Source organism: Juglans regia, chromosome 10 (genome assembly GCF_001411555.2).
Source record: "Juglans regia cultivar Chandler chromosome 10, Walnut 2.0, whole genome shotgun sequence".
NCBI lineage: Eukaryota > Viridiplantae > Streptophyta > Magnoliopsida > Fagales > Juglandaceae > Juglans > Juglans regia.
This window is the reverse complement of record NC_049910.1, coordinates 5,142,840-5,211,771: the sequence shown is the minus strand read 5'-3', so window position 1 is coordinate 5,211,771 and position 68,932 is coordinate 5,142,840. Positions and strand designations below refer to the sequence as shown.

Here is a 68,932-nt window from a genome sequence, read left to right as displayed (position 1 = left end):
AAATTGTTTAAATATAATTTTTTAATATTATTATTGTTTTAAAATTTGTAAAAATTATATTGATTTTGTATTTAAATAAAGATTAGATGGTATATCTACTCCTCCCTTTTCTCTCGCTTATAAAAAATTATGGGCTCCAGATCTGATTTTTGCCAGAGAATGAAATAAAGTAAAAATTACTGCACGTGTTCCTCACGCGCCACTTCTTCTGACAGCTCTTCTCACCACATAGATCACCGGAATCGCCACCACTAGATCTTTCATATCTGACATTTGTGGCTGAAAATAGACAAGCATGTTGCCTTCACACGCCGTAACAGATTCTAAAATCTACTGGTCCAAACTGTAATAAGTAATTTTTCACATTATATTACTACTTTCCTTTTTAGTTTCATTATTGCTAATTAAAATAAAAAAAGAGTTCGTCTCTCAAATTTTTGTTTGTAAAGGTTGAGTCATCTCCTTCTATATATGAAGGGTGAGGTTTAATCTTTGTTTAGACAAAGAGTGTCTTTTAGACATTTGTCTGTAGAGAGTATGAACAGTAATGTAGACCAGACCAGTCACAAAAGAAAATAGTGTACTAGTGGAGGTCCAAATGTATTATTTTGGTTTATGATGTCATGTTTAATATGGAGACATCTCTGTCATGGATGTAAGTTTCTTGATGAATGAATCATGATGACAGTTTCCCTTAAAAAAAATAAAGATTAGATGAAAATGTTAAAATTTTAAAATTAAAAAGTATTTTATATTTGCGTGATATTTGAGAATGAAGTTGTGAGAAATATTAAAAATTTTGAGAATTTTGAGATCATACTTTCATGTTTGCCAATCCTGCATGCCGCCCTTAATCAATCTTATCTTAGGAATATATTCTGAACTATGGCATATTTTATGTGTTATCTTCTACATGTTTGGCTATTAAAAATATTGCATTTTCTTTTTCTAAAATTCAGCTTCAATCTAAGAATATTTTCCTCTAATAGTAAATTAGTTATTATAAAAATAAAAAAATTCAAAGAATTATATTTAAACAACTCTTCAAATCTTATATATATTTACGTACCCACTTAATTTTCACAAATCCCAGTATCTTAAAAAAACATTTATTCCAACAATTTTAAAAAATTTCATATATAATTAAAACCCAATAAAACCTACATCACAAGTACTAGCCAGGTCTCATCATGCTACAAGAAAAATGGATATTTGTGACAATTGTTTTGCAACAAAAAGTACTATTTATGATCAAAACAAACTCATTTTAACCAAAAATAACTGGTCGCAAAAGATCATTTCTCTTGTAGGATATCAATATTTTCCTTATGAAAACAAACCCGCTTGTGAATGTAAGCTCTTCATATATATATCAATAGAAGAGTATGAAATTAAAGAATTAGACAATATTAATAATTACATCAAGAAGGATATATGATCATAATTAATTCATGCGTGAGAAAGTGAGACAAAGGGGGGCCGGAAGTATTAATTAATATGGGAATAATTGCATGACTTAGTTACTTTGCGAAATTGCATGATTTTTCTGTCCTTCTTCTTCTTTCTTCATCATCCATCCTTTCTTTTTCAGTTTTTACAAAAACGTCGCCCTCAATCTTGATATGCAAAATCGCTTTTTGCTCATCATGTTCTTGATCATCGCATGTTAAAACTTACGGTGATTTTAATTAGATCATGTATCATTCAGCATGCATGCGCGCATATATAGCTAGCTGCATCATGCGCTAGATGAAGGCCGTACGACGTACTCATGTGCATCCAAATACATATCGAATAGATGTATACGTAACACAAATATATATATAGCTTAGGGCCACCAAACTTTGGATTCTTGTTGACCACAAACAAGCTGTACTGATCATCATCATCAGAAAGGAACCAATAATTAATATATACACGCAAGTTGGGTGCATGCACATGTGTTTGGATCCTAGCTCTCTGCTAGTCATGTTTTTGACATTTGTAATGTCTGCTTCCCGTAAGATCTGCATAATCTCTCTCTCTCTCTCTCTTCTCTCTCTCTGTGCAAATGAGTATATATATACCAGTAGTACTATATATGAGTACTCGACCAAACCAATTTGGAAACGGAATTTAATTTATGGAGTATGAACTACACATGCAGCATGATATTTATAGCCATAAGTCCTAATCAAGAGAGAGAGACCTGAAAGTTGTCTGCAGTGATCATGTTCATCAGCTACGTACATATAAAATGGTTTTTCTAATATGATCAGTTCAAATCATAACATGGTGCGCGCTGCTCTCTACAACTGATCTAGACTCTAGAGGCTTCTTCTTTTCTTTTCTTTTCTTAGTATTCCTCATGCATACATTCATAGTTGTATATTTCAAATGTAGTTCTGTATGTAAGAAGATTTAGACTGCATTTAAATATTGAGATGGGTTGAATTGTGAATAACAGTAATATTTTGTGAGTCTCATTGTGATGAATTTAACTTTTTTAGATTGAGATAGATTTAACTTTTTAAGTTGAAATATATCAAGTCGATTAAAATGAGTTTAATTTTTTTATGAAAAATAGTGAGTCACATCAATAATTGATTTGAGATGAATTAAAATGAATTGAATTGAATCCAACAACTAAACGTAGCCAAGAGTTACAAACATACATATATAGGCCGGGTAACACAAAAGTATTTAAAAGAAAATCTTTATTTTAAGGATTTGTTACCATATATATACAGCCAAACAAAAACCCTATAAAGATAGATCTCTCTTTTAATAATTAACTTTGGGATCATTAACATTGGACTAGTAATTATTAATTCACTGCATGTTTTTTTATAACTATATATAGGGTGGGTAACACAAAAGTAGAAAATCTTTCCTTTAAGGGTTTTTTTTTTTTTTTTATATATATATAGAACAAACCAGATATATTTACTAGTCCTATATATACATGTGAATGGTCATCAAGAAAACTAATCTAAACAGGCTAAGGCACATAGGCAATATCACTGCCAATAGCTAGCTGGGTCCCCCCATGATACTGACATTTGGAATTTTTGTGGGGTACGTAGCAGTGTGTGGTTATTTACAATTTTCCGTACCCATATTGCATGTGCCGTACCACTTGTTCTTTGGAGTCGAGTTCAAGTAATTATTGAGACATCCAGCTTGGACCTTCACCAATCAAAACAAGTGTTATGATTGAGCAAGTGGTGATCTGTAAATCCAACTTTACGGATTTACGTGTTTATATATTCATAATTGTTGCTATGATTGATCAAATTGTGAATATTTTTTTTAAAATTTCTCATTTTATTTTATTATATAAAATAAACTTTTTTTAATCACTTTTGGGTATTTTTTATTTTTATATAAAAATTTAAAAATTGATGAGTAATATTACTTCAAAATGAAAATAATATGAGACTGTGGTATGTAACCAAAAAAATAAATAAAGAAAATTAATTTATCTCTCTAACGGGAGAATTGCTTGTAAGGTCACTATATATGTAAACTTTGATCGACCAGACACTAATCTCTTTGAGTTTTCACGAATTTCAGGAAGAGCTTCGATCGGGTAGATTTAAAGGGATAAAAAAAATAGATCAGAAATGAAAATAATGCTAGGCTACTAGAGTTTCAAAGGTCGGTCGATGGAGAGTGATCATCGGATCATTTCTAAACTTCGGTTAATTCACAAATTATGTTTCTAAAATTAGAAACATAAAACTTATCAAGAGATAAAATATAACTGGCTCATGATATTTTCTAGGTTCAGCCCAACAAAAAAACTTATCAAGAGAGAAGAAAAAGAGAGAGAATGAGGAGACAAAAGGCTGAAAATGGTGTGAAAAGAGGGGAATGATCGTAAATGAGAGGTGATGTAACATAAGGTAAAGGACATAGCAAATGGGGTAGAGATAAAATGCAAGGGCACATATGACTCTAGGGAGTTTTGGCCAAGCTTCTCCTGAAAGGTTTCTTCAACTTCACGAAAGGAGTTCTAATGACAATATCTCCTCTAGAAGACAAACCTTCGAGATCTATTGTACAATGAGGATGATAGATCATAAGAGACTATAAAACAAACTTATTATAGTAGATTTTTTCCTTTCCAAATCCCGTAGACGTAGGTTCAGTGTCGAATCACGTAAATATGTGTCTCATTCACTTTATTTTTCTTATATTTATATTCTATTTACTGTCATAGATGTGCGTCGAATACCGTACAATCACATTAAACTACTGTTGAAGGCTCTACACAATACTAATCCAGACCTAGGCCTAGAACAACCTCAACTAAGTCGGGAATGGATAAGCTGATCATCGTTGATCTATTGTGGCTTGCCATTGCCACAAGCTAGCTAGGCCGTACGTAGTTGCATTAATTTTCTGATCATCTAATGATTACAGACACGAATTTAAGTAAGGTGTGTCCAGCATGCATGCATAATGCACCGGCCACCTCCACATGATTATATAGAAATTCAAATCCAATCAATTAACTCAATCGAGTCTAAATGACATGATTAATCAGTAAAAACATTCTAACACATCATGTACTCCACATCATGATCACATGCATGCATGCATGCATATATGGAGCAATACTCGTACGTAAAAATACAAATTAAGAAATAAGAATCATGAAAATAAGGAAATTAAGGTAATAATTATATATTAATGTCATGTAACTCGTGACCTAAAACAGTTCTAATCATGTTTTTTTTTTAAGAGGATAATTTCGAACTCCAGACCTCGATCTATTTTGAAGGATGAAGATTATGCCAACCAGACGCTAGGTCTTTGGCTAACAATGTTATTGTTGAATATGTATATATATATACAATAAATTATCTTTATATTTTGAAAAAAATCTAACCCTAATATTCTAAGTATATATTGAAGGTTTTATCCGGTCCATTTTTTCCTTTGTTATGTTTTCTTTATAAATAATCCATTTGCCTCCTCGTCTGGATAACAAATAGATTTTTTGACAGACAACGTTTTCTTTCAAATTGCGTTCGAGAAAGTTTTCTCTAATCCATTTTTAAAAAATTGACACGTGTCTTTTGAGTAAGTGACAAAAGATATTTTATTTAACAAAGAGACACGTGTGAATTTCTTACATGCTTAATGAACACAAATCTTTCAAAAGAAAATGGACACAAATCAAATTTAGAGATGGGCTGGAGCAGAAGAATCCATTTTGGAGGGGAAAAAAAAAATCTATGGGCCCGAGAATTAGAAAACGGGCCGATATGGGTAACCGCTGCCCAGCCCTTGCTACACTGTAACGGTGCCAATTGGAAAACTGGTAGGGAAGGAGGCGAGACTTCCACGACGTCCCCTCTTCTCTTCTTTTCGTTACACAATGAATCCGACGCCCAAAAATCGAATCCCAAATCTATAATCTCACTTCTAAATCTTTTTTTTTCTCTCTTCAGAGCTTCTATTTCTATGCAACAGCCCCAGACTTTGGAGCTCGAAACCCCGAGCATAGAGCGAGCGAGCGAGAGAGAGATTGATTGTTTGATGTCAATTTGCGCATCGACCAATCGGTGAGAACGTAGCTCAATTTTTCTTAATTTTTCGTTATTTAAGCTCTCTTAAATGATTTTCTATCGCTGTTATAAAAAAAATGATTAACCATCGCTAATCATGCTTGATATTTTACGGATCGATTGCCAACTTCCGTTTTATGCTCGATAACTTGGATTTTAGGTTTATGTCTATGGCTTCGATTTTCGGTGATTCTTTCTTCCGCTCCCATATGAGCTTTTTTAGGAAAGGCTGAATCCGAGAGATCTATTTGGAATTGGGGGGCTAGATGTTGAAATAGGTATTCGACAAGGTGAAGACGGAAGTGTTTTTCACTTTTTGTCTTGAGTGATTTTTTTAAAGTTTTGAACGTTTGCTTTCTTTCTTTTTTTCAATAAGAAACATAGGCTTCGTTCTTTTTTAATTGGGCAATTAGTTTTTAATGCGGAAATGCATGAGGCTACTGATAATGGTTCAAACTTCGCTGGGAAATTTGAGATTCAGTAAATGTTGTTGAACTTTTCGGGTTCGTGAATTGATTTAAGCAACTATTTTTGTTCCGTAGTTGTGGGTGTAACTGGGATGAAGTGGTTTGATTCGAGATTGACCAAATTTTGCTTGAGATAGATTAGCGTCTATCATTGCACTTTTTTCCAGCATGTCTTTGTGAGGCACATTTACGTGCTTGCTAGTGCATAAATCTCTGGTGCTTGGTAATACTTAGTTTTATAGTTCATGCTTTAGACTTTCTGATCAAAGCAGAAAGATTTTGATGGATTGCAAGTTCCGATTCTTCACCGTTGGGTCCTTATCATGGTTCTATAAGTTAACATGCGTTTTCAAATTTTTTGTGATACCATGTATTCAGTTCTTGCCCTTTATAATAATCGCAAGGGATTCCAATTGTAACCTTGACCGGTTCTTTTGGACTATAGGCACGGATCTGGATTGCGTTTTCCTGGAGTCATTACAAATATTATCAGTGTTTATCCCTAGCCATAAGTGTGAGACTTGAGCTGCACTATCTATACTGGAATGATGTGATGAGGATATCCAGAATTTAAGAGGGAAGATTGTCATGCCCCTTATTGAGTATATAAGTTGCTTGCTCCAATCACTTAGGATGAGAGCATAATTAATGTGCTGTTACCAATTTTATATTGATATCAATTATCATATGTCAGTTGTCTATCATACGAAATGAAGCACGAGATGAATTTTTTACAACATATTGATATCTATGCATAATGGTGATTTCCCGTATGAATTTACTCTATGTTTTCTTTCAGGGGCAAACCGCTGCCAGCAGTCATCATGGTAATGGGACTGCTTTGTTCAAGTGTTATGTCACATCCTTAGCAAGTGATGGTAGTTTCTTGGTCATCCTCTGTCTGATATTAGAATGTGGAATTTTGCATCCAATTGCACAGCTGGAAGTGTTGAACCGAAAAACAATGTCCCTCTAAACCCAACCCAAGCAGCATCTGAATGCTCTGATGATGAGGCTTCTTCTACTGTTAGCAGAGAGGAAGGTCTAGAGTGCCCAATATGCTGGGAATCCTTTAACATTGTTGAAAATGTACCCTATGTTTTATGGTGCGGCCATACCCTTTGTAAGAATTGCATACTGGGACTGCAATGGGCTGTTGTGAAATTTCCCACTCTACCAGTTCAGCTTCCACTCTTTATCTCCTGCCCATGGTGCAATCTCTTATCCTTTCGTCTGATTTACAGGGGAAATCTCAAATTTCCTCGCAAGAACTATTTTCTTCTCTGGATGGTTGAGAGCATGAATGGTGATAGAGTGAAGTCCAATTCTTCCTTCTCTGGGGGTCATCAATCAGTCTCTCCAACAAATGGAAATTTACCGAATGGTCAAGTCGGCTATGGTAACCTCAGGAGGGTACAAAATACTCGTCATCCTGAGCCATCTAGATCAAACCATGACCATGGTCGTCTCAATAATTACCTCAGTATGGAGAATCTGCACTCCTTGCTACGGAAGTCACTGGTTTTCTTTGTTCATTTGACAGCCAAATTCCCATTGGTGGTTATATTTCTTCTGATTGTCTTATATGCAATACCTGCCAGTGCAGCCATCTTGGCTCTGTACATACTTGTTACAGTTGTGTTTGCTCTCCCATCATTTCTCATACTGTACTTTGCATATCCTAGTCTGGATTGGCTTGTGAGAGAAATTATCACATGAACTTCTCATCTCTCAGTTGTTTGCAAGTGCTTTGATTAGATGTTTGCTCCTCTAAAATGGCGCCTCTCTATCCAAATATCATCAACTTTACAATTCGGCGACTTTCCAGGCTCTAAGGCTGCGTCCAGTGCTTTCCATTCAAGGCCCCTTGGTCTCGGGATCATCCAAGCCTCTTTATTTTGAGAATCATTTCAGCTCTTATTGAATCTGGCTGGCATGATGACATGATATTATTTTCTGGAATTTTAAATTTTGGTTGCCTCCAAGTCCAATACAAATTCTTAATTTTCCAAGACATGGTTCCATTGTGGATATTCAAAGCTTCTCTGAAGAGTACAGTTGTAATAGGTAATCAGTACAAGGCTTATGAACAGCTCAGACACTTGTTTGTATGAAAAATATTATGTGATAGTTATGTAATTTGATCGTAGTTGTTTGTCTGATGGTAGAGTTGGGATCAATGAAATATAATATAGTTATTTTAGCCTTGACAATTAATTATTTAAGTCACTGGCAGGGCTCGTTGCATCACCTGCAACTCATGTGATTGGCCTTGTGTTGTGGGAGTGGATGATTGCATGTTGGATTTGTCTTTTGTTCATGTGCTGTGAAACTTCAAATGTTTGCTTTTAGATTTTTACTAAATAATAAGAAAAAGAATCAGGCCTAGTTTGGGTACTGAGATTTCATTACTATTTATTATTTTATTATTATTTTTTACATATTTTTTACTACTATTTAATATTATATTATTTTTTTACTACTATTTACAGAATAACTCAAAATATCTCACTACACAAACGTAATCACGAGAATATGCTACCAAACGCTATGACCCCGTAGTGTTTGGTAGCATATTCTCATGATTAAGGTTAGGTTTGGATTGGAAAATATTTTCAATCTATTTAATTTCATCTCATCTCATCTTATCATTATAATTTTTATAAAATTCTACATAAAATATAATAAACAATTCAATTTTTTCAAATTTTAAAATAATAATAATATTAAAAAATAATATTTTAACAATAATATGGCATTCTGATTCTGTATCTTGCTATGTTTCTGCTCTGCTTTACTTTGAGCTTACCACGAGCGTAAATTGTGGTCTCTGTTTGGGTTGGGAACAACTTCTCTATCTCTGAGTGCATCTACTTTGAAAATAAAGTAGTTTTCTATATGGCATTTCTTTTGTTTAAACTCGGGGCTCCGAGAATAATAAGAGAAATATTCACTTGTCTCTGTCTAGTTTGGCCACTGGGGATAGTACAACCCTACCATGAGAGTTAAACATAGCATCTGTTCTGATATGGTGCTCTAATACGATATAATATAAGATGATATGGTGATGATGTTCAGTTATGTTATGCCAAATGATTTTTGAATATGAATATTTTTAAAATGTTGCTCTGCTATTTTGAGAACATGTTTTGGTTCCGCATTCTAAAATTAAAAATATTTTGCTCTGCATTCTGAACTCTATGAAAAGGTTCATGTTTACATACTAGTATATGTTTTCTACTTATTTAATTGTTGATAACTTTATCTCCACAATATTTTTCAAATGATTTTGATGATTCAGCTGGAAATCAAAATTAGGAAGTATGAGCAGAGTTTAGTTGAGAATTATTTATTGAGTACCTAAGGCTTAGGTACTGTAATTATTAGAAGATATTTTCCTTATGTTGGTCTGATATATTGGGGATATTGATATTATTATGGAGATTTGTGAAATTATTAATTTATCTTGTTGGATTATGTCATTGACTACCTTGCAGGGGATTGTATATATAATTGGTTAAAATAGACAAATTGATGTTTATGGATTATTTGAAAATTATATTTGTATTGGTGAGAGATGATTTTAGGTAACAAATAATAATTCTCCGACCCATCCGAATACAAGACATTATGGCTATGACCTCTTTTAGACATGGGCATACCCAATTGTTCATCCTTCTGTGTGACCCCTAAGCAAATGTGCATGTAACATCTACCCAAATTTGAATAAAACTTTGGTTGATGATATTTTGCCTTCGCTTGCTCCATCCATAGAGAGTAGTGTTACCCGTGTGTATAATTTTACGCACAATATTATACATATTGAGTAACAGCTTTATTTTATTAGTATTTTATTTTTTAGTTTGAATTTCAAGTTTCAAATTTTAAAAGTTTTACAATTTTCAAGTAACTAACACATATGTAAGTATATAGTATTTGTCAAAGAAAAATAGTGCTTTTTATATTTGATTTTGTTATCTTAAAATTTAAATCACACATGTTAGGTGACATATTTTAAGTTGAAATATAAAACCAATTTAAAAATAGATTGCATTATCACATTAAAAAAATGATAAATGATTTTTATTTATTTAATATCATGCTGGATAATGACAAAATGATAACTAATATATTATTAAAAAGACAATATCAACAAATAATCCAATTGTGCCCAATGACGAGGCCCATAGTTTAGTAAATTATGCAATTTATTTCCACAATGTTCTTTTCCTTTTTTCATCATCCACAATAAATCTAAAATGCTTTGAAAATCCACGTCGGACAATCCAACATAGATCCTCCTACCACGTGTCACGAGCACAACCTGGAATCGCAAGTTTGGATCCTTCATGTACAGACACCGAGTCTATGTTCATAGTTCAGTTTATGGTAAAAGAAGTAAAGAACATAGAGAGTTTAAAGAAATGGTAGCACCAATTGCCGTTTGCTACCAAAAATCCACGGTCCTCCAGAACCCAATCTTTCTCAGAGATCCAAATTCTAAATTTCTTGGTGGGTCATTACAGGGTTTTTGCATACAATTGAAACCCAGAAACAAGAGAAGGGATGCCATCAATTTCGTGGTTGCTTCAGCAGGCCTTTCCGCGCCAACCACAAGCAGTGGTGGTGGCAGGTTCTACTTCAACTTCACCGGATTTCCTTTCCCTCTTGGCCCTTTTCTCAATAGGCGCACTATCAGGACTGAGGTATGCCGCTTTACCTTCAACTTGACCATTATAAACTTCATGTTCAGTGAGGTAGAGTTCAGTTTGAAGTTCTGTTTTTCATAAACTTCTCACTTCTATTAAAATCCTTTTTAGGCAGTGAAGGGTTGCATATGGCTTTTCGAACAAGAGCAAGCATTAGGCTTCAGCAGTGTCTCAACTAACATTCGAATGACAGTCATTAAACTCCAATCTGGGGGATTGTGGGTCCATGCCCCAATTGCTCCAACAGAGGAGTGTATTCAGGTTCTATCTTGTTCTTCACTTCTGTTGAACTTTCAAGAGAGTATTGGTGGCATCTGAAATGAAAATGCATGCCCATATCTCTTCCATAGCCTGTAAAGGCTACTGCTGATTCACGACTTTTGTGAAATTTTTTTTCCTTGACAGGTGCTTATAGTTGCATTTCTGGGTCACAAACAGTTTCCTATATTTTGAATTGAGTTTTTGTCGATTACTGCTTTTTAATTGAATAAAGCCCAAGAAGGATCAAATCATTCCAGTATTAAAGGATATAGGTCAATCTGTTAGGCTGCCTAAGAACTCCACCTTGTGGAATGACGACAGAGTTAAGAGATGAGGCTTTGTGAACTCGAGTCGATTTCAATACTTCATAAGTAGAGCATACGTGGAGACCAAATGTGGTCAGTTTCTCGCATTAAAAGCAGCATGGCAAGATATTAAACGCTTATAGGGGCATCACTTACAAAAAAACTTCAATAGTGCCCACTATTTTCATCAAGAAATACAATCGGAAAGGAATGCATGTGAGCAGCCTCTTTTATGATACTCACTCTAAACGGTTGTAAAGAAACATCAACTGGTCAGGAAAAAGTGAATTATCTATGTTTACCGCATATGCAAGAACTTCTTCATTGTTTTGCTCAGTATGTTATTGTAGTATATTTCTTTTCTTTTTCGAATTATGTTTTCCTTGACCTTTGAGTATTTTGCATCACTTCTATGGACCTACAAATTTTTTTTTGATGATCTCTTATTGCCAGCTTTTGAAGGAGTTAGGAGCTCCAGTGGAATACATTGTTCTGCCTACTTTTGCTTATGAGCATAAAATATTTGTTGGCCCATTTTCTAGAAAGTTCCCTCGGGCTCAGTTATGGGTGGCCCCAAGGCAATGGAGTTGGCCCTTGAATTTGCCACTTGAGTTTTTAGGAATTTTCCGTGCTAAAACCTTGAAAGATGAGAACTTCTCAACCCCATGGGCTGATGAGATCGAACATAAAATTCTAAGCTCACCAGAAGTTGGTAATGTAAACTATGCATCAACTACCTAATCCCTGTCTTCATGAGTTCAGACTAGTGCTAACTTATTTGCTTGTGGAGTATGTCAGGAATTGGACCATATGTTGAGGTGGCATTCTATCATAAGCGTTCAAGAACATTACTTGTAACAGATGCAGTAATTTTTGTACCAAGGCAGCCACCAGAGTGTATAAGCAAACAATCCTTGTTAGCATCTGCGAAAAATGGTCTGGCTGTTAAGCTTCTTAGTAAAGGAAAGGAAGTTCCAGAGGAACCGGTTGTCGACAACAAGATGAACCGCCAAAAGGGTTAGTCCTCTATTGAGCTTCAAAGAGCATATTATTTTTCGCTTGCACGTGAAATTGAGAAAAATGCCAAATAAACTGAATTGCAGGTCCGGTCCATATTACAAAGTATTGACATAGACTTATTTTTTGAGCAGGTTGGGAAAGAATGGTTCTTCAAATCTTGTTTCTCGGTCCATCAAATCTGTTGGAGCCTAATGCCAGCTTTGCTCAGATGTCACAAAAACTGATTGTTTCACCCATTGTGAAGACATTGGTCTTCAGCAAAGTCCCTGAAAAGGTAGATAAACAACAACATTTTTCACTTTTTTTCCTACACAAACTTTCTTCTTTGTTAGTATATTAATTGGAGTTTCTAGAGAATATCTTTACTTGAAAATAAGGTTTTACAAAGCTTTTTGATCTCCCATGTGTAGACATCACAGAAGTTTTTTTACCAGTATAAGCTTGTTCCTCGAATATTTTCCTCCTTATCTTCCAAGTGTATTAAAAGATCCCACACAGATTAAACAAATATGTCTAGTTAATACAGGATCTATTATGCTGCCCCAATGGAACCAAACTGAGTGTGGTAACTGTAAGATTTTGACATTGACTTGAAAGCATAAGCACATTTCACTGAAACAAAGAAAGAAGCATTAAAATCATGTGAGCATCTTTAAAATTTCAGGTCAGGGATTGGATTGATGGTATTGCACGGGACTGGAGATTCAAGCGGATAATTCCTGCTCACTTTGCTGCTCCAGTGAATGCAGGCAGGTCAGATTTCTTGGCTGCATTCGCATTTCTTGATGACCTCTTGGGTGACCGATACATGAATTGCAATCCACTCTCTCTTTTCTTCGCATCACTTATGGGAAAGGCTGCCAGTTACTTCCCTCCAGACGACATGAAAACTTTATCATCCCTTGATCAGTTTTTAGTCTCAGTGGGAGCTGTGAAGAAGACTGTTTCGGGCCGGGAACGATGATCTGCCAAAGATTGCTCGTCTTAGTGTTAAAAATACCTGTATATTTCAGTTATAATGGATGCTATTTCACCAATGTTTCTGTTTTCTCAAATTTGAAATGAGAAAGGTAGTTCTGATACCCAATTTTGGACAAAATCACAGAAGAAAAAATATAAACTTGCAAAGAAATGCACGTTTCAGAGTGTTTTGCTCGTAAAAGGAAAATCTGTTTGCAAATCTTGCCTTTCCGGTGTTTCATGGTTTTGACTTACCAATTAAGCAAAGAGTAAGAGCAGTCGCTCAAGCCCTACCCCGGGTCTTTCTGGTAGGGGAGCTGGGTTTTGATATACCTAGCCTTTATTAAGCATGCAAAAGCTTCTGGATAATCCCTGCACAATTACATGCAAGACCCACCTAAGAACCAAGAGTTGGCATGTCCTTAACTTCTCTGGTCTTGAGCTGTTAATGCTGTAGGTTCAGTTTCAATAAAGTTCAACCACTGGTAAGCAATTTACTCTCATCATCTAAAATTGGAAGTTTCTTGGTTTCTTTTGTTTGTTTGTTTGTTTCTTGTATGATGTCTATGTCACAATGTAATAGGATGATCAACACAGAAAGTGGAATCAGGCTCCATCATTATTTCAACAGCTTTTCTTTGTATTGCATTTTAATTGTAACACACTTACATATTCAACACAAGCAGAAGCAGTTGGCCATCCTTCACCATTTGAACAACATCTAGGGCCTTATTTTGGTATAGCCATAGCATAGCATTATTCTATTGTAAATGTTTTCATAAAACGGGATATTAGCACCAATCTACAAATCTCGGTACAAAACACAAAATTCTCCTGAGTAAGAAAGTTTTGAGACTGATAGTCATTAAAACAGACTTTGCCTACTCGGGCAAATTTATTTGGTTTCAAAGAGGCATAGATTACTATAACATGAACAGCCCTTTCCATGGGCCTAAACCTCTTCGGGCCCTTATGAGATTTACTTCAAAAAAATAATATTACATATAATCGTGTAGAGTGTATAATCGTTACGCAATCGTTTCAAAAAATAATAAGATTCACTATTAAAAAATTAATTTTTTTTATGTGAGTTATATATTTACTCATTTTTTTCAAAAAAATTGCGTAACGTTTGTACACTCTACGACTGCAAATATAATTTCTCATTTTGAAATTGGGAACTTCAACTCTACAAAACTTCAATGAAAGACAAAATTTCAAACTCCTTGATAAGACCATCAAATATGGATAAATCCAAACATTTAAATGCCCAAAGCTAACATGACAATTGGTCTTCTGATATCATTATATCTGAACCTAATTTTGGTTGGAGGGTCATCCTCCTCAACTAAAATATGCTACCAAATGCATCGACATCTTAGTTTCATTTTCCAAAGCATGAGAGGCACTTGCAAGCTTACTTTGCATAAATCCACACATTATATACTCTTTACATAAATACTGAGAAGAATAAAAGATATTATATCTGATCCAAAATACAACCCTATAAAACTAGGTCTAGAGTTTCTTGTGGCCCTGATCTGTATGAAAGCGACTTTTTTTCTCTGCTGTATGAACATGGCCTCTAGCCTTTCTTACGTAATAATTAATCTAAAGATCATGATAGATCTAAAGCCTTGTGAGAATCCGAGGTGATGTTTTCCTATTACCCTGTTGTCTTTTTCTCTCTTTTTCTGCTTAACATACTACCCATTTGGCTATAACTTTGTCAAAACTTTAGTGCATATATGCCCTTCATATTCTGACACCCAACCACCTTCTTTTCATGGCCAATCCATCCTCCAAGATAATTAAAGAAAACGACTTTCCCCCCCGCAAAGAAAGCTTACAGCTTATCCATGGAAACCCCACCACTTCCTCTCTCATCCTCCAAGTCTGTGAGATGCTGAACAAGCAAACATCATGTAATTTCCCCTTTTTTTTTTTCTTGGGATGTGAAAAACATGCCACAAACTGAAAAAGATGGAGGACAGGAAAGTGAGGGTCTTGTTTCCCACTTAGCGGTCTGCAGTCTGCACGCTTCAAAGTGGAATAGCCACCAGAAAGTTCTTATGCATCCCATGATATGAAAGGATGCTGGCTTTGAAAGGGCATCATTGTAGGAAATTTAACCCAAATATTGTGGTGTTTGGCTTTGATGATCTCAATAATTACTATAATTAGTGATCAAATCAATTAATTGTTGCCTTCTAATTTACAATCTTGGCAACTATAAGTACCTTTATTTAAAGTAAGAGGTCCTATGCATTAGAGGGGGAAGAAAGAAAAAAGTTTAAACCTCGTTAGTTAAACAAAGTATTGAAGTTTTCAAACTGATGTGGATTACTTCCTTTTTATGAGTGTATGTGAATGTTTTTTTCTCATCTCAACTAATCGTCGTATAGATCTGATCTTCTCGTCTCACTCGCATATAATAATTATCAAATAATAACAAACTTTGGGGTGATCTTATCTAGATTATTGTCTGAAGTAGCTTAACTATTCATCTTTACCCTATAAAAATGCTTGTCAATATTCACTGGGTCACATAATTCTTTGAGAAGTTCAATGGCTACCTGTTAAGCTATGGTATTTAGTTTAGAACAAACTTTGTCCTCAAACAGAAGCCCTTGCTCTTCCCCATTTCATAGATGAAAGAAGGTTCTCTCTCTTCTTCTTTTTTTCCTTGGCCTCAAAGGCTTTGATCCATTGGCCAAGTTAGTTTGATTATAAGGTCTCGTTTGGATGTTAAACTAAGTTGAGATGAATTGAGTTCTCTATAAATAATAATGAGTTGAGATGATGGAGTGAATTTTGTGTGGCTCATTTAAGATGAATTTAGATGTATTTAGATGTTAAGATGAGTTTAGATGTATTTATGAGAAGTTGAAAAATATTATAGGTCTCGTGTGCAAATAGGCGTTGAGTTGAAAAAAATTATGGATCCCATGTGTAAAGATGCGTTGAATTGAAAAAGATCGTAAGTTTCATATATAAAAAAATTTTGAATTGAAAAAAATTTAATAATTTGAGATCTTAATATTTAGATATTATATTCAGTTTAAAATTAAATTGAATTGAATTTAATCCAAATTGGGACCAAATTTCAATATTTTTCGTCTACAAAAGCTGACTTGTGAGCTATCAACTACCAATATAACAACAATCTGTTGCAGGAGAGGACGATAATTATAACCTCTCTCGACCTATTCTCTCCCAAAACATATATAAAAATTTATATATTTTTATAATTTCTGTAAAACATATTATTTGAATTATTTAAATAATAAAATTTGATTTATAAAATTTAAAATTTAAAATTTATTTTTCAAACCAAATTATATGACCCTACACATTAACTTAATAATATAATTTAATAATTTTCCCTCTATTTAATATTACGGTCACTTGGCAATAGTGGTCATAACTTAATGAGTGATTATTTAAAGTTAAAATATTTTTGCTTTCAAAGACGAAAACATATAAATAAATATTTATAAGAAACCTTATCCAATATCTTTTCCTTTAGATTTAATATGCTACGAACTTTTTTTTTCTTTTTCTTTTTCTTTTTATCTCATTGCTTTCCCGTTTGCTTAATAGTTTAACCGGAAAGAGGGCCATCTGTATTACAAAATCTTTAAGTTATCATTGCTATAATATTTAAAAAAATTAAGATAAAATATGTAAATATTATAAAAACGCACACTTTTTTCTTTTGCAATCAACATTGCATTAATATAAAATAATATTGAATCGTATTTTAAGGAATTTTTTATTTAAGTGATTAATCTGTGAAGCCACTTAAAAGTGAAACGTCAACCAATTTAACAAAATATGATAAAGTTAAGGAAGAATATTATTTGATTTTCTAAATGGCGATTTTAGTGAAAATGTTAGGATGATTACATTAATCTATATAGTTTCGGATTTTATAAAGTATAAATAAATGGCTTAAACCCAAAAGCTATAGATAATTATTATACAGATATAAGCTTAAAAATATTATAATTTAAGAATAAGATGCTTTTTCTTAATATGAAACTTAGAATTAACTAATAATATGAAACTTCGCTCGAGCGGCGTGTCGAACACGCATCCAGCGAACAACATCGGCTCGAGTGGGGTGTCGAACGAGGGTCGAGCGAACACTAAGTTTTGTATCTCGCTCGAGCTCACTGTTGCATGGGACTCAAGCGAACTCATGGGTTGAGTTTCGCTCGAGCCCACTATCAAGCGCACATCGAGCGAACTCACGGGTTGAGTTTCGCTCGAGCACACATCGAACAAACAAACACTTTATTTCTCGATTTTCAACTCTAAACCAGTCTCCACATACACCCCAACAATCTCTCACTTGGAGACTTGGTCTCCATATGCCAGCCATTGTTTCCAACCAAGCTCTATCATCTTTACAACTCACAGCTCCCTTCTTCAAGCTAGAAGACGGTTTGAAGTCAAGTCCGACTTTAGTCTTCCATATATATTGCCCTTAGTCAGTACATCCACCTGGCAACTCACAACTCTCACTGCACTAGGAGTATCCGGTCTCGAGCCGATCTTGACAACCTTAGTCAACTTTCCTAGGCTTTCATAAGGAACGACAAAGCTGACTCCCTTTGGCTTCCTCACATGTTTCGCGCAATCAAGCTTGCCTTTTTGCACTCTTGTATTTTCCTGCACATCACTGGACCCTAATGTTAAATACAACGAGTTATATCTCTTACCATGCGTTACGACCAGTGCACTCTTAGTGATCTTTCAAGTTCCTCTAGAGAACGCTACTGCAAAATCGCTGTCATCAAGCTGTCTTACAGAGATCATGTTTTTTTTTTTCACATCTGGAACATGTCTGACTTGGTGTAAAGTCCACACGCTCTTGGTTGGAAGTGTGATGTGCACATCATTCACTCCTACTACATCCAGTGCCTCTCCATCAGTCGCATATATCTTCCCAAAATCACTAGCAACATAAATATGTACAATTTCTCGATGTGAGGTGTTATGGAACGAAACCCCTGAATCTAACACTCAATCATCAATTGGACTGTGCACTACAAGAAGTAAAGCATCATGAATTTCTTCTGCCACTACATTCACCGTATCATTCTCAACACTTTCTTGATTTATGTAGTTTTTCTTAATTTGGTCCGGCTTGCCACAACTCCAGCATGTGAATCTGCTGTCCATATCTCGTCTTGCTCTTCCCCTGCTCTTGGAGCTTGACCTATCATATTCTCTGCCTCGATTGTCAACATTCAGGATAGATCCTGAACCCGAGAACTCACCCGAGTCTCTTCTACGTACCTCTTCAACAAGGACCATGTCACTTATGTCGTCGTAATTTAGTTTCATCTTGTCGACTAAACTATTCACAGTCATTCTCATGACCTCCTAACTATTTGGCAACGATGCTAACAAAATAAATGATTTGATCTAATATTCAAACTCAATCTCTACAGAAGACAATTGATTTGTGATTGTATTGAATTCATTCAAGTGTTGGGCTACAGACATACCTTCCAACATCTTCAGATTGAACAATTTCCTCATCAAATGCACTTTATTGTTCGTCGACATCTTTTCATACATACCTGACATAGTTGTAATGAGATCCACCGTGGTTCTCTCCTTATTGACATTGTGTGCCACTGTTCTAGATAAGATCAGCCGAACAAGCCCTAGAACCAATCGATCTAACAGGGTCCACCCAGCATCATCCATACTCTCTGGCTTCTTTCCCAACAGTGGAAGGTTGAGCCTCTTCCCATAGAGATAGTTCTCGATCTGCATCTTTCAATACCCAAAATTAGTGTCGTCGAACCTCTCGATTTCGGGTGCATTCACTTTATCTTCAGTCATCATTCTCCTTCAGATCCAACCTGGCTCTGATACCAGTTGTTGTGAAATGTTATACAAAATATACACCAATGATGACAAATAAAGTAAAAGCAATCACAATCAAGCACACGACACACAATATACGTGGTTCGGCAAATTGCTTATATTCATAGAGCTGCAAAAATCTTATTAACAGAGGAGATTATAATCTTCACTCAAGCAGTGTGTCGAGCGCGCATCGAGTGAATAACATTGGCTTGAGCGGGGTGTCTAGCGGGGGTCGACCGAATACTAGGGTTTGTGTCTCACTCAAACTTACTGTCGCGTGGGACTAGAACGAACTCACGGGTTGAGTTTCGCTCGAGCGCACGTCAAGCGTATGTCGAGCACATGTCGAGCAAATAATTTGTTTCTCGATTTTCATCTCCAAATCAGTTTCCACATACACCCCAACAAAGAGAACTATGACAAACAAAAAACAAGTTCAAATACAACTAGAAATGGTAAAAATTTATGTTTAAAAAAAAAGTATTGGTTACAACAAGAAAAAATTGTCTAATTATAAAATCAGTACTTAAATTTTTACAAATATAAATTGAATTTTTTTTTTACTTTCGCTACATTGATATTTGAACTTCAAAATTACTCGCAATTAAGTGTCAATATCGATATATAAAAGAAAATTTATTCTCATAAGCTATTATTATTCATATCTTATAAAAAAAACTCCCACATCCTGTATAAAAAAAAATAAAATTATAAGTGTGAAATATAGAAGTAAATAGTAACTTATGATTAAAATTCCTCATAAAAATTATTTGGAGGATTATTTTAGAAAATCTGGTAATAGAGAACAATAATAAACAAAATTAATGTATAACTTTATTCAATCTCAATCTAGTTGTTACTAAAATGGACCGTCTTACACCCACCGAGGGTGTACCCCGAGAGAGTCTCCCGATAAGACCATTTGATCCTTATTTTATTTTTGATTTTTTTCATACCTTTTTTTTGTATTATTAAACATTTTAAAAAAATTTACAAAATAATTAAAAAATCAATTTTTTAATCACTAAATAAAAACATAAAAAAATATCTCCGACATCGTTTGGAATTTGGGATGAAGTGATATCAACTCAGTTTAATCTAATTTTAAACTGAATCTAATATTCAAAATTTCAAATACCTACTTTCAAGTCACTAAACTTATCTTAATTCAAAATCTTTTTACACGTGAGATCCTCAACTCAATACCTATTTATATACATGACTCACAATCTTTTTTAATTTTTTATAAATACATCTAAACTCATCTTAATATTTAAATATATATAAACTCATTTTAAATAAATCTATAAAACTCATTTCATTATCTCAACTTATTTCTATTTATAAAAAAACTCAACTTACACATCCAAACCGGCTAAGCTTTTTCCTACTGAGATATGCCATGTTTTTAGATTCTTCGCCCGTTCTTTGGTTTCCTGCGGGACCCCCCGCATTCTATTCTATTTTCCACAGTTTCCTTCTCCCTGTTGGATACTGCAACAAACACTCAGAGCAGAGGAAAGCCCACCTAACCAAAACAAATAGAAAATGGAACGAAACATTCGCTTGCACGATCTAAGCAAATCCCACCTTTAGATATTTATATTTCTTTTATTGTATAAACAAATTTTCCCAAAAAAAGAGGCTCGTATACTCGAGCACGCCGCATTCGTTTCATTCATATATTTCGGTTTTGCTTTTTCTTCGGTTTCTGGTTAACCAGACTTTTGCTGAGAAAGCCCAGAAAGGAGGTATGCATCTCTACGCTTTTTCAGGATCATTGCTGAGCTTCCCATCCTATAAAGTATATTTTCTCTCTTAAATTTCAGATTGGTTTTGCGGTTCTGGTTCTTTTCCTTCTTTACAGTTTACACAGGCGTCTGCTGAATATTCAGGTTTTGGCGGTGAGTTTGTGTGTAAATAAAGTTTGTCTAAGTCTGGTTTCTGCTCTGTTGCTTTGGTGTTATGGGTGAAGTCTTGATAATCTGTCTTTGCCTCTGGGTTTTTGGGACATTGGATTTTGCTTGTAAGATGGTTGTTTTGTGTGGTATTTGCTTGTAAGACGCTTGCTATGAGACCTTTTTTTTTTTTCCCTTTTAATGATATTCTGATGTGTCTTGTCCTTAGTTTCTGATTTCTGTTGATGGGTTCAAAGATTCATGAATTTTGGTAATGGATTTGTGTTGTCTGGTTGTTATATAGTTCGTTTATGACAATTCTCATTGATAAATGTTGTTAAATTAGAGGTTTCGGAGTTTTTTCTTTTTCTCCGGCTGACACTGATTGTTTCTTCCATGCGTGCAACCCTGTAGCATTAGTATTGTTCCCCAAACATAATTTTACCAAGTTGTTTTGCTGTGTTTTTACTTTTGTATCCTTCCTGATATTTCTTATTAGAAATGGGTCTCTTGATGTCCTTTTCTCTTACATTTGGATTGGATTATTTGGAGTATCATGATCTGTTACATTAAATGAATGTAGATTTTGGAATTATATGTGTCGCTAGGCACAATTACGATGGATCTATCAGTATGAGGAGAGGGTTGTATTGTTATTAATGGCTGCACAATTTTGGCTGTTACAGGGGACTTATGGACAGTTGAGGTTTTCTTATTTTTGCTTTAAGTTGTTAGGGAATACTATCTGTCTCTTTTTGTGTCTGTTCTATTTATTAATGCCTTCCACATGCTCATATTTCTTCTAAGTGCATTCAAATACTTGATCATAATACAATTGAATGAATATTTTGCTCTAAAAATGGAATAAAAGAGAAAACCTCGTAAAATCCCTTTGATACATTCATTTTACCATTGATGGTCCCTAATATGATCTATAAATGAGAAGCAAGATACAACAAATCAGGTAATATTGGTATTCTGGAAATTTTATTAAGCCATAACATATAAAAGTGTTAAAAATCATAGCTTTTTTGCCTTCTATTTTTGAAGTTCATAATAATTTATCATTATTTCAATTGGTTCCTAACCTACCTCAAAATTTGGGACATTTTTTGTTTGAATTTATCTGACCAACTCATTTTAGGCTTCAGTTTCATTTGATCCCAAAGGCTGTATGCCATTTTTCATTTTGTCACCTTGTTTTCAGGTTGAAGATCTCTTGAAAACCTTTCCAGCTTGAAGTTGTGTGTAATTTGAAACTTTTGAACTAGAGATTGGTACGATTATTTCTATTGTACTGCTACATTTATTCTCTTGTTCTGAAATTAGTTCATTTAGTTTAGCGATATGGACTCGGATTATTTCTTTGCATCATTTTAGCAAACACTTTTGGTTGGTTTGCAGGGCTCTTGTGAGTTTTGTTCTGTATCAATCTGATGGCTGATGGGAGTGTCAATTCACCAGTGACTCCAGAAAGAACTAAACCTAATGGCAACAATTTGAGAAGAAATTCTACAGGAAAAGCAAGTTCTTCAAACACCGGAGAAAGCATTCTTCCTCATTATCTCAGGGCGTCAACTGGTTCCTGCCATGATTTTTGTAAGTATGGAAGAAAACATGCATTTGAAGAAAAGGAAAGCTGTTCCATGCTGAAAAGAGTTGTAAAAACATCATATGATAGCAGAAATCCAGCGGTGACTGTAGCTCTGCCAAGGAGAAAGGAGACAGTAGTGACCAAGCTCAAACCTTCACATGAATCTCAATCCTATACATCTGATACCCCTCGGACCATTAAGCATGAAGTGTCAAAACAATCACTTGACAGTCAAAATCCAGCAGAAAGGGATGTTCTGGTTGAGAGGAAAAAGAAATCAGGGGTCGAGTTTAAGTCTTCGTCTTATTCAAAAACACCTTCACATGAGTCCGAATCCTATTCATCTGGTACCCCTCAGACCATTAAGCGTGAAGTGTCAAAACAATCACCTGACAGTAAAAATCAATTTGAAAGTAAACTTCTGGTTGAGAGGAAAAAGAAATCAGGGGTGAAGTTTAAATCTTCACCCTCTTCAAAAACCTATATCTCTCATAACCCCAAAATTATGAAGCAGGAAGTGTCATCTACTGAAAAGGCGATAGTTTTTCCAAGAAAAGGTTCAGCAAAGGCTAAAGATTTAAACTTGTCCATGAAGCATGCTACTTCTTTGAAGCCACAATCTTTGACAGTGAAGCCAAGGTCTTTTCCAAATTCCACAGGAGGTAAAAGTGGCCTAAGAAACAGTGATGTCAAGATTGGCAAGATGACTGGGACCTTTAGAGTAGCTGCAAAGAAGGTTCTGGCTCCTCCACCAGCCTCATTGTCTTCAAAGTCTTCTGTCAACAAAGTTGCAACTGTAAATGAAAGAAAGCACGTGGACTTGAAAATTGTGTCTCCTTATACAAATAACAAGATCAGAAAAGCTGAACCTAAGCAACATGATGAGGTTCAGGAGAAAACCCTGTATGTCATCAAGATGGAAACTGAGAATAAACCTCTGGAATCTGATCAAAATGAAAGTCATGCTATTGAATTGTTGCCTGGTGCATCATCGCCTCCAAAGTTTTCATCCCTCCCAAATTCTCAGTCTTCTTCATCCCATGAAGAAGATTGTGAAGAGGAATCTGAGTATACAATGAGTGAAGCAGAAGACGAGTTACCCTCAGAAAGCAATGAAACTGAGCACATAGAAGAAGCAGATACCGTGGAAGAGGGATACAACAGGAGGCCCAGAAAGGCTGGGTTGGTTTGTTCTGAAGATAAAAATGGCCAAGCATTGAAGTTAAAGTTCAGAAGAGGGAAGGTGGTTGATAGTCAGTCTTTCACTAACAGCCCAAGGAGGCTCAAATTCAAGCGGGGAAAAGTGTTAGGGGAGAGCCAAAATGTCAAGGCCGTTGTCCGAAGGAGAAGCTTTAAGAGGCCAGAAGTTGACAGTGACACATACGGCACCGAACTTGACCCCAAAAAAGTTGTTTTGAGACATCAGGATGTGCGGGGGAAGAGAGATGCGCAAGGTTTGTTTAATAACGTCATTGAAGAAACAGCAAGTAAACTTGCTGAAACCCGGAAGAGCAAGGTTAAGGCCTTGGTGGGTGCTTTTGAAACTGTGATCTCACTCCAAGAGAAAAAACCTTCTGCAAATACTGTCACTTGAGTTGCAAAAAGAGAACCTTTTTTTCATCGGCAATCCCTTGGTTTTAAAAGAATTATACGAAAATAAATGTCTGTTAACAAGATTATGGAGCTGCAGCCAGCTTAATAGTAGATTGCTGCTGTTGACATTAGATGGCCTGGGTTGTAGAGTTGAATGGAGAGTCTTGCATTGTACTGAGTCGTGTGGTGTACTGTTTTTTGAGATATATGACCTACATTTTCTGAAGGTCCTGCTGCGTTTTGGCTTTCTTTTCTTTTTGAATTTCATGCCAAATGTGATTGATTTGTACATTGTGAATAAAAGCAGCTTACTCTTGTCTTTATACACTTCGCGTGGGGGGAAGAACTGTGCAACTGAATCATGTTAGCTGTGTCTTCTTCCTTCTTTTTTCATTTATCTCTTTATTAAGAATTAACTGTATTTGTTTTTTTTTGTTAGATGCTTCTTCATTTGTACAAGATTGCTTCTGTTGTCTATGGTTGGTCAACTTCCATGGACCTGGGTTGCCTGCAATTCTCTGTTCAAATTGTACACAAATCGATGTCAATTCCAGAAACATGGCAATATCCTCTTTTGCATCGAAACAATTGATGAGTCTGTTTCTATAATATCAGACTGACTTCTCTAAAGCGGTAGGTTTCAAGCTGTAAAGACCATAATTTATGGTCTATTAATCTAGAAATGCCTTTTTAAGGCTATCGATATGCCTTTGATGAATGATTTTTATTTTTTGAAAAATATTAACTTATAAACTTTTTTATAACTCCCCATAAAATGAATAATACTTTCTTGAAAGTATAATTAATTTTTAATGAAGTAGTATGATTGTAGAACGGGTTATAAATAGTTATAAAAAATTGTAAATGTCTCGTAACGTCAAAAACTATATTATTAAGAATAATTCTATATACGACCGTGAAATATATAACTGTCGCGTAATTGCTTTGAAAAAGAATGAAGTTTATTATTAAAAAATTAATTTTTTTATGTGAATCTCATGTTTTATTTATTTATTTTTTAAAAATAATTATGCAGCAGCTATACAATTCAAAGTTACAAATATCTTTTTCTATTATTAAAGCTTTTATACTACACACAATTTACGTTTAATTTTAAACATAAAATTTAAAATTTAAATATTATATATCAAATCTTATTATTTGAATGGTGTGGAAAATGTGCTCTATACACAGAAAAAATATCTTTAATATTTTTGCTTAATTTGGAAATTAAAAAGATATGATAATAGAAAAAGAAAAATATAATAAATTAAAATATGTGGACGAAATGAGAATATATAGCCAATCAAGAGATGCCACCTACTACTTTGAAGAGGCAAAAATATCTCTCCAACGTGGAACAAGATTTCTCTCTAATTTTACATTGAACGCTTGCAAGTTGCATGCGTCTCTCTCTCACTCCGGGCGCCGACAAAAGCAATTTGAAACTCCAACTGTTAAAACAATGGGCGATATTTAGTGACACTTGTTGTATTCTCCGCAAATAACCCTCCAATACCGGGAACGACAGATTGGACAAAGTGGTCCCGCTACACGTTGCCACCCGGGCAGTCCAGGATATGTGTAGAAACGTGGCGTAATCTTGTTTGACGTTGATCTAAGAGAAAAAGGGACATGTCGTTTTGAACTCTTGGGAAGTACTTTACATTTTCTTCTTCGATATGGAATGGTGGAGGAATTCCTCTTGGTTCTTTCTTACCTCACAGTCCGTCACATTCTTGCGTTTGCTTCCGGTGCCTCCCTGCGACGGTACATTTTTTCTTGCAGAAATTGCCCCATCCTAAAGAGGGAATTTGTGGTTGTTCTTCCTTGTATGTAATTTGTTTTCTTAAGACATTCTTCTCCGATTTTCTCCTCTTTTCTGGTCTTTCTTTTGCTTTTGATCACTTTCCAAACCCTAACTCTGTGTTGATTTTCATTTTCGCAGAGTTCGGTTTTCTAGGGCTTTGGAATGTGCGGACTGGGGGACTAGTAAGCTGAGGTGAGAATTTGGGTCCTTGATTTTGGGTTGATTACGATCTAATTCACTCCCGGATCCTTTGCCTGCGTTTTGATGGGGGCAAGAGTTTTGTTAAGGTCTTCATTTTCCTCGCTGGGTTTGTGGAGCGAGGTTCAGAACTATTGTTTGGATTTAATTTTTTACCGAAGGCTGTGGTTGATCTGTGAAAAATGCTTTGAATTTTGTTGTGGAGGGCTGGTGGATCTAGAGTTTTAGAAGCGACTGACATGCATTGAGAAAAGATGCTGTAATCGAGTTTACTTTTTCGCGACTAAAGTGATTTGATTGTTGGAAATTAAGAAGTGGTGTTGGCTTGGAGGAGTTCGGTTTTTGTTTATCAAGTTACTAGTGGCTTTATGTTTTAACTTTTACCACATTAAAACTGAATTTAGGTCAAAATGCAAAGCTACCCCTATCATTCTCTCTCATCTTCTGATAAGCCAGCTTTGTGCTCTTGACTGAGATGTTAGATTATTAAATTTTATTGGATTGCATCACTGCTTACAGTAATTGAAAGAAGTAATGTTCGAGCGTGTTAAGTGAATGCCATTGCGCTATATGGCTCAAAATCCCTCTGACCGCTCATATAGCTTTGTTTTTGGATTTTAGACTCTCTGTTTTTTATCCAAATTTATCATCATGGTGATTCTTTCATCGGTAATTGGAGAAGTTCCAAGGGAATGGAACCAAGGCCGTATGGAAAAAAGTTAACTAGGACATGGGGCAATATTTCACTTTCTTTTATTTTTTACTTGAAAAGTAGATCAGGCTATCTCTATACATCAATTTTATGTCTCCTTGTGCATTGCTTGAGTTAACTGGTTGAAAAACCTGGTCATTAGATGTCATCGTGTGAACTGTAAGCAAGAGATTTTCGTATCCTACAATATTTGACAAAGACTTATGATATTGTTCTAGGTGGCTGCCAATGATTATAACAAAGCAGTATCGTTGCATACACTCAACAAGCTGTCAATGCACAAAAGGGCATCTAAGCGAAGATGTCATATTTCTAGTATTTCAACAATTGAACTGGAACCCTAAGTTAATTGCTACTCTGTCCTGTGTATGCAAGTGGTTTGATGACCTGGCGAAGAGAGTACTATGGAAGGAGTTTTGCCGAACTAGAGCACCAAAGATGATGATTGATCTGCAATCAAGTGGGAGTCACAATGTAGATGGGAACTGGAGAGCACTTGGGAAGCTACTGATTTACTGCTCAGGATGTAAAAAGGGTGGCCTGTTCAATAACATCCAAATCCCAGGCCACTTTGTACATAGGACTCGGTTCTCTAGGACATCAGGGAAGAGTTTTCTTTTGCCACAATGCAGATCAGATGTTTTGTACGTGTCTGACCCTTGTGAACATCTTGATCAAGGGGAAGATGGGGATGTGGGATTTTTCCGCGGAGTTTTCAAGTCATTCTCAATGTCAAAGGTGCGGAAGATGCTAATTAAAAGAGGGGCCCAGCTTCATCCAACAGAGGTTTGCCCATATTGTAAGGCAAAGTTATGGAGCATGCTGCAAGCTAAGATGATACCACAAAGTGCCAGCTGCAGGTTGGGTGCTTATGAGGATTGCATTGAGTATTATGTGTGTCTCAATGGACATGTGCTTGGAATCTGCACCCTTTTACCTTTGTCTGATTCAGAAGAGGCATCTGAGTTGGAGTGATAATTGGAATGAAGCTCAGGTATTCTTTTCAACTAAATATTTCAAATTTTTGTTAAGTAAAACTTTGGGTAGCTAATACTTTTTATCAGCACATCCACATTACTAGCTTATTTTACTGCTGTAATATCAATGTTTAAACATTCTAACAACAAAATATTGTCTTTTTTTAAAACTGTACCAGACTTTCCAAACCGGAAGTTAAGAATCCAACATAAAAAGAATGAAGTAAATAGGTGTACCTCTTGTATGCTCCCTGTGTACTTGAGTTGCACCTTTGCGCTTACAACAACAAAGATTTTTTACTTGTAAAAAAATAAGAAAATAGAATTTCTAATCCCATGTACTTGGGCTATACCTATTTATATCATCAATAAAATTCTTGGCTTTACTGATAAAAAAAAAAGAGAAATTTTAAACATAAAAAATAAGAAGATAGAATTGGGCTTGGTAAATTGGATGAGTTCATAAACAACTGGAGGAAAGTCTACTATGTGGGACCTGTTGCATGGTAAAATCTCCCGCAGATGGGTGTTCTTTGTGGAGGTTAGGCAGTGGTATGGATTTTTGGGTACTTAGATAAGCGTATGTGTGGATCTTAACTATATAAGTAGGTCATTGTGAGAGAACAAAAGCTCATGAAGACACTATTAACTTGAAATGTGGGTGCTGGGCAAAAGCATCTTTGAATTCTCAAAATGATACTGAAGTTAGCCCAATCTAATGATTCTGTATGTCTTACCCCTCCCTCCTATGTTGTCAATTTTGGATAATGCAGCTATGTCTATGTTACTCTGGCAAAACTAACTTCATATTGGAAGCAAATAATCAACATGTCAAAGTTTGTCCAGAAAATTGTTTTTTAATTTACTTAAATTAGTAGGACTTAAAAGGAACAATGTGGCCAACCCCAATTAGTTGTGATTAAGACTTAAGACTTGAGACTTAATATTACTTTGCCTGTATCCATCATTTATATGCTATCATGAGGATATTTGAGGCAGTTTATGAGCTTCCTTCGCTGGTATGAATCCATCTAACAAGGCACATCCTTGGACAGGTTTGTAACCATTGGAACATAAATCTGGGTAGGTCAAACATGTGATAAGCTGGTATTGAACTTAACAGCTGGAAGCTGGAATCAACCGCCACAATTTCATGCAATCTTGAGAGCCTGCTGCTTCTCGGTCTTGCCGTGGCAGAACATTTCCTGGGAAAAGGCAAAAAGCAGCTGCGAATCATTTCTTTTTTAATCATCCTTTTCATAATATGTTAATGTGAACCATATACACTCTGTACATTTATCATTTATGTATGATGCATATATGTATTTGGATGGCAGATTGGCTTATGCAATACTCCATTCACGCTCGCTCATGTATTTTAAGTAGTTTTATATATAAGTGAACATAAAAAATTACTTATATAATCAAACTATCTCATCTCATATAATTATTACAACTTTCTCAAATTTTCATATAAAATATAATAAACAATTCAACATTTTCAAATTCTAAAACAAATATTATATTATAATAACATTTTATTCAACTTTCAACAAAACATCTCATCTCATGAACTGCCTAATCAAATGAGGTCTTAAACTACATCGTCCAAGGATGATAGCAGCATTCCTTGAAAAACAAAAATAAAAGCTGAATAGAACATCATTAAGCTCTTGCTATAAAGCATGTTGTCATCGTCATCTCGGCAGGATGAAGATTCCGACTACTGTTCTTCCCGTGGAAAGTAAAATCAGACCCGAAACCTTTGGCATATTGCTGCAAGCCTTTTGCAAACTCTTGTCACTTTGTGGATGATAACCCATTCATCTCGGTACGTAATTTGTTCTGAACCCTATCAGGTGCATCCCCAGCATCTCCCATACTGCTCTCTCTCTCTCTCTCTCTCTGAGTGGTAATGAAGCCGAAAGTTCATCGAAGAACAGGAGACTAAAACCCTTGAAATACTAACTCGCTAAGGCTGTTATTTGAACTATCCGATGATGTCTACATGACACTCGACTGCCACTGCACTCGATATCTTTTCCGCTTTTACTGCACTGTTATATCATCTTGTATTTTCGACATCATCGATGTATCGTTTCGCTTGTACAAACAAGAAATGAGGCAAATTCGAAGCAACTGCAGCATTGCACTCCCAAGTAACTTGCTATTATAGCAAATGATTTTGGTTGGCACAAACCAAGTGGCATGTCTGCATATTCTTTAAGAAAACCGGTTAGAGAGAATAATGGGTTCGTTACAAAACTTGACAGCCTTTATTTGAATTGTTGCTCTTGTACTACTGCCTATCGAATAACTCGTATACTAAAGCTTCTATTTTCTTAAATAAAACAAGTATATACAGTAAGAAAATTTATTTAGAACATAATGTACGGTGAAGCTAAGTACAAGAGAGTCGATGAAATCTTTCTGGACCAGTTTCAGGCTTCCTGAAGACTAGCTTCTTTGTCTGTATCTGGAGTTTCTGAACCAGTTTCAAGCTTCTTGAAGACTAGTTTTTGTTGGGGAAGCTGGCCATTGGAAAATGCAGTAACTTCTGTATCTATTAACACTCTGTCTTCATCCTTAAACTCTCCCCTCAAGATTCCCTTTGCCAGTTCATTTTCAACACTCTGCTGAATCACTCGTTTGACTGGCCTAGCACCATAGTTTGGGTCATACCCAAGACTTCCAAGAAGCTGAACAGCTGCCTCAGTCACCTGGATTGTCATCTTCCTGTCTGCAAGCCTCGCTTGCACTCGCTCCAACTGTGAAAACATACATACATGAGGTGAGATTTCAAAGTTGCCCAAAATTACCAGTGAAGTGTATCAATACCTAGGTTTGGCATGCCTACATATATGTTGTGCAAGTCCAATAAATAACGTCACATGATCAAATTTAGGCACGGCATATACATGTGTGCACCCCCATTTGCTGTATGGATCTGCTTATTAGCCTCACCCTAAACCGTCAGCTACTAGATGGGTTGCCATTATCAAACCCAAAATCTTGGTAGGGTCGGTCAGATCTCAGGGTGGCCCAAACAACCCTTAGATTTTTTACACAACCGGGGACAAGAAGGTATATTCTTATACTCCATTGATGGCCTTTGGGCCAAATGACGCCTCCACCATGGCACCACCCATAAGATAGGATGCTGCCTGAGGTAGAGAGTTCTATTGCTTTGATCACAAGATTGAAGTTGCTGAAAAAAAGAATCCATTCACAAATAATATATTCTACTTCAAAGAATTCATCAAGTCAATGAAGCATCGTTGTGGAGAAGTTACCTGTAACCTGACAATTCTGTTTATCTGATCCCGATCGAGAGGCTGGAATACTGTATATTCATCAACCCTGTTCATGAACTCGGGCCGAAAGATTGATCTTGCAGCATCAAGTACCCGCTGCTTAATAGTTTCATATGCTAATTCCTTTGGCAAGGTGTCATCGTCCATGTTGAGTATGTACTGGGAACCCACATTTGATGTCATAATTATAATTGTGTTGGTAAAACTCACAGTGCGACCCTGGGAATCAGTTACTCTCCCATCATCTAAAATCTGAAGAAATACATTAAACACGTCAGAATGCGCCTTTTCTATCTCATCAAACAAAATGACTGCATACGGCCTCCTGCGAACTGTCTCTGTCAGCTGTCCACCTTCCTCATATCCCACATAACCAGGTGGGGCCCCAATCAATCTTGAAACAGCATGCTTTTCCATGTATTCACTCATATCGATTCGAACAAGAGCTTCTTCTGTGTTGAATAAATAAGAGGCCAGTGCCTTGGCTAGTTCCGTCTTCCCAACGCCAGTGGGACCCATGAACATAAAACTAGCAATTGGACGGTGAGGATCTGAGAGACCAGCTCGAGATCGCTGAATAGCCTCCGCTACAGCTTTCACTGCAGGATCTTGACCCACAACACGTTTATGTAGCTCTTCCTCCAAATGTAAGAGCTTCTCCCTGTCTGATTGCTGAAGCTTGGAAACAGGGATACCCGTCCATTTACTAACAATTTCAGCAATGTCATTTTCTGTAACCTCCTCCCTAAGCATGGACTTCCCTGTATTCATATATTCAACCAATTCTTTTTCTGCAGTTCCAAGTTGTCGTTGCAAAGAATTAAGGCTGCCATACTTCAGTTCAGCAGCACGATTAAGATCATACTCCCGTTCAGCCTGCTGGATCTCAAGATTTACTCTGTCAATCTGTATACATGAACAGAAAAATCAGTAAAACCAGAATTCTCATTTGTCAATATTTTTTTTTTCCATATTTAACTCGACACAGATTCTCATAGGGAACCTAATATATAATTAGAGACTTTTTGAAGAGGTACATCCACAAATACCTCCTCTTTGATTGACTGAATTCGAGTCATGACAGACTTTTCATGCTCCCACTGTTCAGTGAGCTGGGCTTGTTTCTCCTTGAGGAGAGACAACTCAGCCTCAAGCCGGTTCAGCCTATCTCTAGAAGCTTTATCAGTATCATTCATAAGAGAGAGCCTCTCCATTTCCAGCTTCAACACCGAACGGTTGATCTCATCAAGAACAGTTGGTTTTGATGTGATTTCCATTTTCAGTTTGGCAGCTGCTTCATCAACTAGGTCAATAGCTGCAATTTGGAAGTATATTAGCTCTCAACATACAATACTTTCAGAACCTTCCAACCCAGCACAAAGTTCAAGAAAGTAAATTGAATAAAAAAGCTTCTTCAAAAAAGAGTTTAGAATGGAAGTTCAAATCATCTGACAGGGCCGAAAAAGTGCACAACTGTTTCTTCTTGTCATTGCAGCTCGTTCACTGGACCTGCTGGAACCCCCCTCCCCGAAAAAAAAAAACATGTGCGGGATCTTTCAAATAAGACAGCATAATCTATTATTATAAAAGGCAATCGCAGCATGCTTCTTTAGCCTAATCTCATCTTTATGCAACTTGAACAAGATAAGCATAATTTGGGTCTTCAGTCACTGATAAAGTGTTCTGATTGGTAAATGCATCATAACAAGTCAACATGATCATATTAATTTTTTACTACAAAAAAGAACCTTTCAAATGTCATATCTGCTGTGCGATGTGAGATTACCTTTGTCAGGTAAAACCCGGCCGCTGATGTAACGGTCTGAAAGAATTGCAGCTGCCACAAGTGCACTGTCAGAAATGCGGACTCCATGATGCAACTCATACCTTTCACGCAGTCCTCGCAGTATAGAAATGGTATCTTCAACCGAAGGTTGATCAACATAAACTTGCTGAAAACGACGCTCCAATGCTGGATCTTTCTCAATATACTTGCGATACTCATCCAGAGTTGTGGCACCGATACACCGCAACTCTCCCCGGCCAAGCATAGGCTTCAATAGATTGCCTGCATCCATTGCACCATTTGTAGCACCTGAAAAAGAAAGCAGAGCTTAGAGTCACCATCAGCATTGTCATTCTTAGAGGTATTTCATCTTTACATATTGGAACTTCACTACCTGCAATCAAAACCAATGTGAACAATGCTTACATGTAGAAATAACTTCTATTTAAATGAACTTCAAGGTGTTAATTCATAATTGAAATTTGTTGGTGACCAGTAGAAAGAAAAAGACAACCCAAAATACATTAACAAAGATTGTGAAAGCCACTTTATCCGGTAACTAAAGAAAATCTGACAAGCATAATTACCTGCCCCAACAACTGTATGGATCTCATCAATGAAGAGGATAATTTGGCCATCTGAGTCTGTAACTTCCTTGAGCACAGCCTTCAGTCTATCCTCAAATTCTCCTCGATACTTTGCCCCAGCAATTAGTGCACCCATGTCAAGGGATATTAGCTGTAAAAATACAGGGTAAGCATGATCAATATCCAAAATTTACATCTAGCAGTCATAGATGCATAGATTAGCATATTTGTGCCAACCATCCCCCCGTTTTGTTGTTTGGAGAGAGAGAAAGGGGGAGGGGGTTGGTGCTGAACTTCAAGATATAGCAAGTACCTTACGATTCATCAGAGCTTGAGGTACGTCTCCTTGCACAATTCTTTGAGCAAGCCTGTTGAAGAAGTTACAGTTAGATTAACATGCAAAAATAGAAAGGAAGAAGCAAGATTAGTGCCCACCAGCAAGCCTTCAGACAAGATGAAAACAACTCTATCTAGGACTCCTGAATAAAGACAGGACCCTAGCTCTGACCAAGTGCTTACCCTTCAGAAATTGCAGTTTTCCCTACACCAGGCTCACCAATTAGAACGGGATTGTTCTTTGTTCTCCTGGAAAGAATCTGGATGCACCTGCGTATTTCATCATCTCTTCCTATTACTGGGTCAAGCTTTCCTTCTTTTGCCATGGCTGTCAAATCTTTCCCATATTTTTCCAGTGCTTCATACTTCCCCTCTGGATCTGTAACAAATACAACGTCTCACTCACTTCAGCGCCAAAATACTACCTTTTCTCCTATCCCTAACTAGGTTGGACATGCAAAATAAAAAGGCTGTAAAAGCGCCAAAAAACCCTGAAGCTTCAATACTTAAAAGCTATGATCCCTACAGGCATAAATCACAAAATAACGACATTCTTGCCCCAAGAAAGAATTAAAGAAATTCCTGGAAACAGAAGATAACATGACAACAGGCATAAATGCATGAAAACATGTTTTTTCTTTTCAAGCAAACACTTGAACGGTCATTGAATTTTTACAAAAAATCCACCAAAATGTTGGACTAACATAATGATCTTTACATGAACATAAAAGAATCTGGATATATTATAGAAGTCAGGTAGATTGCATCATGCACAATAATCGATGCAGCTAAGCTTGGTTTGCAAAAAGGCTTTTTTATTATTTATCTATCTGCGCTTTCAATAACTCATTAAAACATGTGAGGCTGTGTACGCTCACATAGATTGCAATAAGTTAATTTCAAAGAAGGGAAAAATAGGACGGAATATAGCGCAACCATATAACCTTGGTCGATAACTGATTGGCGTCCCCTTATAGCTTCTATTGCAGACTTCAAAGTTTGCAGTGTTATTTGAAAATCTCTATATAACTGCTTCCCAAATCGTTGATCTCGTAGAAAACCAAGAACCAGATGCTCAACGGACACAAATGAATCCCCATACTCTTTCTTGTATTCCCTGGCTCGTTGAACCAAGGCTTCCAAATCACGTCCTAACATTGAACCAACTGATTCTCCAAGAACCTATTGTAATTGGACAGCATAGAGGTCAAGTTGCTTGCTTCTCAGCATAAAGATGACGAATACAATTACTGATTAACTGACAGAAAGTCTCAATTACTCCTCCAATTCTTTAACAAAAAGTATGTAAGACAAAATATCAAGGATCGCTATTACAGCAGTGCCAATATGCGTGTTAAGGGAGGCAAAACTACGATATTTCAGATATTACCTTTGGTTGACGTTGGATGAACTTATCAGTGGCCTCGAGAAGGCGGGTATTGTCAACTCCAGCCTTAGAGAAAATCCGGCGAGCAAGCCCATTCTTCTGCTCCAACAAGGATTTCATCAAATGCTCTGTCTCCACTATCTGATGCTTGTTCTCTTTTGCCACTTCTGGGGATGAGACAATTGCTTGCCATGCCATGTCCGTAAAATCTTGTTGGGCTATCTATCATTATAGTAAAGCCAAGAATTCATCAAAACGTCCGCAAATACCCCTTAAAAGAACAAGAGGATTTTTTTTTTTGTTTTTGGGAGGGGGGACAAATCAAATGAGAAACATTCAAAATAGGCAAAAATTTCATATCAAACTCAATAGTAAATGCTAGAAAAAATACATTCCAAATTGCTTGTACGCATACCAAAAGTAGTTCGTATTAAACACAAAACTATTAAAAGGATGAGACCCAAATCATCCAATTATATAACTAACATTAATGTTTTGTTTTCTCATGCGCACCGATAATATGAAAATAAATCAACGGAAAGAAAGTGACCAAATCAATAAAATAAAACAATTATTATCTTGATGCAATTGCCACAAACAAGAACAAAAAAATAAAAAAACTTAAAAAAATAAATTTTTTTGTACGTTAAAGGAGAATAAAAAAGAGCTACCTTTCCATTTGAAGCTTCACAGCGAACAACAAGCGGCCGAGAAGTCCGACAAAATCTCTGAAACCCGTTTGGAAAGGCACCGTTTCTGTACAGTTGCAGCGACTTCAAGGCCCTGACAGATTTGGGTTTCGCGTGAGAGAGCCGCGGAGGCTGAGCGAAGAGGGCATTTTTATTGCAGCATTTGGTCCGAACCGACTGCGAAAGACTGAGACTGACCCCGGAGAAGGAAGTCGCCGCGGAGGCCATGGCCGGGGCGGCGAGGCGGAGAGTGTTTCGGGAATGGAATGATAGAAAATATCGGTGGCGAGGGAGTTGAGAGGGAATTAAGAGGGAAGGTGGGGAGTTAACGCGGAGAATATCGCCGAGGCTTGAGACGGAGAGTTCTCGTAGGTTAAAAAAGTGTGAGCTCTTCAAAGAAGAAATCAGCAGAGTGGGAGAGAGTGTTCATGAAACCTCGCCAAATTGTTTGGGATGTAGAGTGAGCGAAAGTTTGGAAAACACGTGGGGAGAGCTAAGATATGACAGCTAAAGGATAAATGGGACCCATTTTTTAAACTTATCAAAACTCTCGTCGGTTAATAAAAACAAAAACAAAAACCTCTTTAATTCTCTCCTTAATTATCACCCACATATATCAATTTAATCACTTAAAATTATGAATTTTAAGGATCACGTATTTTTAGTAATAAAATTGATAAACGCACGTTAAATTTATTTATGATATTTGAAAATATAATGTATCAAAATTATATTAATTTGTAAGATTTTTTTTAATATTTTTTTTTTATAAACTAAGCAATTTTCTAACCTAATATTTCTTACCATTAAATAAAATTTTATTGGAGACAAAAATCTAAACGTACGGAATATATAAAAGGCATCGCTTGCTAATTTCATAAATTTTTTTTTTTTTTTTTTTATACAAGAGAGTCAGTTTTGAACCAAAATTTTTCATTTGAATAACCGGATTATATGCCATCAGGTTCTTGATAATTTCGTGAATTTCTTTAACATAAATTATAGCATATACATTTTTGTTATTTTGATAAAATAACAAGAGAGCACCACTTATTATCTCATACGCACATCTGATAAATTGGTTTTAGCTGATGCTGCCACAGGCACGTCTATCATATACCACCCACTATCGTGTTTGGTTGACACTGAGCTAATGTTAATAGTGCAACTAAGTTATTGATCAAATGATTGTATTTTACAGAATAAAGAGCTCATGCAATTGCTTCTTTTGAATGATATAATCAAATACAATAGGGCAAGAATGAGCTTTTGCAATGTATACACATTTACCAAAAAAGAAAAGGTCGGATTGCGATGTTACAGAATAAAAGAATGAAATCTCATGCCGTGCCAGCTGAGAGCAAATCTTAGCATTGAAAGGTTGGCCTTTTCAGCCAATTTTCTGCTTGTCTCCCCAAATAAATGCGGAAAAGAATTTCAAGCCACAAAAGACTTGTACCTGTAACACAAGGATCTTTTCCCGCCCTATACCTCTTGTCCATAGCTCCTCTAGATGATTAAACTACGATTCCAAGATGTGGCAATTCCTTATAACATCATAGGAGTAGTTGACATACTTGGTCCAATATGGTTAGAGATGCTCAAAGCCAATCTGCAATCATGGTTTGACTGCCCATTGTAGTGAACAACCGCAGATTGTTTCACACTATCCATGTTGGTGCTATTCTGATGGCCCAAGCCATGCATGTGCCGTGATGGGTCAATGGGAAAACATGCCCTTAAATGCAATCGAAGCACAGGCGATAGGGTCCCAAGTTTCCACATTGTCAAGTTTGACTTCAGATTCTGCCACAGAAGAGCCCGGAATCCAAGTTAACTCCGCACCTGTTCCTTAATTACAGCAAGATCAAAAATTGCAAATACCATGAAGTAAACCTCGTATATACAACCTTACATGGTAGGACTATGTATAAGGTAATGTGAGGGAACATTTAGTGAGGAATTGAACCCAAGATGTCTGGGTCTACGGCTCCTCCCAAGCCCATTCTTTGATCACTGGGGTGCACCTGGATGGGTCTTCACACATGTAATCACTATCCAAGACTTCTGGTAGAAACGTGCCTGCTCTCATTCAACAATATCTTTTCAAGGTCCCTTGATCAAGTAAAAAATGGGCATATGCTTGCATGCAATATTCTTAACATTCTTTTCAATCTCATAAATATCACAAATAATCCCCACAAGAACACAAGCCATTGTGGAAATGATGAAATCGCTTTGAATCTCGAACCACAATTTTTCGGTGAACTATCTTGGAAATCAACTTAAGCACAGAGTGACAGTCACCACAGATTCTAAGACTCTTAACAACCTGGATTGATGTGCCAGGAGCAGAATTCATAATTGCAAATGCAACTGCCAGCTTCTCGCTATGAACTCGAAGCGTCATTTCCTTCTCTTCCTCATCGATGTCATGAAGAACTGATGTAATATTGGGTATATAGCCAAAGTCTTGCAGCTTCATGGTTAGTTTTTCCAAGTACTTGTAAATCTTCTCGTGTTCTGGGTGCTCTCTATCTCCAACCAAAAATACGTGAACTCTCCCTTTTAGCTCAACCAAACTGAATCCAGGTGATTTGACCAGTTTACCATTCTTCATAAGTATTTTCATCCTCTCAACATCTTCCCACCTTCCAGCATCAGCATATATGTTTAAAAGCAAGACGTGATACCCATAATTAACTGGGTCTAATTCAAACAATTTTCTAGCAGAAACCTCACCCAGCTCAACGTTTTTGTGAAATCTACAAGCCCCAAGAAGGGAACTCCAGACCACAGAGTCAGGCCTCACCTTCATTCCCTTGATCAAATCATAAGCGATGTTGAGATGGCCGGCATGCCCAAGAAGATCAACCATACATGCGTAGTGCTCTACCCCAGGTTCTATGCCAAATTCGTGGTTCATGGAGTTAAACCAATGCCAACCTTCTCCTAAAAGACCGGCATGGCTGCAAGCAGCTAGAACTGAGATAAAAGTGACATAATTTGGTTTGATCCCAGCGGTAATCATCTTATAGAAGACTTCCAGAGCTTCTATGGCTCGGCCATGCATTCCATAACCAGCAATCATGGCAGTCCATGACTTTACATTCTTCTCCTTCATGCAATCAAATGCATTTCTCGCCATTTCAACTCTCCCGCATTTGCTATACATGTCAACAACAGAGGTACCCACAAATACATTGTCCTCCAATCCCATTTTTATAACCTAATATACAAGGACGAACAATGAGTAAGTTAAAAACTTGCACTCACAAACATTTATCCATAATGATCTGACATATGCCGTATACAAAACAGTGGAAGTTCTATTACATCGTGCTTAATAAAGTTATAACTTATAAAAGAAAAAAAACAAAACAGTGGAAGTTAAGATCAAAACTCTCAAGAGCAATAAAACTTTGGTCTACATAGAGGTAACCACTCTAAAGAGAAATACCTGATCATGTATGCATGTCCCAATTCGCAGAGCCCCCGAGTTCGCACAGGCCAACAACACAGCCGATAAAGTCACCGCATTGTGGCTGACACCACCATTCCTTAACATCCCATTGAAAACGTCCAAAGCTTCTGCGAACAACCCATTTTGTGCAAACATCACAATTATCGAATTCCAAGAAACCGTATCCTTCTCTGCCATCCCGTCAAACAACTTCCAAGACACTCCCAGCTCGCCGCCCTTGGCATACGCATCCATCAAAGTATTCCCAACACCCAAATCCGCCTCAAAACCCTTCTTTACCACAAACCCATGAACCCCCTCCGTAATTCCCTTCACAGATAAACGAGAACAAGCAGAGAGAACCGGGATCATAGCAACCGAATCAATATAACCTTCACCATATTTCCCATTCTCACTCTCCTCAATCAAAAACTTTTTAAAAAGCGATAAGGCCTCGTGGGCGTCGTCGTTTTGGACATACCCAGTGATCATGGACGTCCAAGACACCACATTTCTGCGAGGTATTTCATCGAACAACGCTCTTGCGTCTCTCAACTCCCCACATTTGGAGTACATGTCAATTAGAGAAGACGACACAAAGATGTCTGAATCAAATCCAAACACCAGAGCTTGCTGGTGGGCTTGCTTGCCTGAATGAAGATCGAACAAAGCGGAGCAGGATTTGATCGCGCAGGGGAAAGAGGAACGGTCCGGTCTGAGAGAGAGCTTTCGCATGGACGAGAAGGCACGAAGAGCTTCAACGGAGTCTCCGCCCCGAGCCAAGTCGGCGATGACGGAGTTCCAGGAGGAGACATTCGTTTTGTCTACGTATTTGTTAAACCAGGTTGTGAGGTTGTGGTTGGTTGAATAGTGGTGTCTGTAAAGGTTTCCAAAGAAGTAATGTGATCGAAAGGGAGCGAGAGTTGGAAAAACCTTCATTCCCTCCTACAAACATTAATAACGCGTGAACCAAATGACTTTCAAACTACAAAAGCACGCATACAGCATACAGATTGAGGCTCGTACCGTATAATCAGAATAGAACCTCTGTTTGAATGAAACGAATGAATGTGTCATTTGATCAAAATAACATGAGGAACACCCCTCATCTCATGCGCACGACATCTAATGGAGTTTAAATAATAATAAAAAGAACGTTTATATTATTAACGAACCAGTAGAACCCGTTTGGATATAGAGATGAGATGAAACGAATTAACATAATTTGTAAATAGTAATGAGATTATTAGTTAAAATTATATGAGATTATCTAACATCTGTGTCCAAACAGGCCAATAGTTGTAAAATGATTGTAGGGAGGAATATCAATATTTTCATGCAATTATTTCTTTGATTGATATAATGAATGAATACATTAATGGATACCAACAAAATAAATGCAAATTAGTAGACAACAAACTATCATAAAAGAGAGAGATGGAAGAAAGCTTGGGAAAAGAATCTTCTGCACATTTCAATGTCTCTCGTTAATCGTACAAAACAAGTACCGATATATATAACCCAAGAGAGTTCCCATTTGCATGGGACCTGTAACAGCAATCTCGTGACCTACCACTAAAATTCACCGTAATGATATCAATGAAATAGGAAAAATGGGTACTAAACAACAGTGAAAACATGAAAAGATGAAATAACAAAGGCAAAGAAACATTTCTGGGCTAGTTTGGTGGGGGGGGAGCCTCACATCTGTCCTCGCCTTCCTCTTCCATGTCAACACCACAGCATTCATGTACTGAATTTTGTATACTTTCACTTTATTTCAAAATATGCTGTGAGAAATCAATCAGGTGATACTCCCCTGGTGGAAGACCAATAATAGTATCCTTTTCTTAGCCAAAAAATAAAGGTCGGATTGCTATGTTACAGATTGAAAGAATGAATCTCATGCCGTGCCAGTGACGCTGTTCCTTGTCTGCAAATGAGAGCAAATCTTGGCCTTGAAAGGTTTGCCCTTCCAGCCAATTTCCTGCTAGTCTTCCCAAATATATGTGGAAAAGAATTTCGAGCCACAAAAGACTTTTTATGAAACCAGTAACACTCGAATCTTTTCCTGCCCCATGCCTCCCGTCTATAGCTCCTCTAGTTGATTAAACTATGATTCCAAGATGTGGCAATTTCTTATAAAATCATTGGAGTAATTGACGTACTTGGTCCAAAATGGTCGGAGATGCTCAAAGCCAATCTGCAACCATGGTTTCGACTGGCCATTATAGTGGATAACTGCAGCTTTTTTCACACTCTCAATGTTGGTGTTATTCTGATAGCCCAGGCCAAGCATGTGCCATGATGGATCAATTGGGAAAACATGACCTTTAAATGCAATCAAAGCAGGTGGTAAGGTCCCAAGTTTCCACATTGTCATATTTGACTTTAGATTCTGCCACAGAAGAACCCAGAATCAGAGTTAAAACCGCATCTGTTCCTTAAATTAAATCAAGATAAAACTTTGCAACTTCTATGAAATCCAATCAACAATAAAACCCAAAAAAAGAAACCAACACTTTAATTCAAATAAAAATTTAGGTCCATATCAAAACATCAGACTTCCTTGATACATTGTCATCCCACTAGTATATTTCCTAATGAGGGGGATAGAATTGGTCAAAAGCTTGACATTTTGATAGTTGAAGTGACTTCAAAGCAAACGGGCTGCGATTTCACCAAATCTAGAAGATTGTAATGACCTAAAGTTGTCTGAAAAGGATGCACCCCTATACTTTATTAATTAGAATATCTGCAAAAACAGTATCAAGGATAAATCTTCATCCCTTTTCTAACCCCAAAGGCTAAAGGGAACATAAAAAAAGTTAGCAACAATGGATAAGAAATAGACACTCCTGCCAGATAGAATTTCCTATTAATAATAATCATAATAGGAGGGAAGAAATGAAAAAATAAAAATCAGGTGTGTACACAGATATTTATAACACAAATATAAGTTGTTTGCAAGAAAATGGAATACTTAGGTTTACCTCTCTCAACCAAGAATGGTATGTTTCTCGTATATTTGTCTTCCTCCAAGTGCTAAGATCAAAGATATTCATCCCATAAGCCCATGCGCATTCATCAGCGTCCAAATTCTTTGCTATAAGAGGATGGGAAAAATTGAAGTAGTTCCTGAAATGCTTAGACATGACCCACTCATCTTCACCTTTGCAAGTTTCAACAGCTCCATTAACCTTTCCCCCAAGGTCAATTTCCCAAAGTGGAGACAAATCACGCTGAATCACAACATCATCATCTAAAAAGACGACCTTATCGAGGTTTGGAAAGAGCTGTTCATATACACAATCAGCATCCTTAGTTTGGAATTAAAAGAAAAGGAACAAAAGGTGAACGAAAGAGAGAAAATTTATCCAAAACAAAAATAAAATATATCCAATGCCAATTTCAGGGGTGTAATGTTACATTTTTTTTTAAACGTTACTTTTTCAATGTTCCAAGTGTACATGGATTGCCAAAGATCCTATTTCACTGGGTGATATAGTCTCCATGTCCCTTCTCAACTTTGAACATAATTGATAAGGTCGAGAAAGCCCCCAGACCAAGAACAGTTATGGTAGGCTTTCGATTCACTCTACATTCTCTCTTAAATAAAGCTTGCCCTTGATTCCTAGACAGCACCTAATTCAGAGATAGCTGAGTGCAAAAGTACTTAGATGGGAAGCCAATAATTTACATTGAAACTACTTCAACAGACCCACATAATCATGCTGTAGAAGAAATACATTTTCTTTCCCTATTACAAATATCCACCCAAACTAAGAATTCCATGAGTTCTTTTTCCATACTTGTCTCCCATCGACAAATTACTTCATACTTTCATTGGACATAGTGGTATTTGAAAGAAGTCAGGCCAATTCGGTAATATGAAGTCATCCCTGTCAATATAAATTCAACAAATAATCTGAAGCATCCAATATTCTAGGACTGATGAAACAATTTGCTTAAGCATATTTGTCTCGGACAAAGCTGACAGCCCACATTCCCAGTGATGCACCTAATCTTTCTCATCCAAGAAAATGAAGTTCTTGTCATTACTCATAAGACATGTTTTTCACCATTACTTTGGAATAGGGGTTTACAGGTGAGAGAAAAATCCCCTAGCATTACTACCCTGGGGGCTGTCAGAGCAACCATACAAAGCATGAACTGCCTATGATATCAAGCATCGGCATTATTTTTTTACTTGTTCTTTTTTCCTACAGTAAATAGATTTAGATCTCCAGAAACCAAATAAAGGAAAACAACAGTCTCAAATCAAATGCTATTACCTCTGGTATATATATACGAAGATGGTTGAGTAAGGATATATACTTTGGACTTCTAGCTTGCAATTTTGAAGCAAATGTTCTTGGAGTTGTATCACTGAAATTGGCCCCTGCAATATGATTACCATGATAGTAATTCCTGATCCCATTTTGGTTCTCTACAGCTTCAAGTACGGGAACATTTTCTCTTGTCAACCAGTCAAACTGGTGAACACCTTTCACTTCAACAATAGCTGGGAAGACGGGGTTTAATGCAAACCATGAGTGCATACCCGCATAAGTTTTCTTGTCGGTGATGACATGGAAGACAATTTTTTCAGGTTTTAGAGATGACTGGACAGTAGAAGCAACTACCACTGAAGCAGCCAAAATGTTATCAGTTGACAGGATAAAGTGGTGATAGGAGTTGTCAGAGAGCACAGGGAGTAGCTCTGGAGGAGGCAACTGTTTGCGTGCATGGGCATTTGAGGAATATTCATCAGTCAAACGAAGAGACAGACAGTAGATCCCTTTTGGTATGGAACTAGCAGCAAAGTGTTTGTTCATCAGCTCCGTAAATTTAGACTCCCTAATGTCCCTTTCAAATTTCTCCATCTGCACATAAAAACACGATGTTAGTAGAAATTGTGCTAAAAACTTAACATTTCATATGGGGAGGAGGGATAGGAAAAGGATTTGAAGGTGCTCTCTCTCTCTCTCTCTCTCTCTCTCTCTCTCCCCCTCCCTCTCCAACGGCAAACATCCCTTCGTAATTCCTATGACAACATCCAACAAGTTTAGTACCACAGAAGCAATCTTTAACCTCCAGCAAAGATATGTAAAGAATTCATTTTTATATCATTAAGCTCCAACAAAGACAAGTAATTCAGTATCAAATAAAACATGCATAAAAGGTACTTTTTAAATAAAGCCTCCTTACATTTTTTTTAAATGAATAGAAGTGTTTGAACATCGAAGAAAAACATACAGACAAGAGAACTTGGGATGAAACCAACTTAAAGCTTTGAAAGATAACATATCCTCGAATGCGTCCAACACGACAATATCTTGCGTTTTTACTAAGCAAAGAGACAATTGTAGATAAGAGAAAAGAAATTCAGAATGTTTGTAATGGCAAAGTAAAAACATAACAGAGTCCTAACAAGTAATAAACTAACAAAAATAAGCACCAGAGGATTATACTGTCAAACTGTTGGACAGATGCTGCAGATAACCTTTAAATATGAAAGCAATAGGTATAGCCCAAGTACCCGTGACGTATACAAGAGAAATACCTATCTAGGATTTACAACCGATACAAAAAGTCATGGACACATAGTCCATTAAAATCTATCACGACTGCCTGAAGAAACAAGGAGTTGAAGATAACTAACATGAAGCAATAGAAGGGAAAAAAATAGAGTTTCCAACTGCAATAAACTTCACATCAAAGTTGCATCACCACAACAGAGTTGGGGTACAGATTAATAGGCTGAGCTCAAAAGGTAAAGATTAAATACTGTGCTTCACTAACAGCATGGAACTAATCTTGGGACTCCAGCAAGTACAAATGCTAAGTTAAAACTCTTGCAAGATACCTTCAGACAATATAAATGGGATAAATACACAAGACCACATATGAAATTAAATGAAACTAGGTAGGAGCAAACAAAAGGTCAGCAGTGATCAACGACCAAGAAAAATAGAAAGATTGCTTTATCTTGGTGCAATCATCTGTAGGAATTGAGACACTCAAGATTCATAGGTAGCAATCACATCATATGGAAAAAAAAAAAAAAAAAAAACCACCTTTGAGCTTTCACTAACTATGACAACCATACAAACACCTAGCCAAACACTCAAGAAAAATAGACAGACGTCAAATAAGTGCTTTGAAAGCCATTTCGCACTTTGTAGAAGCTATATTTGTCGATCAAACAGTCTCATAAAACTTGTCCAGAACTAACAGATTTATCCTCACAAATAGTCTAATCATGTATGCAAAACAACTCCCATTAACTTGATTTAAATCACGCAAATCGTACTATCACTTCATTTTTTTGAAGCAACTATCACTTTTTTATATTCTATGAATGGGATCAATAGAAAGAAATCAAGTCTCCCAGCATGAACATGTTCATGTGCTTTTATGCAACCAACTTGCAATGCTAGAAGGGTTAAATTAAGAAAGAAATGCACAAAGAATTCCACTTCAGACAGCAGTTGCTGAGATTCTGTTTTTTAATGTTTCGGATGTCCACTAAAGTCAAAACCTTATGGTCATGAAATGAGAGCAGTAAGGGGGGAGGGGACTTTCTCATAAACCTCACCTAATCCTTTTTTATTCTTTGCATTCTCCTTAATTAAAGAGAATGAATACCATTAGAGCAAACTGTCGCAAATAAGAATCCTTCTCCAAAGAGAGTTTCAAAACTGTTATGAATGATTTTTTTTTTTTTATAGGTAATCATAGAAATTTTATTAATAGAAAAAGGCAAAGCCCAGGTACACAGGTAATATACATGAGAAACACCTAGCTAGGGTTTACAATCGAAAAAACTGTTATGAATGATACCAAAGGAGCTATCTTGTACAAAGACTAGGATTTCAATTAATCATCTTAAATGGTTTTGACGGCTCAGAATTGATAAAGCATAACAAATTGTGAGATTAAAAATAACAATGCATGAAGACTTCATTTTTCATCAAAGCCCTTGCTATCAATAATATATTATCTGGACACATTTTATATAGGTCACACGCAACATACCATTGCCTTTAACATGAAAGCAAAGGTCCTTGCATCATAATGGCTGTTCTTCATTTCGGAAACAAGTTGACTAAATGAATCTGGCAGCTTTAGACCATGTGGGGTTTCCTCAGTGTTCACTTGGTTAAGAATCTTGTAAAAGTCTCTAACCAGTCTCTGCAGCACCATCACCACACCAAAAATCCAGCATAAGTTAATAAGCATTGTAGGCATGAAAGAGCAATTGAATTTTTCGTGAAAGATTTAATATAAAATTACAGTTTCAAGAAAAAGTTACTTACTCCTGAATCATCAACCCTTCCCAGAAACCTAGGTCCCAAACGCCTGCCTAAACAATCTGAAGCACAAAGAGTGAGAATAAAGTCATGGGTCCACCAAAGACGGAATGCTATTGATAAGAAAAAAAATTCTAATCCCTTATCTGACTTTTTTTTTTTGATAAGTAATAAGTTATTTTATTGATAACTAATCCCTTATCTGACTACCATATGGATACTACAATCAGTCCAGAGAACGCAAACACAATGGAACTATATAAAAACTTACACTCTACAATATATATCCAAATTATATTTACCGTAATAATAAAAAAGAGGCAACATTGAAAAAATGAATCATGAAAGAACCACATTTTAGCTGTCAGCATTTAGCAAATAGTATAGTTGATGCTAGCAAAAATAGAAAGGATATTATGAACTCAGAGAAACATAATGAACAACTAATTTCAAATACTAAGATCACATAATGCTTGAACATGCACCAGTAATCCAAGAACTTAATAAAATATTGTACAAGTACATGAACTCTCACTTTATAGTCAAATCCAATCAAAAAAATAAGAGAAACCCAGAAAAAGAGATGACCCAACATAACTTTTGGCATCATCAAATATGAGATCAACCAATTTCGACGACACCAATCCATCCAAGAAACCAATCCAATTCAATTAATCCAATCAATTAACAAAACCAATCTCATAACTGAGCCAAAAAAAAAAAAAAAAATCGACATGAAAAACATGCACCGCATGGGGGTAACACCACAACGTAATTCAACTCAAACAATTAATCGCATATATAGATCACCACATGGGCATAATAAAACAACCCAGTCCACATCAAGATCTATCACAGACTATCGTGACCAAGCCAATATGTTAAAGAATTGGACCAAGATTGGAAATGCAAATGAATGAAGAGTTGATAAAATAGAGTACCAAATGAGGAACACTTGTTGACACCTTCAAGTGTAACAACAGCCGTGAGAATGAAGACAAAGGGCAACAAGAAAGCGAGGATCAGAATGGTGTGGAAGAGGGTCCGATAGGAGAAGTGGCGAGCTGCGACTTTGATCTTCATCAAATCAATAAACCCATTGCTGCTGGATATCGTGATGCTTTTCATGCTAGGCGAGAAGTGAAGCTGCATCGTCGTCTATGCAGCCCCACCACCGCACCGAAAACCACGCTCCTACCAATATCAGAACCGACCCGACTCGATGAACCCACCTCCACCAATGGCCTCAAAATCCTCAACATCAGATCCTATCACGCACCGACTTCGACTAAATTCAGATCTATTTCTCTGAGTTTTTCCGCTCGAGTCTCTGTTTCTTGTTGGTATTCTACAAGACCGCATTGGAAGATTAGCAAATGGTTCACTTATTGATACAAACAACCAAATCGGGCTCCTGGGTTTGGACCAGCTTTTTCTTCCATGAATCAAAGAGTGCTTCACACGGGGAGGAAGATACAGGGGTACGGGGAAGAAAGAGAAAATACGGGTCTCTCTTTCTCTCTTTTTTTTCTTGATTTTTCTTTCTTTCTTTCTTAGTATGTGACGGGCGTTTTCATTGGTGGATCGCCGTCCGATCGAATAAATTTCATTTTCCCAATAAATAAAGAATAATTGATAAGATTTCCATTCATTAAATTAATTAATACCTGAGACATTGTTAATTTAAATATAATATTATAATACTACACGCAAAAACATTGGGGTCAAGACTCAAAACCGTGTCGCTCTAGAGAGAGAGAGAGAGATGTGATTGGGTTTAGTGAGAGAGACCTGTGGTGGCCGGGATGTTTGACCCGAGGTTAGGGTAGACAATGGGACAGAAGAAGTGGGGTTCTTTTGTATTTTAAAGCTAAATTTGGATGTGTCCTATGTTTATGGGCTAGCTTAGGGGATTATGTGGATAAGAGGGGTAGTTAATTTTAGTTAATATTGTTTATCTCTTTGGGCAGTGGTGAAGTTTGTAGTTTGCATGGGATATAAATATAGAAGAAAAATTATATATATAAGCCTCATATTCATGCACACTATTTAAAAGTATATGAATTTATTCTTTTATCCTCATGTTTTATAAAATATAAAATATTTAGATAAAAGAGTAAAATTATATATTTTTTAAGTGGTGTACAGAATGTGAGATTTATATGTAGCATAACTCAATATAGAATCAAGTTTTCTTATAAATTTCTATCTGAATTATAGAAATCTATCTCTCCATGCAAATAATGTCGAACTAGAGTTACTAGAGGTAGGGGTCACCATCACAAATTCCCTATTCCTATACTTCTATCAAATTTCTTACTATCTAAATATAACATATTGAGGTCAAGATTTTTACCATCTTTGAACAAGTTTAGGGTATTGAGTAGGGTCATGGGATAGGACTAGGAGAGTCTAGCTGAATGTAAGTTACTTTCAGCCTAATACCAAGGCTAATCTTGCTTGCTTATTGTTAATTCATTCAAATTTGAATTTGGATTTTTTTCAATTGTATATAATAAGAGAAATACTTCAACTACAAATAGATTACACAAAAATAATTTCATAAACTGACGTGATCTGATGTGATTCATTAGATTGTAAAATTACTTTTATTATAAAGTAGATGTAACGAGTTACATGAAGTCCCGTCAATTTATAAGTTTACTTTTATGAATTTATTTTTATGTATATATTGTGTAACAATTCTCGTATAACATTTGACGATAAAACATTAATTGTCAATGTGATGGCCATATTGTTCAAAACCTTTACATATATAATATTAAATATCGTAAGACAAGAGCATAAATTTATTGGAGTAAAAATGTAGGGATAAATTGCATGTTACAAGGTGAAGGAAGGTGTTCATTTTGATTTTTTTGATTTTTTTTTGTCTATTATTCAGTGCGTCGTTTTGTGAAGTGGCCCAATGAAATCGAGAGGAGGGCTGCAAGTCTACCATCCCTGTCAGGAATTAAATCAACCTTGTTGCAGTACAACAGAGTCATTGCTCCAACTAGTTGGACCGCCCCATCCTCAACAGTATATGACATTTCAATCTGCCAAACACTTTGAAAAAGACTCATGTACAGAGTCAGTGTGTGATTGGGGTTGTTGTTTTCCCAAGTAAAATATGCATTAATATTCAAGAGACCCACCAAAATGCAGCACACAAAAAACAGATTAAACAAACAGTATCTGGAGAAATTCTCAAGAAAGTTTGTACAATGTGTTTGTCCCTTCTGATCATCTATGATGAGTGTTTCTGGTCTTGTTGTGCAAGATACAGAGCCTCCTTGATTGGAACCCTTTCTTCCTACTAGGTAAAATTGCAGCCCAAAACCAGAAGGAACCAAATAAACAACACCTTTTCGTAAAGATCTGATCTTTAATTAAGGTGGTGAAAATTTGCTAATCTTGACCGTGAAATCTTAATGAAATGTGCTTTTTGACGGTCGACGATAAGGTTAAGCAATGCATGGAAAGTTGATACCACATGTAGCATGATACAATGGGGAGACCAAGTAGTATAAAAGCCATTCAAGTCTTTTCGTTTGATGCAACCTCCACATGGGAGAAGTTTGATTCCTGCTGCCACTACACTAAAATGTAATGTGCTGGACAGAGCAGGAGTGGTTAGCAAGATGAATATGCTAATTTTGTGGCCCACTGGACTTTTTTAGAACATTGTGTAAACTAATAATTCATCTCAATTATGAGCTCTCGTTTGGTCACGCAGTTCAAATGAAATGAGATCTTTTGTTGAAAGTTAAATAAAATTTTGTTATAATATAAATTTTTTATATTATTTTTGTTTTAGAATTTGAAAAAGTTGAATTGTTTCTTATATTTTGTGTATGAATTTGAAAAAGTTGTAAAGATTATATGAGATGAAATGAGATGATTTAATTTTGTGTAACCAAACCAGCATAGGTGCTGGTGGCTTGTGCGTGCAAGTTCCACCTTCATTGCAACTATAGCATGAGATGTTTATATCTATCTGTACATAATTTTGGAGAAAGTAATCTGTTTGACAATCAAGTTTGTGTTTATGTCATTGCAGTGAAATGATCAGTGCTGTCAATTTCAAGTGAAATGGCGATGATATCGACTATCCCGTCTAACTCCACAGTCTTAGACGGAGAAAGGTCGATGTTTTGCAAATACATGAGGTACATTTTTGTTGTGCAAGCAGTCACAAAGATCTCTAAAAAGTGTTTGACAATTTCAGATGCCTTTCTCTTGTTCTTCTTTTCAGAATGATTAGCAATGGAACTGCTTTTAACAGAAACTTTAGACCCATGATTAAGACTGATTCCAGTTTAAAACTTCATTGTACGAGTCTGATATTCTTCCCATTTAGATACTTCCAGCAGTACTTCCCAGAGTTTTGATATTAGCCCAATTGAAGCCAGAGATTACATTGATCACCTTTTATATTAGCATTATAGCATGAAAATGGTTGGCTTTACCCACCCATTTAGTGCAGTTAAATAGGCACTGTCGGCTGGCCTTGGCTTCCTTCCCTCACTCATAAACACACATGTAATCCTGCACAGAAATATGCTGCTGCGGGTCCATCCAAAAGCATAACTCTAATCCCAAAAAGTAATGGCACATGACATGTAGCAGTGAGTAGGAGACAAGGCTTGAAAAAATAGCTGCTGGGATGGATGTCTTTTTCTAAAGATACAAGGTCAAATAACCATCATCATCAGTAGGCTAGTACATGGAAAAAGGGACTCAAAGTCCCAGTAGGCACTACCTCCACTTTCTTTGCAATCTGTTTTTTCATGTTCCAAACTCAGATTTCCTAATTTTAGCTTTATTCTAAAGAGCATGCAGTATATGGGTTTAATGAATGAAGTTTATGTAGCAATCAGTACATATGAGGGATTTTTTTGCAGCTTCATGGTGTTTCTAACTATCTATTTGATCAAAGTATATTCATTGATTGAGTAAAATATGCATATGCTTATTGTAATCACGGTTTTTCTTGAACACTGGATGGATCCACCCTCTTTCTTAAAAAAAAAACAGGAAAAAGATGCTTGAAAAAAATATATTAGGGTAAAAAAACCATGGCTTGGATGAACCTTGCATCCTATTGATTGAGCAGCTTTCTCACTATGAACAAGTTAAAGCTACGTTTAGATATTGAGGTGATTTTAGATGATATACGAATAGTAGTAAAAATGTAGTCAATAGTTTGTAAATAATAGTAAATAATAATAAAATAGTCTGAGATTACTTCACTTATCAAGCACAGCCTAAAAACTACAATAGATACTATATTTTTATAATAAGACATCTACTAGAATGAATTTTTACCCAACTTTTTATTTTCACCTCAACACAAACCATGATTACCAAAAAATAAAAAGACTAGGAACCTTGCAAAACTGACATGTTTTGTCATCTAAACAGATTATTGGCATGATCCTCTTAAAGATGCATGTGAGAGCAAAGACATAGGTTGTTTTAGCTTCTTTTATATTTGTATATGAATCTTAAAAACTACACTTTTGTTGTTAGGAAAAGGTTAGAAACTATATTAAAACAGCATTATCTTACTCTGCTAATAAGATGGTGTTTGTTTAATAACCCTAAAACAAATTATTACTAAGAATAAAAATTTAAATTTTATTAATCCTTCGGAAAATACAACATTTTTCTTAATGCCCACAAAGTTCTTTGTTCGGTGTCACAGCAGAATGTTGTTAGTTTTGAGCAGAATGAATAATGCAAGACAAATTCTGCTAAGAACACACCACGTACCTTCATTACTTGGCCAACCATGTCTGATGAAGACTCTGAGAATAAACCGGCGGTTTAAGACAAAATCAAGAAAGGGCTTACTCTCTCTCTCCCCCCTCTCCCCCATTGTTCTTCAAACTGCAAGTTCTCAACGGCAGTTACGGCTGATTTTCGGCTGTTTTCCAGGTCTGTTCACTCTCTTCGAGTCAGAATCTCTCTCTCTCGGCAGACACATGCTTATCCCATTTTGTGGATTTTTCAGTTTAAAGAATGCAATGATTAAATCTGGTCCCGTTAGAAAACCATTTCGATAGGCAATCTAAGAAATTTCATAGATTGGAGATGAGCGTACGGAAGAAGCCGTTCTGCGTGGGAGAATTTGTGTTTTGCGGGGGGAGAGCTGCTGTGTTTTATGGAGTTTTTTTCTTAAAAAAAAAAATAACCATGCTGGCACTACAGTGACCACACTTAAGTGGTGTGTGGAGTAAGGGCTTGGAGTAGCAGGACTCATAATGAAATCATATCCTGTATCGAAAAACACCACTAATGGGAATGAGAATAAAAGGGTATCTATTAGTTTGAGTTTTCAGTCTATTAGATTTGAAGTGTACAGTGTTATTTGATCTGCAACAGGACTAACAAAATAAGATGGAGGAAGGGATTTCTAGTGAAGATGAGGAAGGGGTGGACTCTTATGTGGCTTTAGAAAAAGGAGGGGATGAATGCTGTGTCGTTGAGGATGTTGAAACTCCAATGGTATTGGATGATGCAAAGGAGGATAATGTGAATTTTGAATATTGTCGGAGTTTAGCAGGTGGAGTTGTAGAGCCCATGTTGGGGATGGAGTTTACTACAGAAGATGATGCGAGGAACTTTTACAATGTGTATGCTAAGCAAACAGGTTTTAGTATTTGTGTGAATTCATATTATCGTTCGAAGAAAGATAATTCTATTATATCTCGAGAGTTTTGTTGCTCTAAAGAAGGGTTTCGTCGAGAGAGGAGTGCAAAAAAGGTAGTTTTGGGTGATGACACAAAAAGGAGGTGTGTTAGACCGATCACAAGGGAAGGTTGCAAAGCATTGATGACGGTGAGAAAACGAGATAATGGGAAATGGTATGTGGCAAAACTAGAGAAGAACCACAATCACGAGCTCGTGACTCCAGCAGTTTCTTAGGTCCCATAAGCAGGAGTATGATCCCTGTAAAAGTTTGAGCAACTTTTTTGGTTCCCCCGAAATGGGTTTAAACAGTCCTGCAAATGTCTTGACTAGATTCCTACAGTTGTAGAAAAATGGTATTTACTGCACAGAATAGTGTCAAGTACATGGGAAAGGGAAGGTTGGGCACATTTGGAATAGATGCCCAATGTCTGCTCGTGTTTTTTTAGTGTTATGCAAGCTAGTGATCCTGCATTTCATTATGCGATACAGGTTGATGAAGAAGATTGGCTAAGTAGCGTATTCTGGGTTGACACAAGATCAAGAATTTCTTACAATTGTTTATCTGATGTCGTAGCCTTTGATACCACTTATCAAGTGAACCAATAAAAATGCCATTTGTGCCTTTTATTGGAGTAAATCATCATGAACAGTCAGTGCTGTTTGGCTGTGCATTGCTTGCAGATGAGACAGAATCCACATTCATTTGGCTTTTCACAACTTGGCTCGAGGCAATGTCTGGCAAGCAACCTGGCTTAATTATAACTGACTATGATTCGGCCATCAGTAGAGCAGTAGAACAGGTTTTGTCACACTCAAGGCATCAATATTGCAAGTGGCATATCATGAGCAAAATGCCCAGGGAAATGGGAGATACATATAGCTCACTGCCTAGAACATTTCAAGTTGAATTTGATAGGTGTACGAACAAGAGCAAGACACCTGATGAATTTGAATCTGCTTGGCCAATGATTCTTGACAAATACAATCTTAGAGGAGATGAATGGCTTCAATCTCTTTATATCGATCGCAAATTATGGGTTTCAACATATGTAAGAGACACATTCTTTGCAGGACTGTATGCTACCCACCGACGTACAAGCGTGAGTACACTTTTTGATGGCTATGTGAATGCAAGGACTACCTTACAGGATTTTGCAGAGCAATATGAGAAGGCATTAGAGGATCAATATGAGAAAGAAGCAAGGGCAGAGTTTGAGACCTTTTATACCAAACCAATTTTAAAGACGCTGCTTCCTTAGGAAAAGCAAGCAGCAGACATTTATTTGAGAAAACTGTTTACAGTATTTCAGGATGAAGTATTTGAATCTCTTGCACTTGCTGTGAAATTCAGTGGAGAGAATGGAGGATCCAGCACATACAAGGTAGCGAGGTTTGATGAAGAACATAAGGTTCACTTTGTTTGTATTAATATAGCGGAACAAGTAGCTAGTTGTACTTGCAAGATGTTTGAATTTGAAGGGGTCCTTTGCCGTCACGTGCTTGTGGTTTTTAAAGCAAAAAACGTCTTTTTGCTTCCACAACATTATATCTTAAAGAGATGGCCAAGAAATGCCAAGGATGAAGCCATTTTGGATCTTCAGGCCGGTGGCAAAACGCGAGGCAAATCTCATAAAGGCAAGAAGTTGCAGTACAATATTTTGTATCAGGAAACTATTAAAATGTGCAGAGGAAGGAATGATATCTGACCACAGTTTTAAAGTGGCATTAAATGCCCAAAGAGAGGCCAGGATCAAAATTGTTGATGCGAAGAAAAATGCCATCAATGCAAAGAAACTGGAAACCATGGCCAGCACAAGTTATCAATATGAGATCACCACAATTTCCAGCCAGGTGGACAGTTCATCAGCACTAGTAACTCCCCTCGAACACCTGAAAGATAAAACACGAGAATCTTTAAAAGAAAGTAATGCTTTAGCATCAGAGCAATCATCAAACAGAGATGGGCTATGCACTAATTGTAAGTGCCCTGGCCATGATAGTATTACTTGTTTGCGGTTGAAAGATTCGGGCCAAACACTTTCATGGTAAGATTATTTTCTTCAATGGCTTTTGCTTCACGTTAAATATCATTATCTGCTCTAATCATATGTAGATTTGCTTCTCTTTTGAAGGACAGTCAAAATCAGAAAATTGCCTCTAGGACTGGTACTGCTGGATAGGAGACTGGCATTCCTCTGCACTGAAGGTTTATTTATCTTCCATAGTTTTTCTAAGTTGTCAATCGCTTTTCAGTCACGTTACTGATAAAGTTAAAGAGACCAATATGAATTTTATAGCCTCTCTGTTTCAGTTGTATTCTTTCAAGGAATTTGAAACATTTAATTTTATGATTTCTGTCCCGGCAGTATGGGTTTCGTTGCATTGAAAAAAATAACTAGAAGGTTAATAGTGTTATTCATTTGCCACACTGATTCCCAAGGGCTATGGAAATATTTCTCGTTGGAGCCTTAAAAGAAAATCCATGTGCATCTTCTGAGGTGCAGAGTCCTGCAATCTTGGTCACCTTCTGATTATTTGATAGCTCTTGTGTTTGGGCAATTACCCTTTTTTCCGTCTTTGTTTGTTTGCCAGGCTCTTTGTTTCTTTAAGTTCATCCTTTAGAGACCCACCCTTTTTCTTCTTTTTTCCACTTTTCTTTGGCAAAATGCAGATCTTCATTTTTTTTTGTGATAACACAGATCTTCATGTTGGTTTCATACTTCCATACGGTTTGCTGCGGACTGGTGAGAATTCTGATGGTTTTTCATAGTTCCTTTTTAAGGAGGTCATGGTTTTAGTTTTGTTTCTTTGAGCTATCAATTAATTGTAGAATGAGCTATCTCGACTTTGCTATTGTGATCTGATGAATCATGCATATTGCTGCTGCTGCTGCTGCTGCTATGTTATGATAGTACTTTTTTGTTGCTTAAGGACGAATTTCTGATTTCACTTGCGTTTTTTGGATTTTCTACTTCTGGAGTCATTTAAATGCAGCATGATGTCAATTATTATGTAATATACAGGTTGATGCACCCCTACCTCGGATGCATCTACTTGGGTGAAGTAGTAAAGGTGGACCAAAGCCATGCTTGACCTGAGGTCCATACCTGAGATGGACAACCTAGGGCGGGTTGTAGGACTGGATACTCCATTGCAGCAGCCGTGTGGGCACTGCACAGGACATGATGTGAAGGCTTATATCTCACCCTGGCAGATTGATTATTCTCCAAGAGGCCAATTATTCCCTACAAGAACCCCAACCAGTCATATGCACATATTAGCCGCTCTCATCAGCTGCCCTTGGCACCATAAAGGGTTTTTTTTTGCGGGATGGAATGTGAATGCCATATAAAGGAAAGAGCTATGCTATGCATCAGCCGGAGCCGCAGCACACCACACATGTATATATATATATATTTTTTTTTCACTCAATGCATTGAGTGTGCGGCGACTGCAGCGCACAGTAGACTGCCGTTTATATTTTCTGATAAAGGAAAACGCCCTCTTAAAAGGAAAAGCACCCGGGAAACTGTTCTCCCATAGCCTTCAAATTACCTAACGCTCTTTCCATCCCCCTAGAGATTCTAAATTCTTTCCTTTTGGCCGGATACATCCTTTTAAGCATAGAGCATTCCCCCCCGCTGTAGGAGTCTGGCCAGTTTCTGAGCTTGTTTACTTGTTCTGCTGGGCAATCGTGCAGTCAACTGCATTATCACCAAGTCCTTTGTGCACCCTTTATACGAAAGTTGAGGTAATAATGTCTTCAAGCTGCTCGGGGCATGTCTTCGACCGTGTGCATCTGAAGTTTCTAGTATTATATGAAAGTTCCATGAGATTAAGATTAAATATCCTAAAACGTTTTTCCCAGAGTTTTTTTATTTATTTTTTAGTTCCTTAAGAAGATTGTAAAGCATGTAATCATCAATTATTGAAAAAGCTGTAGGATAACCTTCATAAGTTCTTTCCGGACTACTAATCTTCAAACATGCTAATGCCGAGAAGCAAATTACCAAGCACTACAAAGAGTAAGATGCAGTTTAGACAGTGAGATGAGATGAAATGATTTTAAATAAAAATTAAATAAAATATTAGTAAAATATTATTTTTTAATATTATTATTATTTTAAAATTTAAAAAAATTGAATTGTTTATTATATTTTATATGAAAATATAAAAAAATTATAATAATGAGATGAAATGAAACATTTTTACCATCCAAACGCGGCCTAAGAAGGCAAAGATTTCCCCCCTCCTTAAAAAGGTTCTAAATGGAATAGTTTATTTTGTTCTGGGATAACAGGTTCACGACGAACAGACAATTACGAGAGGTTTTATTTCGAGTTAAACCTTTGCATTGCATCTGTCTATTCATGGAGCGATTTCAAAAACAAAATCCAGCGGATCCCTAAACTAAACGGTTAGTTTGGGCCCTTGTCCACACAAACTTAGCCCCAAAAGCCTTCTTATTCCACCAGCACCAGATATCTCAAGCAACCGCAGAGGGGTAATCCCATATCTCTACAAGTTTCAAAGATCCATCCATGTAGTTTTTGACCCAAAAATAGTTGGTGTTGAATAGACTGACTTGAGATGAAGGACATGAAGTGGGGCTGTTGTATGGTTCAGTGTTGTCGGCTCTCTTCCCGTGGAAATGTGGGAGGGGGCACTCAGGGCAGGCTCTCCCCCATGTTGTAAATAAGGGGGCAGGCCAAAAACAAGTATAAAACCGTTGAGTCCCATTCGTGCTGGAAAAACTGTAGCAAAATCAAGGAGAACATAAAATCACTCCAAATAATGACGCAGTGAATGTAATGAATCAGACAATCATTGAACATGTTACAAGTTAGACCGAAGAACATCAAAACCCAAATTTCAGAGTGGAGAACAAAGACTAGTAGACTAAAAAATCACAAAGTAGCAAAACCCCAATATGTCTGTTGGACCATTACCATACATCTTTTTCACAGTGGATTTTCTATTACCCCATACTAACAATTAGAATGACAAACCAAATCTCTTGGTCACAAAAATTTGCAGGATCACTCCAAACTACCTTTTATTAGGTCACGATTTTCACAGCCTCTTTCATTTTCATCGAGTTACAGCTTTAGACTCCATCTTCAAAGGCAAAGGAGCAGAGAATGCATAATTCCCATTTTGAACCCGAATATGCCCTCCAATTTCATGACTTCCTTCCCTTCTCGAAATCCTTCTAGGACTTCTTTCCCCATCACTGGACCGGGGTGATTCTCCATTTTCCGAGTGTGCCTTCTCATCATCCTCAGTCCCTTGAGGAAAACCCTTGCACACGGTCTTTGTGAGGTCTTCCTCTCCTTGGTGACCACTGGAAATACTGTCATCCAAGCAAGTACCATCCTCACTGGAAATTGGCTCGTGGATGTCGCTATAAACCCTATACACGTTCCCATTATCTGCAAAGCTCACACTTTTCTTAACCTTAGATTGAACCCCCTTCCTTTTCACCAAAACCCCATTACTAATTCGCCCATTATTTCCTCTGATGACAAATCTGGGTGGGTTTTCCTCGTCATCATAACTGACTTGCAGGAACCCCTCAAGCTCGGCGTTTTCTTCGTTTTGATAAATCTTAGAAAGCTCACTAATCTTTTCGACTCTGGCCCTCAATTTCTCTATCATATCCCTCTGCCCATCCATATTTTTTATCTTGGTGCGCAAAACCCTAGATTTATCACCATTTGGATGACCAAAACTCACATTCTTACTCGTTTTGAAGGAAAGCCCATGCCTTTTTACTGAAACCTCATCCATGAACTCCAAGAAGCGCACCAAATCTCTGCTAATCGACCTCTTCCCTTCCCTAATCATTGGGTCTCCACCCTGCAAACAAAACCCATATATTTAAAAATCAGGTTTTGAGGGAGCTTTGTCTAATTATCCCTTAAATAAGACGAACATGGAAATTTTGAACAAAACAAAATGTACCCGAGTATGATTTACCTGAATAGTGTCAAGCTTGAGAAGCAAATCCATTGCTTTGTGAGAAAGAGCGTCGCAATCGAAGTGGGTCTCGGTGGAAAGCGAGGATTTGAGCGAGTTGAAAGTGGACTTGATGACAGCGAGGTCTTTGAGATGTCTTAAAGTTCTTGATCTGCGAACAAGGAACGCACGGAAATGGGTTTGTATAACACGAGCGGATAAGTCTCTGAGAGAGTACGGGGAAAAAGAACATGGAGATGGGGAAGAAGTCGAAACTTGGAGGAGAGAGGACTCCAGGGACTCGATGCGGCGAAGCAAAGAGGAAAGCATTGAGCCGGTCCCATGGGTTTCTTGGGAGCGTTGGTTTTGGGATCGTCGTTGATGATTTTGGTAGGGGTTTTGAGGATGGAGATTGTGGGTGTTAAGTTTCGTAGATTGAGAATAGGGATCGTGATGATGGTGTTGCTCATGGTTGTGAGGGGCAGAGTGAAGAATGTGAGCAGCAAGGGCATAGAGAAGTGGGTCTTGTAATGGAGGGGAAACTTGCGGTGGGCTGCAGCTGCAACAGCAGCAAAAGTTGTGGAAACAGGTGGTGGTGTTGGTGGGGTTAGGGTGGCTTTGGTGGTGATGGCAGGCCATCTGGTGGTAAGCTAGATACAGAGTTTTGAACTTTTGGGGTTTGATGGTTTTTGGTGCCTTTTTTTGGAGTCGATTACTATGCGTCTGTTTATTGGGGGTTTTTTTTCTTCATAGGGAGAGGAGGGTGCATATAAATGAACATAAAGGCTTCTAACAAGTGTCTCTTATAAAGGCTAATTATCGACGACCAATGAAGACTCGCCATCTAAGGGGTACATGCAAAACAAACGGGAGACGCACAGTAGGAGATCTTGAATCTTGACCCCCACCCCCTCTCTCCTCTCTCATTCTCTCTCGAAAAACCAAAATCTCTAACCTCACTCTCTTCCTTTCCCTCTCTATCCTTCCCTCTCGTGGCCTAAAGACCTGCAACTTTACCCGTCGAGATCTCAATGCCTGCAACTTTATCCTCATAGCAGTACTTTATCCTCTCAAATTCATCTTTTCCCCTTTACATAAAATCCAGCTATACGATTTACACAAAAACAAAAATTTTAATCAACCACACAATCTTTCTTGTATAAATTTGAAACATTGTCACATAAATTTAGGACAAGTTTGAGGTGTGGGATGAGATATAAAATTTTCATATCATCTCATCTTATCATTATACATTTTTCAAATCTTCATACAAAATATAATAAATAATTTAATTTTTTCAAATTTCAATTCATATTTTTCAAATCTCAAGACAATAATAATACTAAAATATAATATTTTAAACTCTCAAATAAAATGTAAAATTCTCATCTCACCCTCCAAACCTACTTTTATAATTTTCATTTTTTTCACTGTTGCATATGAAAGTTAATGATACAAGTATCATTTGCATGTAATAAAAAATCTTGCGACCAAAGTTTTTCATTTCCCAAAACTGCAGCTCTTAATAGTGGATTATCCATATGTAATACAATCGTCATTCATGTTTGTCGTCAAATAAAAAAAAATTGAGAATTTTTCGATAGGAGAGAGAGAGAGAGCTTTGATGGAGTGTGTTTCGGTGGCTTGGTGGCTTTGACAGAGTGGGAATGAGGTAATTCTTTTGAAAGCGAAGCGCTACCTACTCAGCCCACATTTACTTCCTTGAAATACAAATCAAACAAGTTTTTAGTTAGTGAATTGAAGAAGTAAAAGAGACAAAGAGAGTAATGGGCTTCGACAGAATAAAGAGAGAGAGAGAGAGAGAGAGGATGGAGAAGGGGGTGGATTTTGACAGAGCAGTGACCCTTTTTTTTTTCTTTGCAGTGCATTTTATTAATGAGAAGATGTATATCTCACGTGGCCCACTATGATTGGTTTTCGTTATTTGCAGAACAATGGAGACACTTGTGTGAAGTTATTCTCATAAATGAATAAAGTGAATCAATAAAGTCGACGTAAAAATTATCGGTCATGAGTTAAATAAAATATTTTTTTAATATTATTATTTTAAAATTTTAAAAAGTTGAATTATTTATTATATTTTATATAAAAATTTGATAAAATTGTAATGATGAGATGAGATAAATTGAAAGTGTTTTTGTATCCAAATTTCTTTTGAAAAAAAAAAAACTAAAAAATTATGTATTTTTTATACTTTCTTGGAGACAGAAATTTTTGAAAAAATACATTTTGAATTTTGTTTTGTAAAAATAGAAAATTAAGGCAGTTTCCCTTTTTTAAAAGGAAGTCTTGTATGGTTGACTAGATGAAGTTTGAGTACAAATATAAAATCATACGAGTTTATATAAAAACTTGTAAAAGTTAAGTTGTATATAAATATTACTTTTTATAACAACTGATTTGATAAATAAATTGAATCAGATTCGGGTTTGCCCGAGTGGATTATCGTATGAGAGGTGGCTGCCGATTCTGAATCTGCCATTGGCATTTCAAATGCTTTGGATAGTCAAACAAGATCTCTTCTCAGGGAAATTTAAGAATCAGTTATCCCAATAAGTTTTGATCGACTCACCTCAGAAAAGTATGGGCTGGTCATCAAATCCCAGAAAGGAAGATCAAGTATACGGCACAGAAAACTAATATACCAAAAAGACTCCCAAAATTTTACTTTCAACTGGCAGTAGCCATTCCTGTTCCATCTGCCTGTTTCTTCACCATAGCAGCATGCTTTTGTCCCGCAAGATGATAATTGAAAACTGTCTCACTATTACATACCACATTACATATTGCACATGTCCTTACTGCCTCAGCTGCCGCCCCACCTTCAAGAACCTTCCGTCTCTTCGACTCCAGATCCTCTTCATGTGCAGCAGCCTTCTTCCGACTCTTTTTCCCACCAACAGCTTTATCCATATTGAGCTGCTCTTGCGGCCCAATTACAAGATTTTTTGATCCTTCAGCACTTTGAGCTGGGGCAGTTACTTCATTTAGTTTCTCCAGGTTCTTCTTATGCTTCTTTCCCAATTTATGCTTGTCGAGTACATCCTTGGTGTCACAATCGATGTTGCAAAGTTCACAATACACAGATTGTACAGTCTTCGTCTTTGTTTTCATTTTCTTTCGGTACATCTTCCCAGCGCTATTTCCATGATGAGGAGTGCTGTTAGCCCTGAAAGTGAAGTTTGGATTTGCAATGGCCAACTGTTCTGTCCCACTTGATGGTATCGACACACCCTGTACAGAATCCAGATACCAGGAGATTAATTACAAACAATAATATATATACCACACCAGTGTAGGAAAGATGCCAATATATAATATCTAGGTACGCTATGCATTCTTATTGGTTTTTTAAATACTCATTTTCATCGATGTGTATGGAAACCACATAACTAATCCATGATAGAGTTGAAAACTTGCAGAACTGCCTGACTGACCTTTAGACTTCCCAACAGGAAGCCAGCTCAGTCACAACTTCCGTTCTCAATTAAAACATGAGCACCCAAGAAACATGCAATGGGACAGGACTTGAACAGTTAACTTCAGCAATATGGTCTTTGCCCTGCAACTCCTGGATCAACGCCTAACCTAACTGCCCTGCGTATCCTTCAACAGATCCCTAGTTACTCAGTTTGATATATAGTTTGAACGTCCAGTGGTATGATCTATGGTTAGAGGGCTACAGATGCCAAGAGATTCGGAGAACATAAGAGAACAAAACCACCCTATGGAGCTTGTTAAGCCACGTAGGAAATGTACAAATAAAAGTTAAACGCCTTTTGTGTGCGACTAGTCCATATTTCATGTCAGGTTTAAACAGTTTTTATGACAACTAACCAAATTTGGCAAGTGGGTTGAAAAGTAACACCAAGCTGAATTCAAAAATAAATTTAATTAGAGTACAATTGTAGCACAAAGATGCAGGAAAACATTTAAATCTGTTAATGAACAAGTTCACTCTTGACCATAAAAGAAGTATGAAAATAGACACAAGGATAGAATGATGACAATGAAATTGGCAGTCATAATAGTTTATAGTAGCATAAATCATATTTGAGTTGTTTGTACAAGGGTAGTATATTCATACTCCGAAAACAAGGGAGGGGAGGAAGGATAAATTTACAGGAAACCAAAGCATGATCTGAAAGTATTGGGAACCTCAAAAAGTTGCAGATTCTGTCTGCATTTTGATTTTAGCTCATATAGGTTTCTCACATCAACAGAAAACTTTGGTTTAGGAAAGGTTATTGATGAAAACTACTCTGGAAATATGACACAGGCCCCTATCAATTATTGAAACTATGTCTGGAATCACGCTTCTCACAGCTGTATCGTCTCGGGATTATTTCTTGCTTAATTGGAAAGGACAAAGATGGCTTCCAAAGCTGATTGCATATATTAAAGCTATTTCAGCTTTTATCTAGCCCAAATGGATTTAAATTTATGAGTGAAGTGCGTAGTGCATCATGCTAGGGAGTTTATCCATGGGAATGTTACATGACACTGCTCTCAAGAATAAGGTTTGTCAACTGGTTTCTTGTGGAAGTTTGGGAGTGTGAAATTTGAGGCTTTTTTTTTTTTAATGGCAGGGGAACCACCCCACGGTAGAGCCCTTGAGACTCATCCATGGAACCTAAACCCCCGGAAAAACTAGCACAGTAACCCACCGTCATGGCCTCCCACTTAAATCGCAGTTTGATTTTAGGGGGAATCAAACCTGTGGCATGGGGCTCATGCACACAAGTTCGCCCTTACCACTTGGGCTAACCATGGGTGGGTAAAATTTGAGGGTTTTTAACAAAGTTCTTCTCAGGAAATGGATTTGGAGATATCGTATTGAAAGGGATGCATTATGGAAAAATGTTGTTGACATTAAATATGGGAGGATGTGGGGGAGTTGGCGTTCCAATGAAGTAAGAGAAGTGTATGGGGTGGTTCTGTGAAAGTCCATTCGGATGGGTTGGGAGGAGTTCGTCAATCATTTTAAATTCAAGGTGGGGGGATGGAACAAGGGTTCATTTTTGGCATGATATTTGGTGTGGGGATTCAGCTCTCAAGAATGTTTACCCTTTCCTTTTCAGGATTGCTAAGGATCAAGATGCTGCAGTGGCTGATTCCTTTTCTTTTTTGAATAATAATCTTCAATGGAATGTTGATTTTGTCAGAAATTTGCATGATTGGGAAGTCAATGTAGTCTCTGATTTTTTTGGTAGATTATATGATTTGAAGATTGTTCAGGGAAGGGAGGATAGTTTGTTGTGGATTCATGCAGGAAATTCCAGACTTTTGGTTAGTTCCTTTTATAAGGTGCTAACATGTCAATGTCTATGATTACCCTTGGAAATGCATTTGGAGAGTTAAGGTGGCATTTTTCTGTTCGTTGGTGTAACACCCTAATGGAAGGCCCAAATTACATGGCCTATACTCCAAAAAGACTAGTTAATGATACAATTGGAACCCCATTGGAACCTTGTAAAGAGCAAGAACTTCTTATTTCCAAGCAATGTGAGATTTCATACATCATCTGCCATTATCCTTATCATATGGGGTATCATAATCTACCCTCTTAAATTCTTGACGTCCTCGTTGGGCCAGTCTGTTATAGGTGGCACAGCTTAAGTCCCACATTTCTAGTTGGGATAGACTCTGATACCATTTGTAACGCCCCAATGGAAAACCCAAACCACATGGTCTATACTCCAAAAAGACTAGTCAATGATACAATTGGAGCCCCATTGGAGCAAGAACTTTTCATTCCCCAGCAATGTGGGATCTCATACACCACCTACCCTTATCCTTATCATATGGGGTATCACAATTGGTGTCTCTTGGAAAAACTCTCGCCATGGATAACTTAAGAAAGCTTGGACTTTGTGTAGTAGATTAGTGTTTCATGTGTAGGAAAGATGGTGAATCTGTTAACCATCTTTTTCTTCATTGTGAGGTGGCTAAGACTTTGTGAAATGGGATTTTCGGTAGGACGGGTATTGCTTGGGTGATGCCTAAGCATGTGGTGGATTTTCTTGCACGTTGGAAAGGTCTTGCAGGGAGTCAACGTATTGCTGCCATTTGGAAGATATTACTCCGTGCTTGATGCGGTGCTTATGGTTAGAGAGGAATGAGAGGTGCTTTGAAGATAAAGAATGCTTGATGGGAGAACTTAGGGAGTTTTTCTTTAATACCTTTAGTTTTTGGGCAAAGGCTCTTGTATTGAATAGTGATAAACTTTTTTTTTTTTTTTTTTATAAGTAAACAAGTATTATTAATCCAACAACTGTCAATTACAAAGTCAATATGCCCTATCTACGTAGGTGCATTAGAAACTAAGAAATCATGAAGGTCCATGCCATTAAAGTCCACAGCAATGCCTCAAGTACAAAGAGTCCTAAAAAATAAATTTTTTAGCTCCGCCATAGATCTCTCTTTTTCTTCAAACGTCCTCTCATTGCGCTCCTGCCACAAGCACCACATAATACAAATAGGGATAATCTTCAAAACCGCTTTGATCTATTGCACACCTCGAATAGAGGTCCAGCAAGCCAATATATCCAACACAGTTCTCGGCATAACTCACGCTAGGTCCATTCTTTTAAACACCTCATCCCAGAGAATCCTGGCTACCTCACAATATAAAAATAAATGAATCACCGACTCATCCCCTCTTTTACAAATGCAACCCTAGTCTGCAATAATTATCCTCTTCTTTCTCAGATTATTCGTAGTGAGAATCTTGCCTAAGGATGTTGTCCACACAAAGAAAGAAGCTTTGGGAGGAGGCTTGTGTCGCCAAAGCCTTCTCCAGAGAAACTGTATCTCAAGAACTTGTGTGAGTACCTTATAAAAAGAACGAACAGTGAACACCCCTCTCCACCACAAACCATCATGATACTTCATCTTGTAGAGGAGTGTATGTAGGTTTCTTCTCTTGTATACTTCCTGTGTACTTGGACCATACCTACTCTTGGTAATAAAATCTCTTATTAATTTAAAAAAAAACAAATTTACATGACACTGCTATTTCGCTCCAAGGCTTAAAGACAGTTTCTAAAAGTTAGGAAGGCAATGCGCAATTACCCCTACCACACAGAAAAATATTTAACTTATTAATAAACCTATAAGCAGTGTTTTAATGATCTTATCAGCATCTAGTGGAGAATAAAAAAACTTGGTGCATCCAACCCAGACAGTCCTTAAGGACTCAATTGAACGGGAGAATTATAGTATTGTTAAGATTCAAATTCTAATAACTCATTGTTTTTTAAATCTCAACCTTTTCCATTCATTTTCCCAAATTTCTACAGCAATCAGAACAAAACCAAAATTCCGCGTTCAAAACTTTTAAAACGATTCCTTTCAAACTTTCTTAGCAACCAACTCAACACCAAAACCACAATGCAATTGAAATATGAATAGGGATATTAAAAAGATAAGAAAATAGAACAAGAAAAAAAAATCATATTAACATGCGCGATTCGATTAGCATATTCCCGAAATTAAGAAAAGAAAAAACTTGTATATTAAACAAAAAAAAAAAAAAAATTCACTTACAGCTCCATAGCCAACCCGGTACGCCCCGTACATCCGGACGGCCTCCTTGGCCGCCCAGTTCTGCGAATTCGGGTCCGAATAGTAAACGGAAGACCCCGTACCCAGAGTCTGATGGACGAGACCGTACGACCCAGCACCGGCATGGCCTTGGATGCGCAAATGGGTATGCTGGTAGGAGGTCAGGGAGGCATAGGCGTCGACCCCAATTGGGATGATCCTACCGGGATCGGCGCCAAGGCCGGCGTACAAGTCATGGGGTTCAAGAGAGGAATGCGTAACGGCAGTGAGGGAAACTGGGATATGGTCTGGAGGGTAGTATGCGTAACGGGAAGAAGAGTAGGGATCTGGAGGTGGTGGGTTAGTATTTGGAGGTTGTGGTGTGATTCGGTGCGTCTCAGGCCACCCGGCATAGTCCATGGCGTTTTTTCAGCGAGAGAGAGAGAGAGAGGGAGTGAGGGTTTGTTGCTGAGTAGATGAGTGAGAGTGGGGGGAATGAGGACAATTGGATATGGGCTTTTTTTTCCTCAACCAATTGGATATGGGCTTTAGTTAGGCTTTCAGAGTCCACTGCTACCTCCTCCTCCTTCATTCTTTTTGTTTTTGTTAATTTTTTTTTTCATGTCTTTGTTATGGGCTTAAATCGGTTATGATCTTTTTGGTTCGTGGTTTTCCTATTATTGGGATAATAAATACAAGTTCAGATGTGTAAAAATTCTTTAAAAAAAAAAGAAAAAAAAAAAAGAGTAAAAACATACTATAAAAATAGCAAATTTTTTAAAAAGATTATATATTTTTTCAAAGAGTTTGCACAAAATTATTACGTAATAGATATGTACAAATCATTTTTCTTATTATCAATATCTTAAAAACAAAGTTAATACTTAATAATATGAGGTAATAAACATGATTTAATTCCTCCTATGAGCTAGTAAACAAAGTTAGCTCATGATTTCTTTCTTTCTTCTGAGAGTTTCTCTAGCCTATAAAAGCACACATGCTGAGAGTCTCTCTAGCCTAATCTTTCAAACTTGAACATGTCTTCATCCCCCCCAACTCTTCCATCTCTAATGAAAGCAATTTGATGTTTACCATTCAGGCTACGGACAAGGACTTGGGGCGTTCTTGAAGCTCGGATTAATGTACGTTGGGCAATCTAGCATGCAACTTGAAATTTACCAGAAGTTGATGAAGACACCTCAAACTCAAGATTTCCACCGAGCAGAGCCTACATTTATGTACATAGATAGTTTATTTTTTAACTTGTAGAACCAAAAACAGGTAGGTATTTCACCAAAAGATCAACCAAAACTATTCATGTTCATATGTTATCATGATTAATTTGGAAGCGAGCTACACTCCAACTATCATAGATCAACACATGAAATCAATTGAGGAGCCCACCATGAGCTTTCCAACGTCAAAGGGAAGCTTCACCTCAAATCAGGAAATCTGATATTTTCTAATTAGTTTGGGATCTGACCCCACCAACAATTCATGCTTGTGATCATTTCCTACTCGTCAGGACTTGATTCCAACATCATCTTTGGTTTCTTCCTAAAAAATAACTAAAATTTGAAGCTTTATTGCCACAGTTTCTTCAGCTATGATCTGATAATTCTTTATCGAATGAGCCCTCTTGTGACCACCCAAAGCTTGGCCCCGTGCATAAAACTTAAAGCAAATATCACAGTACTTGTGCTCCTTTGCCTCCAAGAACTCATAGCTTGTCATGAGGGACATTACTCCACTCATCTCCTGCTCCATTGAATTTTCTCTATATTCAGTATTTACAAGATTGCAATTAGCCTCATCTTTAGTAATTATGTCACGAGGGCTGGTTTTTTCACTTTAGAGTAGTTTTTAGTTGTGTGTATTAT

The 68,932-nt window shown here is 36.9% G+C and overlaps 11 protein-coding genes across 16 annotated transcripts; 6 read left to right on the top strand and 5 right to left on the bottom strand.

Annotated features, from left to right (window-relative positions):
- Nucleotides 1–5,301: 5,301 nt before the first annotated feature.
- Nucleotides 5,302–8,192, top strand: LOC108991543. The gene is made up of 2 exons (XM_018965838.2): nt 5,302–5,555; nt 6,825–8,192. Exon 2 carries the CDS (start codon nt 6,938–6,940, stop codon nt 7,742–7,744), a length of 807 nt encoding a protein of 268 aa, XP_018821383.1. The 5' UTR covers nt 5,302–5,555; nt 6,825–6,937; the 3' UTR covers nt 7,745–8,192.
- A 2,215-nt stretch (nt 8,193–10,407) lies between these two features.
- LOC108991542 lies at nt 10,408–13,419 on the top strand. The gene is made up of 6 exons (XM_018965837.2): nt 10,408–10,731; nt 10,846–10,995; nt 11,754–12,012; nt 12,099–12,317; nt 12,452–12,594; nt 12,985–13,419. Exons 1-6 carry the CDS (start codon nt 10,450–10,452, stop codon nt 13,282–13,284), a joined length of 1,353 nt encoding a protein of 450 aa, XP_018821382.2. The 5' UTR covers nt 10,408–10,449; the 3' UTR covers nt 13,285–13,419.
- Nucleotides 13,420–20,618: 7,199 nt separating this feature from the next.
- Nucleotides 20,619–24,580, top strand: LOC108991545. 4 transcript variants are annotated; one of them, XM_018965841.2, is made up of 4 exons: nt 20,619–20,920; nt 21,037–21,073; nt 22,275–22,344; nt 22,472–24,580. In XM_018965841.2, the coding sequence occupies exon 4, from the start codon at nt 22,504–22,506 to the stop codon at nt 24,253–24,255; it is 1,752 nt and encodes a 583-aa protein (XP_018821386.1). In that variant the 5' UTR covers nt 20,619–20,920; nt 21,037–21,073; nt 22,275–22,344; nt 22,472–22,503; the 3' UTR covers nt 24,256–24,580. The 4 variants fall into 4 exon arrangements, with proteins under 4 accessions (XP_018821386.1, XP_018821384.1, XP_018821387.1 ...); XM_018965839.2 differs by having other exon boundaries at nt 20,999–21,073; XM_018965842.2 differs by lacking the exon at nt 21,037–21,073.
- A 1,333-nt stretch (nt 24,581–25,913) lies between these two features.
- LOC108991538 (EID1-like F-box protein 2) lies at nt 25,914–29,323 on the top strand. 2 transcript variants are annotated; one of them, XM_018965829.2, is made up of 4 exons: nt 25,914–26,086; nt 26,203–26,256; nt 27,193–27,968; nt 29,007–29,323. In XM_018965829.2, exon 3 carries the CDS (start codon nt 27,203–27,205, stop codon nt 27,947–27,949), a length of 747 nt encoding a protein of 248 aa, XP_018821374.1. In that variant the 5' UTR covers nt 25,914–26,086; nt 26,203–26,256; nt 27,193–27,202; the 3' UTR covers nt 27,950–27,968; nt 29,007–29,323. The 2 variants fall into 2 exon arrangements, with proteins under 2 accessions (XP_018821374.1, XP_018821371.2); XM_018965826.2 differs by having other exon boundaries at nt 25,942–26,024.
- An 864-nt stretch (nt 29,324–30,187) lies between these two features.
- LOC108991536 (chaperone protein ClpB3, chloroplastic-like) lies at nt 30,188–36,508 on the bottom strand. The gene is made up of 10 exons (XM_018965823.2): nt 36,033–36,508; nt 35,365–35,583; nt 34,919–35,156; nt 34,158–34,353; nt 33,952–34,006; nt 33,639–33,789; nt 33,052–33,360; nt 32,315–32,580; nt 31,245–32,171; nt 30,188–30,719 (listed from the first exon to the last, which is right to left on the bottom strand). Exons 1-10 carry the CDS (start codon nt 36,276–36,278, stop codon nt 30,393–30,395), a joined length of 2,934 nt encoding a protein of 977 aa, XP_018821368.2. The 5' UTR covers nt 36,279–36,508; the 3' UTR covers nt 30,188–30,392.
- A 687-nt stretch (nt 36,509–37,195) lies between these two features.
- On the bottom strand, nt 37,196–40,598 carry LOC108991546 (pentatricopeptide repeat-containing protein At3g26782, mitochondrial). Its single transcript, XM_018965845.2, has 3 exons — nt 40,540–40,598; nt 39,511–40,458; nt 37,196–39,279 (listed from the first exon to the last, which is right to left on the bottom strand). Exons 1-3 carry the CDS (start codon nt 40,588–40,590, stop codon nt 38,236–38,238), a joined length of 2,043 nt encoding a protein of 680 aa, XP_018821390.1. The 5' UTR covers nt 40,591–40,598; the 3' UTR covers nt 37,196–38,235.
- Nucleotides 40,599–40,951: 353 nt separating this feature from the next.
- On the bottom strand, nt 40,952–48,413 carry LOC108991537 (probable galacturonosyltransferase 14). Its single transcript, XM_018965824.2, has 6 exons — nt 47,771–48,413; nt 46,836–46,891; nt 46,555–46,710; nt 43,809–44,399; nt 42,507–42,809; nt 40,952–41,911 (listed from the first exon to the last, which is right to left on the bottom strand). The coding sequence occupies exons 1-6, from the start codon at nt 47,979–47,981 to the stop codon at nt 41,627–41,629; spliced, it is 1,602 nt and encodes a 533-aa protein (XP_018821369.2). The 5' UTR covers nt 47,982–48,413; the 3' UTR covers nt 40,952–41,626.
- A 4,821-nt stretch (nt 48,414–53,234) lies between these two features.
- LOC108991530 (protein FAR1-RELATED SEQUENCE 5-like) lies at nt 53,235–53,762 on the top strand. Its single transcript, XM_018965810.1, has one exon. It carries the CDS (start codon nt 53,235–53,237, stop codon nt 53,760–53,762), a length of 528 nt encoding a protein of 175 aa, XP_018821355.1.
- A 1,468-nt stretch (nt 53,763–55,230) lies between these two features.
- On the top strand, nt 55,231–56,851 carry LOC108991531. 2 transcript variants are annotated; one of them, XR_004802639.1, is made up of 3 exons: nt 55,231–55,573; nt 55,666–55,734; nt 56,552–56,851. XR_004802639.1 is itself a non-coding variant. In XM_035695284.1 (3 exons), the coding sequence occupies exons 1-3, from the start codon at nt 55,332–55,334 to the stop codon at nt 56,554–56,556; spliced, it is 321 nt and encodes a 106-aa protein (XP_035551177.1). In that variant the 5' UTR covers nt 55,231–55,331; the 3' UTR covers nt 56,557–56,851. The 2 variants fall into 2 exon arrangements, 1 of the variants encoding a protein (XP_035551177.1); XM_035695284.1 differs by having other exon boundaries at nt 55,661–55,734.
- Nucleotides 56,852–58,312: 1,461 nt separating this feature from the next.
- On the bottom strand, nt 58,313–60,263 carry LOC108991547 (BAG family molecular chaperone regulator 8, chloroplastic-like). Its single transcript, XM_018965846.2, has 2 exons — nt 59,508–60,263; nt 58,313–59,387 (listed from the first exon to the last, which is right to left on the bottom strand). Exons 1-2 carry the CDS (start codon nt 60,123–60,125, stop codon nt 58,620–58,622), a joined length of 1,386 nt encoding a protein of 461 aa, XP_018821391.1. The 5' UTR covers nt 60,126–60,263; the 3' UTR covers nt 58,313–58,619.
- A 1,747-nt stretch (nt 60,264–62,010) lies between these two features.
- LOC108986450 lies at nt 62,011–67,540 on the bottom strand. The gene is made up of 2 exons (XM_035695279.1): nt 67,056–67,540; nt 62,011–62,741 (listed from the first exon to the last, which is right to left on the bottom strand). The coding sequence occupies exons 1-2, from the start codon at nt 67,470–67,472 to the stop codon at nt 62,178–62,180; spliced, it is 981 nt and encodes a 326-aa protein (XP_035551172.1). The 5' UTR covers nt 67,473–67,540; the 3' UTR covers nt 62,011–62,177.
- Nucleotides 67,541–68,932: the final 1,392 nt, after the last annotated feature.

Bases quoted from the DNA above. Each gene is read 5' to 3' on its own strand.
- LOC108991543 (XM_018965838.2), top strand. From the start codon at position 6,938: ATGTGGAATTTTGCATCCAATTGCACAGCTGGAAGTGTTGAACCGAAA.
- LOC108991542 (XM_018965837.2), top strand. From the start codon at position 10,450: ATGGTAGCACCAATTGCCGTTTGCTACCAAAAATCCACGGTCCTCCAG. The intron at 12,013-12,098 runs GTAATGTAAACT...GGAGTATGTCAG, and splicing joins TCTAAGCTCACCAGAAGTTG to GAATTGGACCATATGTTGAG. The intron at 12,318-12,451 runs GTTAGTCCTCTA...TTTTTTGAGCAG, and splicing joins CAAGATGAACCGCCAAAAGG to GTTGGGAAAGAATGGTTCTT.
- LOC108991545 (XM_018965842.2), top strand. From the start codon at position 22,504: ATGGCTGATGGGAGTGTCAATTCACCAGTGACTCCAGAAAGAACTAAA.
- LOC108991538 (XM_018965826.2), top strand. From the start codon at position 25,942: ATGGTGGAGGAATTCCTCTTGGTTCTTTCTTACCTCACAGTCCGTCAC. The intron at 26,025-26,202 runs GTACATTTTTTC...TCATTTTCGCAG, and splicing joins TCCGGTGCCTCCCTGCGACG to AGTTCGGTTTTCTAGGGCTT. The intron at 26,257-27,192 runs GTGAGAATTTGG...ATATTGTTCTAG, and splicing joins TGGGGGACTAGTAAGCTGAG to GTGGCTGCCAATGATTATAA.
- LOC108991536 (XM_018965823.2), bottom strand. From the start codon at position 36,278: ATGGCCTCCGCGGCGACTTCCTTCTCCGGGGTCAGTCTCAGTCTTTCG. The intron at 33,790-33,951 runs GTACTTGCTATA...GTATTTTTACAG, and splicing joins AAGCTCTGATGAATCGTAAG to CTAATATCCCTTGACATGGG. The intron at 30,720-31,244 runs GTAACTTCTCCA...ATGTTTTCACAG, and splicing joins ACAGAATTGTCAGGTTACAG to TTGGAGCGAGTGCAAGCGAG.
- LOC108991546 (XM_018965845.2), bottom strand. From the start codon at position 40,590: ATGACACATTCATTCGTTTCATTCAAACAGAGGTTCTATTCTGATTAT. The intron at 40,459-40,539 runs GTACGAGCCTCA...TAATGTTTGTAG, and splicing joins GGTTCTATTCTGATTATACG to GAGGGAATGAAGGTTTTTCC. The intron at 39,280-39,510 runs GTATTTCTCTTT...CTTGTATATTAG, and splicing joins GGACATGCATACATGATCAG to GTTATAAAAATGGGATTGGA.
- LOC108991537 (XM_018965824.2), bottom strand. From the start codon at position 47,981: ATGCAGCTTCACTTCTCGCCTAGCATGAAAAGCATCACGATATCCAGC. The intron at 46,711-46,835 runs GTAAGTAACTTT...ATGGTGCTGCAG, and splicing joins GAAGGGTTGATGATTCAGGA to AGACTGGTTAGAGACTTTTA. The intron at 44,400-46,554 runs GTATGTTGCGTG...TTTTATGTGCAG, and splicing joins CTTTCATGTTAAAGGCAATG to ATGGAGAAATTTGAAAGGGA.
- LOC108991530 (XM_018965810.1), top strand. From the start codon at position 53,235: ATGGAGGAAGGGATTTCTAGTGAAGATGAGGAAGGGGTGGACTCTTAT.
- LOC108991531 (XM_035695284.1), top strand. From the start codon at position 55,332: ATGGCCAGCACAAGTTATCAATATGAGATCACCACAATTTCCAGCCAG. The intron at 55,574-55,660 runs GTAAGATTATTT...TCTCTTTTGAAG, and splicing joins TCGGGCCAAACACTTTCATG to GACAGTCAAAATCAGAAAAT.
- LOC108991547 (XM_018965846.2), bottom strand. From the start codon at position 60,125: ATGGCCTGCCATCACCACCAAAGCCACCCTAACCCCACCAACACCACC. The intron at 59,388-59,507 runs GTAAATCATACT...TTTTGTTTGCAG, and splicing joins TCAAGCTTGACACTATTCAG to GGTGGAGACCCAATGATTAG.
- LOC108986450 (XM_035695279.1), bottom strand. From the start codon at position 67,472: ATGGACTATGCCGGGTGGCCTGAGACGCACCGAATCACACCACAACCT. The intron at 62,742-67,055 runs GTAAGTGAATTT...GATTCTGTACAG, and splicing joins ACCGGGTTGGCTATGGAGCT to GGTGTGTCGATACCATCAAG.